Source organism: Phacochoerus africanus, chromosome 9 (genome assembly GCF_016906955.1).
Source record: "Phacochoerus africanus isolate WHEZ1 chromosome 9, ROS_Pafr_v1, whole genome shotgun sequence".
NCBI lineage: Eukaryota > Metazoa > Chordata > Mammalia > Artiodactyla > Suidae > Phacochoerus > Phacochoerus africanus.
Genome location: NC_062552.1, coordinates 80,545,803 through 80,617,891, shown reverse-complemented (window position 1 = coordinate 80,617,891; position 72,089 = coordinate 80,545,803). Strand labels below are relative to the sequence as shown.

Genomic DNA, 72,089 nt, shown 5'->3' with positions numbered 1-72,089 from the left:
TCCACAGAAAGCAATAATACAAAAAGATATATGCACTTCAATGTTCATTGCAGCAGTGTTTACAATAGCCAAGACATGGAAGCAACCTAAATATCAATTACAAAGGAATGGATAAAGCAAATGTAGTACATATATGCAAGAGAATAGTATTCATCAATAAAAAAGAATGAAATAATGCAGGAACACAGAGGGATCTAGAAATTGTCATGCAAAGTGAAGTAATTCAGACAAAGACAAATATCATATGATATCCCTTATTTGTAGAATCTTAAAAATGATACAGGTGAACTTAATTACAAAAAGGAAAGATTTACAGATTTAAAAAACAATCTTACAGTTGCCCAAGGGGAACAGTGGAGGGAGGGATAATTTAGGAGTTTAGGATTAACATATACACACTGCTATATGTAAACTAGGAAATCAACAATGACCTACTGTATATCACAGGGAACTCACTATTCTGTAATAACCTATATCAAAAAAGAATCTGAAAAGAATAGATATGTGTAATATATAATTAACTGAGTCACTTTGCTGTATACTCAAAGCTAACACCTCATTGCAAATCAACTATATTCCAATATAAAATAAAATTTAATGAAATAAAAATTTTTAAATAGTTTCATGAATACTGGACAACCATATGCAAAAGAATAAAACTAGATCACTATTTTGCACCATTCACAAACATTGAATGCAATAACTTTTAAATTGAACCCCAAAAAATCAAATATTTGGAAATACACCTGACAAAGGAGGTAAAGGACTTATATGCCAGGAACTATAAAACATTAATCAAGGAAATTAAAGAAGATGTAAAGAAATGGAAAGATATTCCCTGCTCCTGGGTTGGAAAAATTAATAGTGTAAACATGGCCATACTACCCAAAGCAATCTACAGATTCAATGCAATCCCTATCAAATTACCCATGGCATTTTTCACAGAACAAGAACAAACAGTCCAAAAACTTATATGGAACCACAAAAGATCCAAAATTGCCAAAGCAATTCTGAAGAACAAAAACCAAGCAGGAGGTATCTCTCTCCCAGACTTCAGCAATATTACAAAGCCACAGTCATCAAGACAGTATGGTACTGGTACCAAAACAGACAGACCAATGGAATAAAACAGAGAACTCAGAAATAAATCCAGACCCCTTTGGTAAATTAATCTTTGATAAAGAAGGCAAGAACATAAAATAGAAAAAAGGGAGTCTTTTCAGCAAGTATTGCTGGGAAACCTGGACAGCTACATGCAAATCAATGAAACTAGAACACACCCTCACACCACGCATGAAAAATAAACTCAAAATGGCTGAAAGACTTAAATGTAAGACAAGACACCATCAATCTCCTGGAAGAGAACATAGGCAAAACATTCTCTGACATCAACCTTACAAATGTTTTCTCAGGTCAGTCTCCCAAAGCAACAGAAATAAAGGCAAAAATAAACCACTGGGACCTAATCAACCTGACAAGCTTTGGCACGGCAAAGAAAACCAAAAGGAAACAAAAAGACAACTTACAGAATGGGAGAAAATACTTTCAATTATGCAACTGACAAGGGCATCATCTCTAAAATATACAAGCAACTTATACAACTCAACACCAAAAAAGCAAACAACCCAATTGAAAGATGGGCAAAGGACCTGAATAGACATTTCTCCAAGGAAGATGTACAGAGGGCCAATAATCACTTGAAAAAATGCTCAATATCACTGATTATTAGAGAAATACAAATCAAAACTATCATGAGATACCACCTCACACCAGTGAGGATGGCCATCATTAGTAAGTCCACAAAGAACAAATGCTGAAGATGGTATGGAGAAAAGGGAACCCTCCTGCACTGTTAGTGGGAATGTAAATGGGTTCAACCACTATGGAGAACAGTATGGAGGTATCTTAGAAAACTATACACAGAACTACCATATGACCCAGAAATCCTATTCTTGGACATATATCTGGACAAAACTTTCCTTAAAAAAGACACATGCACCTGCATGTTCATTGAAGCACTGTTCACAGTAGCCAAGACATGGAATCAACCCAAATGTCCATTGATAGATCATTGGATTAGGAACATGTGGTATATATACACTATGGAATACTTCTCAGCCATAAAAAACAACAACAAAATAATGCCATTTGCAGCAATATGGATGCAACTAGAGACTCTCATTCTGAGTGAAGGAAATCAGAAAGAGAAAGACAAATGCCATATGATATCACTTATATCTGGAATATAATATATGGCACAAAGGAATGTTTCCATGGAAGAGAAAATCATGGACTTGGAGAATAGACTTTTGGTTGCCAAAGAGGGAAGGGGAGGGACTGGGAGGGATTGGGAGCTTGGGGTAAATAGATCCAGAATGTAGCCTTTAGGATGGATTAGCAGTGGGATCCCGTGGTGTAGCACTGGGAATTCTGTCTCTTTACTTATGATGGAACACGTAATGTGCGGAAAAAGAATATATACATGTATATGTAACTGGGTCACCATGCTGTACAGTAGGGAAAAAATATATATATATGTAAATAAATGATACAAAAAATGGATTAGACTTGAATGTAAGACCTAAAACCATAAAATCCCTGGAGGAAAACCTGTTTCATAACCTTACTGATGTTGTTCTTAATGATGTTCTTATGCATCTGACTTCAAATGCAAGAACAACAAAAACAAAAATAAGCAAATGGCACTGCATTAAACTAAAATGCTTCTGCACAGCAACAAAATCACCAAAAAAAAAAAGAAAAGAAAATACAACCTACTAAATGGGAGAAGATATTTTCAAATTGTATATCTGATAAGAGGTTAATATTCAAAATATACGAAGAACTCATACAATCTCAAAAACTGAAAAATGAAAAACCTGATTTTTAAAATGGAGTTCATGCTGTGACTCAGTGGGTTGAGATTCTGACTGCAGTGGCTTAGGTTGCTGGGTAAGTGCAAAGGTCTATCCCTGGCCTGCAGAGTGGGTTAAAAGATCCAGTGTTGCCTCAGCTGCAGAGAAGGTTGTGACTGGGATTCCCTGGCTCAGGAACTTCCATATGCTGCGAGTGTGACCATAAAAAAAAATAATAATAATTTTTAAGAATTTAAAAATGGGTAGAGGATCTGAATAACATTTTTCCAAATATTACATACAGCTTGATAACAGGCACTTGAAAAGATGTTCAACATCATTAATTTCTAGAGAAATGCAAATTGAAACTACAATGAGATATAACCTCACACATGTTAGAATAGTTATTGAAAAGAAAAAAAAGTGTTGAAGAGGATGTGGAGAAAAGGAAAACCCTTGTACATTTTTGGTGGGACTGTAAAATTTGTGTTGGAGTTCCCGTCATGGTGCAGTAGAAATGAATCCAACTAGGAACCATGAGGTTGCGGGTTCGATCCCTGGCCTCACTCAGTGGCGTTGCCCTGAGCTGTGGTGTAGGTACCAGATGCAGCTCAGATCTGGCATTGCTGTGGCGTAGGCTGGTAGCAACAGCTCAGATTAGACCCCTAAGCTGGGAACCTCCATATGCCACAAGTGCGGCCCTATAAAGACAAATAAAGACAAAAAATAAATAAATAAATAAATAAAATTGGTGTTAACTACTATGGAAAGCAATATGGAGATTCCTCAAAAAATTAGTAATAGAACTACCCCATGTGATCCAGTATTTCCCCTTCTGAGTATATATCCAAAGAAAACAGAAACATTAACTCAGAAAGACAGATATATAAGCCTTGTGTTCATGCAGCCTTATTTACAATATCCAAGATATGATAACCACCTAAGTGTCCACTGATGGATGAATGGATGAAGGAGATGTGGTTTGCAAACATGGTGGAGGAGTTCCCATCATGGCTCCGTGGTTAACGAATCTAACTAGGAACCATGAGGTTGCGGATTTGATCCCTGACCTTGCTCAATGGGTTAAGGATCTGGTGTTGCCGAGAACTGTGGTGTAGGTCGCAGGCACGGCTCAGATCCCCTGTTGCTCTGGCTCTGGCGTAGGTGGGTGGCTACAGGTCCGATTAGACCCCTAGCCTTGGAACCTCCATATGCTGGGAGAGCGGCCCTATAAAAAAAAGCAAAAAGACAAAAAATAAATAAATAAATAAACAGTGGAATACTACTCAGATATAGAAAAGAAGGAAATCATAGCATTTGTGACAACACGAAAGGGCCTTGAATGTATCACCCTAAGGGAAACAAATCAGATGAAAAAGACAAATGCCTATATGATTTCACTCATGGGGAATATAAGAAAACAAAATAAGTAAACAAAGTAAAAATACAAACTCATAGGTACAGAAATCAGATTAGTAGTTACTAAGTGGCAAGCGGGTTACCCATTATATGGTAGTGGATGATAAATATACTTACTTGGTGGTGATCACTTTGTAATGTATCCAGATGTCAAATTATAATCCTTTACACATGAAGGTTATGCAGTAAGTAAATAAATAAATAGAGGTAATCTGAAAAATACTAATTCAACTTATCCTCTTAAAATAAGAAATATCATATACCTGAAATCAATATTTTAAGTTAATTATGTCAATAAGTATAGAAAATAGGAAATATTTGTTATTGAGTGTTTATCACTGATTTGAGTTCACCAGTAAAAGAATTGCTTTCATTGTGTAAAATTTTTTCTAATGTCATTGCTATTTTCAAGATCATGTATGGTTTCTCCTAAATTATCTTGTAGAATATTTATTGCTTGCATTTTACATTGTCTGTGATCCATTTTGAGTTAATTTTTGTGAAGGTGTAAGTCTGTGTCTAGATTTGAAATGTGGATGTCCAGTTGTTCCATCACCATTGTTGAAAAGACTTTTTTATTATAATTACAATACAACTTTTCTTAAATATTTTCTCTTTTGTCAAAAACAGTTGCCTATATTCATATAAGTCTATTTTAGGGATTTCTATACTGTTCCATGGATATTGTCCCATTCTTTTGCCAATATCACATTGTCTTGATTACTGTAACTTTACAGTTAATTTTGAAATTGAATGATCTCAGTCCTCTGACCTTGTTCTTCTTTTTCCTTTCATGTTTAATCTATCCATGTCTTTAAAGTGTGTTTCTGACTTGTAGGCATATAATCAGTCCATGTCTATGAGCTTTATGTTGTGCTCTCTTTGTCTGGCTTTGGTGTCAGGGTTAAGCTGCTCCCATACAATGAGTTGAGAAGCATTGCCTACTCCTCTGTTTTCTTGAAGAGTTTGTGGAAAATGTCTTTCTTACTTAAATATTTGATAGAATTCATCAGTGAATCCATCAGGGCCTGGGCTTTTCTTTTTATGAAGTTTTTAAGTTTTTAATTTGATCTCTTTAGTTCTTATATGTCTCTTCAGATTCTCTATTCCTGTGCTTTTATGGGGGAGTAATGTTGTTGGAAATATTTTCTCATCATAATTTTTATGTTTCAAATAATGGGCCCTGGATATGGATTTTCCATGATGTTTTCCAAATAAAGGCAGGTCCATGAAGCTTCCAAGCCCTCCTGTCTAACATGCTTTCCCTGGGTAGACTTCCATAGCATGGAGCCAGAGCCAAAAGGGGAGAAGGGAGCCACCAGTTATCAAGGACTGCCCTGGCCTCTCCTAGAATAAAACCTCTGTTCCTGGTCTGGAGCTTAAAGGAATAGTGTGAGCTTCCTGTTCCTTTGGGATGCCTCACCTGCAAAATAAAGAACTTTCACAACACTGGAGCTGGGAGAAATAGGAGAAGACTCTGGCTTATATGTCAGAGATTCCTCCTTTCTTACTAAAATCAAGTAGATTTTCTTGAAAAAAATATTTCTCAGCTTGTATGTCTTCCAGTCATTTCCAGATACTTTAAAAGATTTTTGTTTTTGCCTGAAAATTTTGTTGGGTTTTATTGCTGTTTTTGTTGGAGGTGATGTTCCAAACTTCTCACACAGCCATTCTGGATGTTCTGTCTCTGTTTATTCCTTTTATTGCTCAACATATGGATGTATCACAATTTTCTGACCCATTTGGGTTGTTTCAAGTGTTGGTAATTATGAATTGAGCTGCTATGAATATTTGCAAAGCCTTTTTGTGGAGTAAGAGATAATAATTTGTTCCTTTCAGAAAGTGCTAACACTGAATAGCAGTGCCTGCAGATGCTGGGACTCCAACAAGAACCCCAAATTTCCAGGGTGCAGTGTCATATAGTTAGACCTGCTTTCCAGTTACACAAGTTGAACTTTGTCTCCTATGTTTTTTTGTTTATTGTTTTTTTTTTTTTCAGTGCATCTCTACATTTTCTCCTATCTTTTCTCTTCACCCAGTGGACACTGCTTTCCTAGGTCTTTGTCAGTTTGTTGTCATAGAAAAAAGGAGTAAAATGACTCATGATGTGATATTGTGCATGACTGAAGACAAGTAAACATGTTGCCATTTGTAATTTTGTATATTTAAATACTATTTTGTTTTTTTTCAAAAGGAAATGTCACTAAAATAATGACAAAAAGTAGTGGAATTTCCAGTCATGTGGCAGACTATAACTGAGTGAAAATTTGGGGGAAGGGAGTCTTCCACTACTGAACATCACCAAATATGCACATATCTGTATGTGGTCTATGCATAAAGCTATCCCTGTGCTTCCTCTTCTGGAAATGGGTAAGAATATCTGCTGTGGACATGTCAAATAGAACTCTGACCTTTGTGGGACAAGATAAATTCTCTAAATGCCATGGCTTCTTTCCTACTCTCTGATAGTTGGGTTGACCCAGAAAAACTCCTATCACTGTTCTCTACCTATTTTTCTGTTTGTTTGTTTGCTGAATTTTGTGGCTGCACCCAATGCATATGGAAGTTCCTGGGCCAGGAAATGAATCTGAGACTCATTGGGAACTGTATAGCAGCTGCAGCAATGTTGGATCCTTTAACCCACTGAGTCAGGCCTGGAATTGAAATTGCACCTCCATGGCAACCTGAGCCACTGCAGGCAGATTCTTAGCCCATTGCAACATAGGAGGAACTCCTCCCTAGCTATTCTTAAACATATTTAAAAATATCAAAATATTTTTTGACTGTCAGGGTAGTAGTGGAGATATTGAGTGTGTGCACTTAGAGTAGAATCAACATGTTATTCTCTGTTATGATGCTCTTATTTCAGTTATCGTTCATTGTCCACAAACTTTTGATTTACTCTGTAGGGTGGGAATATTTCTTCATTTTTTTTTCATGGATCATAGGAAATGATCTCTAAAGAATTTGGAATTTGGAGTTCCTGCTATGGTGCAATGGGATTGGCGGTGTCTCTGCAGTGCCATGATGCAGGTTAGATTCTGCAGCCTAGCACAGTGGGTTAAAGGATCCATCATTGATGTCGCTGTAGCATAGGTCACAACTCCAGCTTGGGTTCAGTCCCTGGCCCTGGAACTCCATATGCTGTGGGGAGATTAAAAAAGAAAAATAAAAAAGAATTTGGAATTTATTAGCAATGCATTCTGAGATAGCTTGATCATAACATGAAGACTTATCCAATACAAAGTCATTTAGTTCTCAACTTTGCCATTTGTTAAAGTTAATCAAAACATTTGCCTGTTTTTGTGTTATTCAGATTGTTTTCATTGAGTGAATATGGAGGATTATTTTCCTACTTCCTTTTGTCTCTGTAATTTCTTCCTTAAAATTTCAAGGTTTTCTGTAATCATTAAATTCTAGTTTTATGATTGTGATCAAATGATATATAGCAATAACTTTCCAAAAATATGTATTTATCTTTTATTGCACTTTTCAAAAAATTAGATGTTAAAAACATAAAATACCACTTCCTATACCTGCTGATTTTCATTTCATATAGCAATGCCATATACTACAGGAAGTACAATATGACAAGTTGTAAATAAATCTATTTGAATTTACAGCTAAAGAACCTACATTGAATGGTATTTTATTAATGGGAATTAGTAGTGATGTGGTGGTATCCAAATGTCATTGCATTAATTCCCTGTAAAATAATAACATGCAGAATGTAATTTATTATTAAATAACATATTTTATTTTATTTTATTTTGATCTTTTTGTCTTTTCTAAGGCCACACCCGAGGCATATGGAGGTTCCCAGGCTACAGGTCGAGTGGAAGCTATAGCCGCTGGCCTACACAACAGCCACAGCAATGCAGGATCTGAGCCATGTCTGCGACCTACACTGCAGCTCACTGCAATGCTGGATCCTTAACCCACTGAGTGAGGCCAGGGATTGAACCTGCAACCTCGTGGTTCCTAGTTGGATCTGTTAACTACTGAGCCACGATGGGAAGTCCTAAATAATATATTTTTAATTCAAATTACTCTTAAGGAAAAAAAAAGCAGGTTTTTTTTTTTTTTCTAAATTTTGAGATCTTATTTTTGGAGTTAGGAACAGAGTTTCTGAAATTGAGAAATTTTGGAATAGGAAGATAGGAGTAAGATTTGATAATATTAGCAACCTTAAAAGCATCTATAAGAACTCTCATTTTGGGGGCAAAAAGAAAAATGAATTATTTTGGTAGCATAAGTAGATTCTGAAAATCAGAGTTACTGTTTTCTTAGGAGGTGCCATAGGTGAGTTTTGACTCAGAGTTTAATATTGTTAAGAAGAGAGAGAACCAGTTTGGGGCCCACAGTGTGTATCAAATCATTCTGATTGAATAGACTTTGTGTGGTAGACTTTCTGAGGAGTCACTTTATTTTTTCCTTTCAATCAGTACTATTGTAATACTTTGAAAAAGCATGTATTTACCAACTCCTCTTAAATACAAATGAGTTTTTAGTTGAAAACTGTTATTATTCAGTCAGCTTCATTTAAAAAATTCCAATGGCTTTTTAATTTTTTTGTTGGTACTGCATTCAAAATATCCTTGAATGTCTGACTTTCATAATTTTTCCATGTTTTACTTGACATACTCTGTATGGATCAATAACAACTTTTAAAAGAATACCTTTAAAAAAACTTTAAAAATACTCCTGTTTCTATGTAAATTGTATTTTTAATCTAAGTATCATGTCTAGAACTCACAAAAGCACCCCAGAATTTCTTCATGGCTGTCTTCATTTCTTTGTTTCGCAGAGTATAGATAATTGGGTTCAAGATAGGGGTGATAACAGTGTAAAATACTGCAAGAAACTTATCCACAGAGTGGTTGCTGAAGGGCCAGATATAGATGAAGATGCATGGGCCAAAGGAAAGAACCACCACTGTGATGTGAGCACTCAAAGTGGAATGGGCTTTGGACTGCCCAGCAGAAGAATGGCTCCTAATCGTTATGAGAATCAGACTGTAGGAAATAAGCAAAATGATGAAACAGCTCAGAGAGGTCATTCCACTGTTGGCCACAATGACTATCTGTACAATATAAGAATCTATGCAGGCAAGCTTAGCAACCAGGGGGAGATCACAGAAAATGCTGTCTACTACGTTGGAACCACAGAAAGGCAAGTTCACAACAAAAGGTATCTGAAGCCCCGAGTGAAGGAGACCTAAGAACCATAGGTCACTATCAGCAAAAGGCACACCTTCTTGTACATGATGGTCGTGTAATGTAGTGGCTTACAAATAGCCACGTATCTGTCATAAGCCATGGAAACTAAAAGCACCATTTCGACTCTACCCAATAAGTGGAGGAGAAAGATCTGTGTGAAGCATTCAGCAAAGGAAATGGTCTTGTGCTTTTTTACAAAGTTCACAATTATCTTAGGGCTGACCAATGAAGCAAGGATCATGTCCACAAAGGAGAGGTTCCCCAGGAGAAAGTGCATGGGAGTCTTCAGGTTTGGGATGTAAAACTCTGTAACGACAATGACAAGGTTACCCCAAACTGTGGCCATATAGATAACTGAGACAAGCACAACGAGAAGAAATTGTATATCCTGGGAACTGGTCAGTCCCAGCAAAATAAATTCTGAAACTTTCGACTGATTTAATTGCTCCGTGGTCTCCAATTGTATGGATTGTTCTGCACAGGATGACCTGTAGAAAGAAAGAAGAAAGCACTAATACCTCGGAGACTGCCAGACTTTTTATTCCTTTGGGTCAAATCTCATTTGACTTAGACATTTTTCATGTTATTCTGTTACCGCTGAGAAGTAGGACAACTTTTAACCCCAACTTATAACAACAACCTGTTCATATCTCTTGATTCCCCTAAGCAATTCATAACTCAGAGGCATATGCTTTGTCTTTATAGATAAGAGGAAATATTGTCATCTTTCAGAACTTTGTGATTTTATAGGAGATGAGATCCCTTCATCTAACTTCCTCGGAGGACAGAAGGGCTTGGCACTCTTGAGCAATCTCTTTAAAGTTCAAACTTTAAATACAGCTGGGAGTTACTGTCTTCCCAAAACTATATTAAGAAATTGTATTTTAGTCCAAGAGTTTTGAATGGTCTGTGATCCAGCAGCTATAAACCTGAGCTGAGTCAGTGAGATTTAGAGTGAATCAGACTGCTCTCTTTTCCACAGATCCCTAAGTGAGCTTAGGGATCTCACTTAGGGAGAAGTTTTTGGGAAGACTTTCAGGCACAGACTATTTCCTAATGTAACTATCACTACCCATGGTCTGCTGTGGTGGAAACTCACATTCCCAGAGAGGACTTAAATGTATTTAAGTTGCAAAGGCAGCTGTGGTTAAGCAGCAGAGGTGAATATTCTGAGTTCCTGTGTAACACTTTCATATCCTAAGAAAGGCCACACATTATAGAGGGAGTAAGAAAGATGCTGAGTTCTAAATGTTTATAGAAGGCAGCTTGTTTGAGCATTGCATAAGTGGAACTGGCTCCTTGGATTCCAAGCCTGTCTGATAAGTGAGTCAGGAGGTGAGCATGAAGAAAACACCTGTGTACCATTAGAGCCCAGGCATGAGACTTCACTTTGAAACCATTAGAGATTTTAACAAGCAAGACCTTAATTTGTCATTCTTTACTTGTATAAATTTTCACTATTAAGCCAGCGTGGCAATAGCAAAAGCAACTGGGCTGATGGCCATTGCAGTGCTTTATTTGTCTGTGCTTGGAAACAGTTTGATCATGTTTTATTAAGTCTCCTTAGTTCTTAGATCAATCAAGAGTAAGGGAGGTTTTAATAATGAAATATTAAACTGTTAGGCTAATATAAACATTGTTCATATTAGATCTCTAGGCTGATAGAACTGGTCATTCTCTTTACAAAGCAGAGATGTTATTGAATGGAAGAAGAGAAGCAAGTAATCCTTTAGGTGGTGGAGAAAGCAAGAGTAAAGGAACAGAGGCCAGTAATGCAGGCTTTGGGGGTGGGGACTATAACAAAGAGAGATTATATAGAGTACAAGAAGAGGAGGAGCGGAGCAAACCTCAATGAAAGCAAGTATTTCAGGTGAAGTAGTGGAATAAGTGGTAAATGAAGATATTGCAAAAGCTTCTTGGAGAGGTGGGAGGGAAGAGCAGCTGGTCTCAAGACTTTCTGTGCCATCAAAACCTACTTGTTACTACTTTTTATAGTAGACATTCTTGTGAGAAATTATATATCAAAATTAATAATTATGAAATATAAGATACAGAAAGGTTGAGTTTTTAATTGAAATAATGTTTGCAAAGCACTTGGCCCAGAATCTGGCATATAGTTCACATAGAAATGTTAGTTATCACCACTATTTCCGTTTTGAACTTCCTCAAGTTTATGTAGATACTTTAACAACTGGAATTCAAACTCAGAATTTCATGACACTGAAGCTATGTCCCTAACCAGAGAGTTAAGGCTTAACTTTAGCATACTCTTGCATGCCATTTCAGGTGTTGTTTTTTGAGTTTTGTTTGTTTGTTTGTTTAGGGCTGCACCCATGGCATATGGAGGTTCCCAGGCTAGGGGTCAAATTGGAGCTGTGGCTGCTGTTGTACGCCACAGCCACAGCAACAGCAGATCTGAGCTGTGGCTGTGATCTACACCACAGCTCATGGCAACGCCAGATCCTTAACCCACTGAGCGAGGCCAGGAATCAAAACCTGTGTCCTTGTGGATGCTGGTCAGATTCATTTCCACTGAGCCACAATGGGAACTCACCATTTCAACTTTTTAAATACTATAATTTTTGATAATACACTTACTAGAATTAATAGGTACATGCACATTTTAAAAAGAAAATGTTGAGTAATTGGAAAAACTGCACTATAATCACACTAGTACATTCAGTCTTTTTTTGTATTGTAGTTGTTATTTGAGTAGAACAGTCTGGTTCCCTGGAGCAAAATTCTTACATGACCTGGTTTATATGTAATCTCCCCTTGGCATGGGACTGATAGTTATTCCATGCTTATTTGCTCCTTATTCACAAGTTATATTCTACTCTAAAGCCTTCACTAATGTTAATGTTAAAAGTCATTTTTATACATTTCATTAGTTGTATAAAAATGACTTTTAACATTAATCTGAATTTGATAGTTGACATTAGGACCATAGGACAAGAACGGAAAACCCCTGCATGCCTTGAGCAGTTTTGTATAACAGAAGCTTCAGAATATTTTCATTATTATATTATAGAATTCATATTTTCAGCCAAAAATTTGGACATTTTCACACCTTTGCAGTGTATCTGAAATGCTTTGAAATTCAGGGGAAAAGCTAATAAAGTTAAGCTGTTGCCTCTCACTTTCCCCATACTTCTCACACACCAGAACACCAATCTCACCTACTCTGGCCTGCTGTGTCTTGCTGCAGCAGAAATATTTTGTAAACCTTCTCTAGGAATGACGATTACTTCTCACTCAAGGACTTGAGCTGGTGCTCTGGTCAGCTCTGACTTTAGATAACTGATCTCCACATTTAATTTTGTTAATACCCTGGTCTGGGTATTAGGGCTTCACTTAACTAGTTTGTCTTCATGTAGAATATTAGTTAATACCCTGGTCTGGGTATTAGGGCTTCACTTAACTAGTTTGTCTTCATGTAGAATACCAGTACTTTTCTGGATTCTGACTCTATAACCCTTTTCATAACTCTGAATATACTGCTCTGTACTATCAGTTACATCTGTGGAGCTCTGAATCCAGTTGCCTCTTCTGCCTTTTGTTTGTGTTTCAATCCTCCACAAATTCTGGGACAGAAACTAAAGATTTCTGAGCAGAGGGGCTAAAGATTTGTGCTTTGTTAAAAAGGAGTCTGCTTTCCTGATCAAATGTCCTTTCTAGATTGCTCTGAGGTGAGGACACTGACTGCCCTGATTCTGGTCAGTTAGGTGAACCTGTTCAGCCCCTCAAGAATAAGTATTTTATAATGTATTTTTTTAAAGCAATGGTTAAAATTTTATTTTCACAATTCACTCTCAGTTTCTAGGAATCTTCAATCCCTTTCCTCTCTAGGACTCCACTCCCACCCCCACCCTGCCTAACACAACACTACAAACATTCTGACTCTTACTGAATCCTTACCTCCCATGGTCTTCCTCACTTGCTGAATAAATGATAACATCTGAATTGGTTCCTTACTTGAGTTTAGCCAGCCTTTCCAGGGCTCCATTTCTTTCTTTTGTTTACCAGTCTGACTTACACTGAAGAGAAATTGGGTATTGAGTTTTTGCCCTTCTCACTGCAGAGAGGAATTACACAGGCCTGCTGAGTAGATCACACAGGGAGCTCAGGAAGAAGCAGGAAGGGGTAATTACAGGCAGGAGTCACTGGAGTCTCTGAACCCAAGTGATTCCTTTGTTTTTGGAGTTTATGCAGCTAATGGGATGTGTAGAGGACAAGGCTGTACTTTTTATTTAAAACATATTTATATTTTCTAATCTCTTTTTACTCTTCCCAGACTCTCAGCAAGAGCCCAGAGATCAGCAACTCTAGCACTAGCAGTTTCATTCCTAGAACTGTTTGGAGCCTAAGCAACAACACCAAGACAAAAGCTTAAATATAGCTACCTGTTTGAGCATAAAAATGCTTAGATTCTCTAAAATTATCATGGTTTATTGTGAGCTGACTCTTTGTTTTAATGGTTTTAACTTGGCAGCAGCCTGGCTCTCTCCACAAAAGCTTCTAGGAAGGATGGTTTCAGGAAATTTAATTCTCTATTAAGAAATGCATACATCGGCCTAAATGAATCTTCTTGACTTTCTATTCTCTTTCCCCTGGCACTGCCCTTTTAACTTGAAATGTAATGTATATATATACATATATATGTGTGTGTGTGTATATATACATATTTCTGTATTTAATTCATTTATTAATTCTAAATATAGAATTAACAAATATTCTAAATACAGAATTAAATAAATATATGTATTTATGTCTAATTCTTTTATTAATTCTTTTTTTTATTACTGTCATCTTAGCCCCTAGCAAAGTGCCTGGCATACAATGGAGCCTTAAAATTCTTCCCTCAATATCAATAAATAAGAATCAGGTTTTGAGGTTCTGCTATTTTCCAGACTCTGTATTAGGAACTTCAAATAAATCATTTCACTTAAATTTCTTAACTATGAGTTTAATTATTTCTGGCCCATTTTCTAGAATCTCTGACTCATTTTCCCAAGCCTGAGATAGTGTCTTTTCATGGCAGATTAATAAGATTCAGTTAACAGTAGCTTTTTTGTGTGAGCTGTAACAGGCCAATATATTGACTTAATTATGAATTTTGCAATGTGCTTTTTGCTTACCACTTCAGAAGGAGTTACAGGCAATGAGTTCAAACAGAAAAATAGATGGCCTGGATGAGTAGGCTTCTGAATCCATTGTCCCGTAAGAAGGAAGAAGTTACTAAGGTGTATAAACTCCAACCTGGGGATTTCCTAATACAGTTTTCATTAGTATTCTAGAAAGTTTTGGGAATCCTCAGTGGGAGATTCTTATGAGAATTCTGTCTGTTGGGGGTATAGTGCTTCAGAAAAAAAATGATTTATCATCATTTATCATCACAAACAGTGATAGTTTGGCATGATAGATGAAGTTAGATCCATGAGGGAGTTTGGAATGTTTATTGTTATTTATTTTTTTCTCTTTATGGCCATACCTATGGCATATGGAAGTTCTTGTACCAGGGGTCAAGTCAGAGCTACAGCTGTTGGCCTGTGCCACAGCCACAGCAACAGTGGATCCAAGCTACAGCTATCACCTATGCTTCAACTTGCTGCAACATTGGATCCTTAACCCACTGAGCAAGGCCAGGGATCAAACCAGAAACTCCTGTCTTGTTTTTAGATCCCAAATATAAGTGATCATAAAGTACTTGTCTTTTTCTGTATAACTTATTTCACTTTGCATAGTACTCTCTAGGTCTATCCATGTTGTTTCAAACGTCAAGATTTTATCTTCTATAGCTGAGTAATATTCTATTGTATGTATTTACCAGAGCTTTATTCATTCATTTACTGATGGACACAGAGGTTGCTTCCATATCTCAGTTATAGTAAATAATGCTGCGATGACCATAAGGTGGCATTTAACTTTTGATTAGTGTTTTTGTTTTCTTTAGGTAAATGCAAAACTGGGATTGCTGGATCATGCGGTAGTTCTGTTTCAGTTTAGGAAGCTCCATATTTCTTTCCATAGTGGTTGCACCAGTTTACATTCCCATCAACAGGGCAGGAGTATTCCCTTTTCTCTGCATCATTGCTGACACGTTATTTGTTGATTTTTTTAATAATTGGAATTCTGATAGGTATGAAGTGATATCTCATTGTGGTTTTAATTTGCATTTCTCTGATGATTAGTGATGTTGAGCATATTTTAATGTCTGTTGGCCATCTTTATGACTTCCTGGGAAAAATATTTATTCGGGTCCCTTGCCCATTTTTTTAAATTGGATTTTTTTATATTGCATTGCATGATTTCTTTATATAATTTTTATATTAATCCCTTATCAGATATGTCATCTTCAGATATCTTCTCCTATTTAGTAGGTTGCTTTGTAGTTTTGCTGGTAATTTCTTCATTGCACAAAAGCTTTTTAGTTTGGTATAGTCCCATATGGTTATTTCTGCTTTTGTTACCCTTGCTGAGGAGACATAGCCAAAAAATATCACTCACTATACTTTCTGTGTTTTTTCCCATGGGTTTTAGGGTTTTAGGCCTTATGTCTTTATTCCATTTTGAGTTTATTTTTGTATATGTTGTAAGAAAGTGGTCCAGTTTTCCCAATTTTATTTATTGAAGAGCTTGTCTTTCCCATTTTATACTCTTGACTACTTTTGTTGTAAATTAACTGACCATTTTATTTCTGGAATCTCTTTTCTGTTCCATTGATCTATGTGCCTGTTTTTGTACTAGTACCATATAGTTTTGATTACTGTAACTTAGTAGTATACTTTATTATTAGGGAGTGTTATGTCTCCAGTCTTGTTCTTTTTTCTTAAGATCACTGTGGCTATTTGGGATCTTTTGTATTTATATACAAATTCCAGGATTATATGTTCTACTTTTGTAAAAAAATGCTGTTTGTATTCTAATAGGGTTTACATTGAATCTGTAGATCGCTTTGGGTATTATGGACATTTTGACAGTACTAATTCTTTCAATCCATGAGGACAGTACATATTTCTATTTATTTGTATCATTTTCAATTCCTTTCCTCAGTGTCTTATAGTTTTCAGAATACAGGTCCTTTGCCTCCTGGGTTAGATTTATTTTTCTGTTCTTTCTTGATGCAGTTGTAAATTGTATTCTTTATTTTTTTATTTTTTAAAGTTCTGTTGAAGTATAGCTGATTTACAGTATTGTGATATTTTCTGCTTCATTTTGTTTTTGAAATATTTGTAGTGGTGTCTTTAGGATTTTCTACATACAATGTTGTGTTATCTGCAAATGGTGACAATTTTATATCTTCCTTTCCAATTCGTACACTTTTTAACTTTTTTTTTTTTTGGTCTTATTTCTGTGGCTAGGCCTTCCAATATCATGCTGAATAAAGTAGTAATGGTGGGCATCCTTTTCTTCTTCCTGACTTTAGAGGAAAAGGTTTAGGCATTTCAAAGTTGCATATGTTAGCTATTGGTTCTTCCTGTGTGGCCTTTATTATGTTAAGGTGTGCTGCCTCTATACTCACTTTGTTTAGAGACATCAAAATGGATGTGGAATTTTGTCAAATTTTGTTTTGCATTTATAGAGATAATCATGATTTTTATCTTTGTTCTGTTAATGTAGTGTAATACATTGATTGACTTGCTAGATTTTGTACCTTCCTTGCATTCCTGGCATAAATTTGACTTCATCATGATCCTTTTAATTCATTGTTGAATTTGGTTTGCTACTAGTTGTCCCTTGGTATCTACTGGGGATTAATTCCAGGAGATCCATGAATATCAAAACCCGTGGATGTTCAAGACCCTTCTAGAAAATGATTATACTTTCTGTGAAATGGTTTAGTACAATGGACATAGTCAGCTCTTTGTATTCACAGGTTTCACATCCATATATCCATTATTGTTTGAATCTGTCTATGCAAAATTGATACAGAGGCCAGCAGATATCATTGGCCCACCAAATTTTACTGAGGATTCTTGTATCAGGAGCATTGGCCTATAATTGTGTGTGTGTATGTGTGTGTGTGTGTGTGTGTGTGTGTGAGGGAGAGAGATGTCTTTTCCTGGTTTTATATTAGGGATGTGCTGATGTGGTACAATGGATTTGAAAAGTTCTGTACTCTAATTTTTGGTAATAATTTGAGAAGGATAGATGATAACTCTTTAAATATTTGGTAGAATTCACCTGTGTGGCTGTCTGGTACAGGACTTGCCTTTTTTGACGTTTGGTTACTGTTTCAATTTCATTACTAATAATCGGTCTATTTAAATTTTCTATTGCTTTCTGATTCAATCTTAGAAGATTATGTTTCTAGACATTTATCCATTTCTTCCATATTGTCCAATTTGTTGATGCATAATTGTTTACAAAACAAACGGATATTATAATCATTTTTATTTCTGTGGTGTTTGTGTTTACTTCTTTCTCATTTCTGATTTTATTGATTTGGGCCCTCTCTTTTATCAGTGAGACTGGCTAAAGATTCATTAATTTTATTTGTCTTGTCAGAGAACTAACCATTAATTTCATTGAGCTTTTCTATTATTTTTAGTATTTTTTATTTATTTCCATTCTGATCTTTATTATTGCCTCCTTCTATTAACACTTGACTTTATTTTTTCTTTGTGTTCTAGTTCCTTTAGTGTAAGGTTAGATTGATTATTTGATATTTTTGTTTGTTTCCTAAGGTAAGCCTGTATCACTATAAACTTTACTCCTAGAACTGCTACTGCTGCATCCCATAGTTTATAATATGTTGTATTTCTATATTTGTTTCAAGATATATTTTGATTTTCTATTTGATGTCATCAAAGATTCATTGGTTTTTAGTAGCATGCTGTTTCACCTCCACATGTTCGTATTTTTCCTAGTTATTTCTTATAATTGATTTCTAGTTTCATACTATGGTAATCAGAAAATATGCTTGATATGATTCCAATGTTAAATTTATTGAGACTTGTTTTTTGGCCTATCACGTGATCTGTCCTGAAGAATGTTCCATAAGCACTTGAAAAGATGGTGTCTTCTGCTGTATTAGGGTTGCATGTTCTGTATATATCAGTTAAGTTCATCTGGTATAAGATATACAATAAGAATTCATAACTACTATATCCAGACTGGAGTAGGGTGGGAGGTTTGATAAAATAGGGGAAGGGGATTGAGAGAGACAAACTTTCAGTTTTAAAATACATAAGTCATGAAGATTTAATGTACAACTTGGGAACTATAGTCAATAACTTTATAACAACATTGCATGGTGACAGATATTTAACAGATTTATTGAGTATAGTGATAAAGTCTTAATGTATATAAATGTCAAATCACTATATGGTACATCTGAAACTAATATAATATTGAATACCAATTATATTTCAAATTTTAAAAAGTACAATTCATCAATTTGGACAAAAATAAATGTTGGCAATATTAATTCAATCCACTAGTGTACAAGATTAAATGAGTAAAGATAATTATCTCAAATTTTGCATATAAATTTTATGAAATCAACAATCACTTATGATTTCTTAAAGAATAGAAGTCTATTAATATAAGAACCATGTCTTAATTTTTAAAAGTTATCATTGATGATGGTATTTTAGAAACAAATATACATGTAGAAAAAAGGTGATATCTTCTCCTCAGCATTGTACTGATGATTCTATCCAATGTAATATGGAAAAATTAAAAGAAACAACAAGTACTTGGTTTGGAAAATATCGGGAATTAAATAACTATTTTTTTCTAAATAAACTGGTTGGGATATTGAGAGGAATCTATAGACAAAATTAAAATGAATGATGGGAAATTTCATCAAATTTACTGAATATATATGATGGATTTACAGAAATCTACTATTTTTCTATATCAGTAATGATCTACTAAAATAAAGCAAGAGTGATTCCATTATAATAGCAAGAAAACATGATGTCTGATAACTCAGTTAAAATATCACTAAATATTATAGAATAACATGTTAATTAAGTAAATATATATATATATACTAGTACTAGGTTCATAGATTAGAATAATCAAATAATCTATTATTTGTGAATTAATATATAAATTGTATCCAATTTCAATTGATATCCAAAGATTGTTTTTGTGGAATTTGACCACTTATCCTTAAATCATCTAGAGGAGTTAATTGACAAGAAGAACTTATATTTATTTAAAGTAGAACATTTTCTAAGTGTAAATTCACTGTGCTAAATAGTGACCATGTTTAAGATTTTGTAGTGTTGTATCTGAGGGGCAAAATGACCAATGGATGAAATGACCAATGGATGAAGGAAGCCAGAAAGAGACCCAAGCATACATGGATACTTGATATATAGTAAAGGTGACATTACAATCGGTAGGAAAATCTCTTCAGTAAATGACATTTGCATGATAGTTTGTATCCATACAAACATAATTTAGATTCCTATAGGATGACAATACAAAATTTAATTTCTAATTGGACTAAATGACTAATGTAAATGTTTAAATTATAAAAAAGTTAAAGACAGTAAAGTATTTTGGGCTATCAATTGTAAAAGGTATACTAAATAAGACACAAAAATCACAAATCTAAAAGAAAAATTAATAAAAATAAAAATAATTTAATTGTATTTTATCTATAAACACCACAGATTTTAATATAATCAACATAAGTGAAGGTATTTTGTTTATATAATCTTTTTTAATATAAAAAAAGATAACATCCCCAAAGAAGCATTGGCAAAAGTATAAACTGGAAAGATAAAAGAGAATGTCCAATAAACATTTCGATTAATGCCCAGTTCACTATTAACCAAAGAAGTGAAATAAGTATTTTAAGTTATTATTTAATTTTTTAACTTAAAATATTTTCTATCCATTTAAATGGGAAAACACAACAATTTACATAGTCCTCTATTGACAAAGTCATGGAGAAATTAGGGTCCTTCATAGAGTAGAAACATCTACAATTTTGGAAGAAATGTTTTAATTTCTAGTAAAGTTAGAATGCTTATACCTTACAACTCAGCACTTCCAGTTCTAAATAAATATCCTAGAAAAAGTATCTTATGCACAAAGAAGCATATATGTATATTCAGTTGAGACATGACATAACAAAAAATAATTAGATAATTATGAACTCTTTTAAACTCTTCTCAAGAGAAGAGGTAAATCAATTTTAGAAGATCCATAACATATAAGGCTCTGTAGCCATTAAAATGAAAGAACTAGGAGTTCCCGTCGTGGCGCAGTGGTTAACGAATCCGACTAGAAACCATGAGGTTGCGGGTTCGGTCCCTGCCCTTGCTCAGTGGGTTAACGATCCGGCGTTGCCATGAGTAGGTTGCAGACGTGGCTTGGATCCCGCGTTGCTATGGCTCTGGCGTAGGCCGGTGGCTACAGTTCCGATTCAACCCCTAGCCTGGGAACCTCCAGAGCGGCCCAAAGAAATAGCAAAAATACAAAAAAATAAAAAATAAAAAAAAAGAAAGAACTAAATTCAACAAATGGTGTGAGAAGTTAGATACGTAAAAGTTATTCAAAAATTAACTCCAGTGAATTAAATACCTAAATGTAAGACCTAACAGTATAAAACTTGTTGAAGAAAATATAGGAGACAATTTTCAAGATGTTGAATTTGGGAATTATTTATTGGATATGACACCAAAAGCACAGGCAGCAAAAGCAAAAATAAGACAAAGGGAGCTACAAAAAAGTTGAAAACCTTTGTGTAGCAAAAGAAACAGAGTGAAAAGGCAAACTACAGAATGGAAGATGTTTGCAAATCATATATCTGATAAGGAGTTAATATATAGCATATGTAAAGAATCCTTACAACTTAACAATACAAAATCAAATAACCCAATGAAAAATGGGGAAGGGACTTGAATAGATATTTATTCAAAGAAAATTCACAATAGCCAGCAAGCATGTGAAAAACATATTTAACATCACTAATCAGGGAACTGCGAATCAAAACCACAATGAGATATTACTTTATACTTATTAAGGTGACCTTTTTCAAAAGAAACAAAACACAGAAAATAACAAGTACTGGTGAGGATATAGAGATGCAGAGAAAGGGGTCCCTTTGCATTGTTAGGGATATAAAATATTTCAGCTGTTTTGGAAAACAAATGTAGTTTCCTCAAAAATTAAAAATAGAATTACCATCTGATTCAACAATTTGATTTCTGGGTATACATACAAAATAACTGAAATTCAGATACTGAAGAGATGCTTGCACATCCATGTTCATTGCAGCTTTATTCACAGTAGCCAAGAGGTGGAAGCACCTAAATGTCCATTGATAAAGGAATGTCCACTGGATAAAGGAAATGAGTCATATACATACAATGGAATACTATCCAGCCTTAAAAAAGAAGGAAATCCTATCATATGTTACAACATAGTTGAACTTTGAGGACATTATGCTAAGTGAAACCAGCCAGTCCCAAAAAGACAGATACTGCATGATTCACTTATATGTGGTATCTAAAGCTGTCAAACCCTTAGAAGCAGAAAGGAGACTGGTGGTTGCCAGAGACTAGGAGAAGGTGAAAAGGGAATTTGTACAGTGAATATAGAGTTTCAACTTTGCAAGATGAAAAAGTCCAAAGATCTGTTCCATAACAAGGTACATATAGTTAACACTCTTGTACACTTAAAAATTAAGATTTTTTTTTTACCACGTTAAAAAAAGGATGGACTAGAGCAGCATATATTTAAACAGATGAATCTTTAAAACATTAAATTGAATAAAAAAATAAATGTAGTAATGGCATTTATATAGATACCATTTATATCAAGGTAAACTATGCAAAATATTTTTATGCACAATTTACAAAATGTGAGAAAAAATTTTAAAATATGCAAAGGAATGATACAGAGTTGATAATGATTATATTTGATATGATCAAATAATTTTATATGGAGGTTGCTTAGAGGTCTTTATTATTTCTAATAATCCATTTTAATTTTAGTAAAAGATAATAAGAAATAAATGACACAAGATGTTAAAAATTTGATGAAACTACATGTTATATTATTGTCTACCCTAAACTTTGTGATTGAAATAGTTTGTAAGAAAGATACAAGTAGGAGTTCCCATAGTGGCTTAAAGTGTTAAGTATCCCTGAGGATGAGAGTTCATTCCCTGGCCTCACTCAGTGCGGTATAGGCAGCCAATGCAGTTCAGATCTAGCATTGCTATGGCTGTGGCACAGGCCAGCAGCTGCAGCTCCAATTGGACTCCTAGCTTGGGGACTTCCATATGACATAGGTGCAGCCCTAACAAACAAACAAACAAACAAAAAAAAAAAAAAGAAAAAAGAAAAAAAAACAAGGTAAAAAAAGGAAAGATGCAAGTATGCCCATTGATCATCCTCAGGGATCCAGTTCCTACCCTCCTCAAAGCATATTTTAAAATAAGAATTAGGTTAAATGTCATGCAGATATGGCTAGAGATACATTGTCAAAGCACCCTTTAACCTATAGCTGGTATATTACACATATTGTTTAGAGATAGTGAAGAAAAGTATTGAATAGAAGCCTATAAAATTATCACTGAATGTTTTTGGGAAAACAGTGTATAAGTTTGATACCAAAGAGTGCATAGAATTCTGTCTATTCTAATGTCCATGAACCATATATCATACTTTGTAATTTAACACAGTTTATGCAATGTAAGCAGATTGTATACTTTCTGTTTTGTCGCGAAGTGAATGACTGAATGTATAAAGGGTAGTTTATTCCCTGTCCCTGTGGATTGACCTAACAGTAATGCTTTTACTTGCTTCTTGATAGGTATATGAGAACAACTATGAATACAAACATAAATGATGGCATAAATGAGCTTATGTGTGTGAAATTTATATGTCAGGTGGAGTTTCTATTTAATTAAGAAATAAACATGTGCATTCTTGCCAGCAGATAATAGTAGTGGATCTGTCTGAACATAGAAACTTGCCTGTTTGCCTAGTTTAAAAAGTAATAATTTTTATACATCTTACGATCCACAGAAGTATAAACTTATGTGTGCGTGTGCTTTTCACTTTAATACTTTTTATGTGAATTTAGTCAACTGGAAAATTTAGCTGAAAGATCTCTAATTCTGAATTTAAAGTAGAAAAACTCATATTTGATTTCTCTTTGTTTATGAGCCAGTTTTTTTTTCGTATTTATTATTATTGTTATTATTTTGTCTTTTTAGAGCCATGACCATGCCACATGGAGGTTCCCAGGCTAGGGATCTAATCGGAGCTGTAGCCGCCAGTTTACACCACAGCCACAGCAATGCCAGATCTGAGACATGTCTGCAATCTACACCACAGCTCATGGCAACGCTGGATCCTTAACCCACTGAGTGAGGCCAGGGATCAAACCCACAACCTCATGGTTTCTAGTCAGATTCGTTTCCACTGCACCACGATGGGAACTCCCCTATTTAACTATATATTACATTTAAAAAAGCTAACTCCAACTAAATTGAATTTCAATTAAAAACTATTCTTTCGGAGTTCCCGTCGTGGCGCAGTGGTTAACGAATCCGACTAGGAACCATGAGGTTGCGGGTTCGGTCCCTGCCCTTGCTCAGTGGGTTAACGATCCGGCGTTGCCGTGAGCTGTGGTGTAGGTTGCAGACGCGGCTCGGATCCCGCGTTGCTGTTGCTCTGGCATAGGCTGGTGGCTACAGCTCCGATTCAACCCCTAGCCTGGGAACCTCCATATGCCACAGGAGCGGCCCAAGAAATAGCAACAACAATAACAACAACAACAACAAAAAAGACAAAAAAAAAAAACTATTCTTTCAATAAGCCAAATATGTCATAGAGATATAATGATGGAACATTTGGTAATTTTAATATACATTATGAATATTTTAAAGATATACAAACAAAAATTAATACCAGCTTATTTTGAGGTGTAATGTATATATGATTTTGCTCTAAAAATCTTCACCATGGTCTTGCCTAGAAGTTCTGTCTGGAGCTTACTCATGGCGGCTCTCATTTCCTGATTCTTCAGAGTGTAAATAATGGGGTTCAATAATGGTGTGATAACTGAATAAAGCACAGAAAGAAATTTATCCACTGAAAAGCTACTAAATGGCTAAACGTACATACATGGCCCAAAGACCAGAGTGACAACAGTAATATGAGCAGACAGTGTGGACAGAGCCTTGGAGAGGCCACCAGAGAATCGATGTCGGACGGTCACCAGAATGACAGTGTAGGAAATGAGTAAGAGTATGAAGCAAATGAAAGACAGTAGTCCACTGTCAGCAATCACCAGCAACTCCAGAACATAGGTGTCAGTGCAGGCAAACTTTAGAACTAGAGGAAGGTCACAAAAAATATTGTCCACTACATTGGGGCCACAGAAGGGCAAGGTGATGGTAAAAACCATCTGGCTCATCGTATGCACAAAACCAACAGCCCTTGACAGCAGCACAGAGCCCATGAGCATCCGGTGGTTCATGATGGTTGTGTAATGAAGAGGTCTGCATATTGCAATGTACCGATCAACAGCCGTAACTATGAGGAGAGTCATCTCACTGCCCCCTAAAAAGTGAAGGAAGAACATCTGAGCCATACAGCCCCACAGAGAAATTGTTTTATTCTCCTTGAGAAAATTGGCAACCATCTTAGGGGTTGTGATTGTAGAGAGAGACATATCAAGAAAGGAGAGATTTCCAAGGAGGAAGTACATTGGTATCGAGTGCAGATGAGAGTCAAAAGTGACAGTGACCACAATGAGAAGATTCCCTGCCATAATCGCTGCATATGCCAACAAAAATATGAAAAAAAAAAGAAAATTTCAAGTTCCCAAGTGTTGGTGAGTCCTAACAAAACAAACTCAGATATTACTGAGCTATTCTTCACTTTGATCGAGTCTGTATAGGAGTTTTCAGAAAATCTTTAAAATGAAGATAAACTTGAAAAAGTGATAATTTTATCTGTGATAATGATGATATGGACATATAGAAAATAGTATTTGATTCCTATAGAAAGAGAAGAGATGGATATTTCTGAATAATACATTTTAATTGATTTAATGCAAGCACATTACTTGTATACACATTCACATTACTGCATTTGTTTTCAGGCAGAAAGGCAAAAATATAGGAAGTTTACTGTAAAGTTTTATAAATGTGGTTTCCAGTCATAGATTTTGTCTTCACTTTTATTTGTTGTTTCTCTCATAAGTTCACAAATTCATGAACCACAAGTTCAATGCGTGAGAAATAAAAGAGTCAAATAACTATTAGTCATGAGTCAGTTCAAGTGGATTGGAATATAATCAAATAAAGTTCTGGTTTCTAGTATTCAATCCTTTACCCTTTGCACCACCCTAATTTGAAATATTTAGATATGTGCATGTGAGTTGAACTGTATACCCATTTAGGAAATTACTTTAGGGTATTTTATTAGCTATTCTATATTCTCAGCCTTCCTTTCAACCCAAAGGGATATGCTGATGATTTCGCTTATCCCTGAAGCTTTAATTGAGGTATAGTCTGTTATATGTTCTTCCCCACCCCAAAATTATAATTAAATAAGCTTCCTGTGAAGTTTCTGGACAAGTATATAAGTATTTCTCAATGTCCAGGTTTTTTCCTTCCTTTTTCTCTTTTTTTTGTCCCTTCCTTCATCTCTCCCTTCTTTCCTGCTTCTCCCCTTCCCACTTCCTTTCTTCCCTCTTCTCTCCCTCCCTCCTTCCCTCTCTTTCTTTACTTTTTTCCCTGTTCTTTCAATAGTGTTCTGTATTTCCTACAGGTTCCTAAATAAAACTGACCTCTACTTTTTGCCTGTTTCTCAGAATCTATTTTTGCTGGGTTCCTAGCTGAAGTAGTCTTCATTCAGTATATAGTCAATATCTGAACAACAACCAGATCTTTCACAAGTAGTGTTTGTGTTTCCTTGGAGCCTAATTGCTTACCTTTTTGTAATGATTGCTTTCCTCTGAATTATTATATTTGTGTGCAGACTGACTTTTGGCAATTTTACCCTGGCTCATATGTCCTTGATATTTGTATTTTATATGTTTTCTCACATTGAACTAACACTGTTGGCTCACTTTTATCTCCTTTTTTATTTTGATTTAGATCTTTTGGTCCCAGCTTTTTTTTTCTTTTTTTTCTTTTAAAGCTATTAATGGTATACATCAACCATACCGACGCAGATATAGAATCACACATATACACTCACTTATACCACATTCCGGTTCTGAGTAACAGGATGGAAAGTGGAAAATCTATACATTATCAATATTTTTTAAAAATCTACAAGCATTTCCTTTTTTCTTTGATTTATAATTCACAAAATATTCAGAAATTTTTATTTGGCCCAACTTTCAGAATTAAAAAACAAATAAACAAATGAAGCAAGAGTCAAGAATCAAACATTTACTAGGGAAATATACTCTCAACTCTTCAACCTTCCAGATTGATATGAGACTCCTAAGTGTAACATATATGGAATGTGTTTGTATATTTCATTCTCTGCATAGTTGCTATGTTAAGTATGTGCATTCACACAATTTTGTCTTTATCATTATCTCATTTTCTGGTGGATATATGGACCACAGGAAAATTTTACTATGAAAGATTTGGTAAAGAAGATGTACTTAAATGAAAATATTTTTTCTTTATTAAGTATAAATGATAAAACTACCTAGTTGTCTTCCTTATAAAGAATTATTGTCATCATAATTGGTATCATATTTCATGCACTAATTGAGTCTACATACTGGTTGTGAAATTGTTTTCAAAATTATGCAGTCCTCAGTCTCAAAATACTAACAGAAGAAAACTTTGAAGAGAACAAGTAATTTTTATAGTTTAATATTTAAAATTGGAAAATTAAAAGCAAAAACAACATTTATAAATTTAGTTTTTTTAACTTCACAAGCATATTTATAAAATATATCCAAATAAATTTAAATGAAGATGGACTCAAATCTGTTATGGTAAGTGAAATCATTCATTATGACGATTTGTACATATGATCAAATACGAAATATCTTTAAAATACCTACTTTTTTACTCAGACACAGATAAAAATAAGTTGGAGTTAGAAAAAGAAAACAGTTCTTCTTAACTTGAGGCATGGCTAAAACTCACATGAGGAGTTCCCTTGTGGCACAGTGGGTTAAGGATCCCTTGTCACTGTAGTAGCTCAGGTCGCTGCTGAGGTATGGGTTTGATTCCCGACCCCCAGAACTTCCACATGCCATGGGTGCAGCCAAAAAAAATAATATACGTGAAAGATATAAATTTTTGAGTGCTGTATGTCTTACAAATAATATTGAATTGAAAAATAATTGAATAAAACTTATTCAGGCAAGGTTTAGGTTTTCACTAGTGGGAACTTCTTCTACCAATACTATGAATGGCTTGTGACTGGGGAACCTAGCTGTTTCTGTGCCATTCAGGTGTCTAAATGAAGAAATATTACTGTACTATTTTCAACTGTAGCCCTTGCTTGAAGAAAGAAACTATAGGATGTTTAATACTTTGTGTATGTATTCAGTAATAGTCTTTCGTGTATATTTTCGCAAAATCACTTAAATAGTGTAAATGGACATATGTAGCTGATGGTTCTATTGATAAGAAAAAAGACTGTGAAATTTCTATTGATCTTGAAGAGTTTTTTTAATGATTTTTGTGACAGGAGTTACTTAAGCCATGTATGGATTAGATAAACTACGAGTAATATTCACTTAACATGGAAAATGTTTGGCATGTGAAAAAATCAGATTTGCTGCCAAAATAACCATTATAAATATTTTCCTAATTAAAAAATAAACTTACAAATTTGATAGGAAAATGTCCAACATTGTAAGTGCCCAAAGGACTTGAATCTCATATATTTATCATTTTTAAATATTAAGGTATATGTATTTTTTCTTTTTATTTTTTCTTATGGTTGATTTACAATGTCATGCCAATTTCTGATATACAGTAAAGTGACTCAAACAAATATATATACACATTTTTAAAAATATGTATATATACATTTTTTGAAAAAACATTATTTATCATCATGATATACCCCAGGGAAAATATTTGTTTTGAAATGTAGGTAGGAAAAGGTGATGGATTTAGAAAATAGGAAATAGTTCTTGGTTTGAAAAATTACCAAAACGTATATGTCAGCAGTATAATTAAGCAATTGTAGAGGTTATATAACTTCATTCAAGAAAATTAATGTAGACTTGAGGGGGAAATGTTTTTAAATATTCATTTAAATTAATCACTTATTTTACTTAACATTCCATAAGTATTTTCTAAGTTGAAATAAATATTCAATGTAGGAAAGTAAAAATATAGATTAGTAAATTAACTTGAAATAAAATAAGTCAATGTTTTCCATTTGCTTGATATGAGATTTTTATTAGAACACATTTCAGAATTGCCACAGCTACTAAATATAGCCAAGGATGAAATTAATTAACCAAGTTCCACATTTTTTGTCTTTTTATCCCATAGGGATTAAAAAAACTCAAGTTTATATTCCAAAAACACAAACTCAAATGATAAAACTGACCCTTCAGATTAGGGATGTCACTGTTATCTATTTAGCAGTCACAGACTGTGCTGCTTACTAAAACTAGATACATCTGTCCAGATGATAGCTGACACAAGTTATCTTTTTCTGTTGCCCTTATTATCAGAATAATATAGGGTTTTCATTCATTTCTCAGTCTCTTGTACAAAGTCTTCTCTTTTATTAAAGCATACAATTTCTGCTTATTATTAGCACTGCTATTTAAACCTACCAGATCTGAAAAAAAAATAAAAATAAATAAATAAATAAATAAACCTACCAGATCTGGCTGAGGAGTGACCTCTTCAAAGATATGTAGACACAGTAAGATTCTGAATATATATTGTTTTTCTTTTTTTGATATCCATGGATTTGCATAACAGTCATTTGCAGTTCAGAAAAAAAAGGACAAACATATACATAAAATTTAGACTGTTGATTAACCCCCAGAGGGAGTTATTAAAATAAACATGCTAGATAGTTATCCCTAGAGTTCAAGGAAGGGACTTATTCTCTCATTATTTAAGTAGATTGTGAGTTCACCTAGTGTATCAGCCATGTGGACTTTCTGTAAGTGCTTTCCAGAAAAAGCACTGACTCCTGTGTTTTAGTTGATAGAGAGTGAGCACATTTAGAGAAAATGGGTCTATCATAAAATGATGGACTGAGAAAAGCATAACTCTATTAATTTGACTTCATCAATCTGGATTTAATTTGGTAACTAAATGCATTATTCAATTCAGTTTAACAGTGTTCACACAGAGCAAGGTATATAGAGAAAAATCTTTTACTACAAGGGAAAAAGAAAGAGAGAAAAATCACACACACTCATGAGCTAGAACAAGAAGCAGGGGAGACTTTCACTATGGTAATAAATACATGATTAATGGTAATCAACAAGTGATTAGTAAATTTTAGGAGTCAACCATTCTAAAAATTTAGAATTTCACATAGTCCTTTGTAATTATGTTTAATGATGGCTCAACAGTATTAAAGGAAGATCATGGAGGCAATTAGAGTAAACTTTCATGGTAAAATAATGTAATTAAGCAAGTAAATTCTAAAAGCTAACTGGATAGTAATACATGACTGCGGATGATTTCACCTGACTGAGGACTTTCTGTGTTTATTCTTATATGTAACTCATCCATATTTTCTCAATTATAGTACTCCTGAAAAGATTGCAAGGACATGAAGATTGTAAGTATGTGATAAATGTGGTTCCACATTCATTTCCAAAGCCCATAACAGACATTGCTAATAAATTTCTTACTCTTTCTTTCTAACTAAGCCTCAGAATTAAGAAAAAAAAAAAAAAAGTTCCCCAGACAGCCACTAGCAATTAGAATGCCATTAACAAAATAAATAGAAAACATTTAAAAAATATTTCGGCTAAGGAGATATACACTAAAATTTAGTGTAGCATTTGAGGAACTGTTTGAAAGAGAGGAAAGGATTCTTTAAAAATTGAAATTAGGAGCTCCTCTTGTGGCTCAGGTGGTTAAGATCCTGACTAGTATCCATGAGGATGTAGGTTGCAGATGAAGTTCTGATCTGGCATTGCTGTGGGATGTGGTACAGGCCTGCAGCTGAATCTCCAATTTGACCCTTAGCCTGGGAACCTCCATAGGCCACAGATGTGCCCCTAAAAAAAATGAAATTAGATAATATGAGCACCTGCTACCCATCCAGTTGGCAAGGATGGTGGACTTAGAATTTTTCAGAATAAAGCTGAAATTTTAGGAACACATTTTCTAAGGCCAAACTAAACTAGGGAAAAACAAAAACCAGGGGGTAAGAACAAAAAATATGTAAGTGTGATATACTAGGTACATTGTTTTGTAAAGTGAAAGACATTGAAAGAGATGGTTCCCAAGATATTTGCATACCTATAGATTTTTTTCTGTCATTGAAAGGTCTCTTTGAGGTGTTTCCACAAACTCCCAGCTGGGATCATTTCATCAATTTGGGCTTACCAAATTAGCCTACCAGTTATTCTCACTGCTTTTACTTTTGTTATAATTTATTCTGCACTTAGGAGACCTACATCAGACTTTAAAAGTATGTTGAATCTATTCCCACTCATTGTCAAAATCCTTTAAGGGCTCTTTATCCAGGATTCATTAGGCCTGAACACATGGGCCTCTTCCTTTATACACAGTATCAGCACAGGTCTTTCTTCTTTTTATTCATCAACCTTCCTCATAAAGGTCTCTCTTGAGTATGTACAAGTTTTTTCTTACTTAACAATGTCTGTATACACTGGCCTTTCTGCCTGGAAGGCTTTTTCCACTCAAAGCTCTACTTTTTTTTTTTTTTTTTACTTTCTTAATGTTTTGATGTAAATATTTCCTTCTTAAGTGGTTTTCTGACAGCACCAGACTTAACCTGGATGCCTCCTCATAGTTCTCTCCAGGGCAGAGAACAGGTCTGTGTGATAAACCACTTATCTCTGTTGCTTTGGGAAGTATTTTCTAACTAGTAAATATTTTTTAAATGTCTCATAAATGACAGAATTCAGTTAAAAAAACATACTGCCTACTGCAGCAAGATACAATAAGCACTTTATGGACTGACTCTTCACTACTACAGTTTTGTTGATTCTTAAAAAAGCTATTTGGATAATCAAATGTATGTTTGAAATATTTATTTCTAGGAGTATTTTAACATTATCCTAAGGATAATTGAGGCCATAGAGTGCAGAAATATTCTTCAAATACTGATTTAAATCCAAACTCTTCTCTGAAGACTCCGTATAGTTGAAATATTTTAAATACCTATTAAGTTACTACATATAATCAAAAATGAAAATTTATGTTAAAAAATATACTGTGCCATCTTACTAGTTATTTTTACAAATTCATTCACTGGAATATTATACAATATTTGTAAGAGGATATTATGCTTATGTATATTCTTTATTTTATTTTATTTTATTTTATTTTTAGTGGCCATGCATTTTAAACTTTCATCAAGGTTTCCCTGAATTTTAAGACAAGGAAGAAATGGAAATAATTAATGAAAACATACTGATGTATTACACCTATGCTAAGAACATTTTCCATTAGGTATTTTAAATAAAAAATATCGGAGTTCCCGTCGTGGCGCAGTGGTTAACGAATCCGACTAGGAACCATGAGGTTGCGGGTTCGGTCCCTGCCCTTGCTCAGTGGGTTAACGATCCGGCGTTGCCGTGAGCTGTGGTGTAGGTTGCAGACGCGGTTCGGATCCCGCGTTGCTGTGGCTCTGGCGTAGGCCGGTGGCTACAGCTCCAATTCAACCCCTAGCCTGGGAACCTCCATATGCCGCGGGAGCGGCCCAAGAAATAGCAACAACAACAACAACAAAAGATAAAAGACAAAAAAAAAAAAAAACTTAATAATTCCACACATTTCAAGAAAGAAAATTGATATTATTAAACACTTGATTTCAATCATTTGAATAAAACTAAGACTCAACCCTCCTCGATAGCAGAAAACACAAAACAATCATTTGCTCCAGATAATGTTTAGTGGATGAGATAGGAACCAATATGCTGCCTGCTCACTCTCTTGATGGCTGCTTTCATTTCCTGATTTCTCAGAGTATAAATAATGGGATTAAGGAGAGGGGTGATCATAGAGTAAAACACTGAAAGAAACTTATCTACAGAATAACTATTAAACGGGAAGGCATAGACGAAGATAGCGGGACCAAAGAAGAGCGTGACCACAGTGATGTGGGCAGAGAGTGTGGACAGAGCCTTGGAAGATGCACTGGAGGAGTGCTGCCAGATGGTGACCAGCATGACAGTGTAGGAAATGAGCAAGAGAACAAAGCATACCAGGGACAGGAGCCCACTGTTCACAATCACCAGGAGCTCTAGGATGTAGGTATCAGTGCAGGCAAGCCTGATGACCAGGGGAAGGTCACAGAAAATGCTGTCCACAGTATTGGGACCACAGAAAGGTAAACCCACCGTGAAAACCATCTGGCTAGTGGTATGTATGAACCCAACTGTCCAAGAGAGCAGTAGAAGCACAATGAGCACCTTATGACTCATGATAGTCTTGTAGTGTAAGGGTTTGCATATGGCGACATACCTGTCAATGGCCATAGCTATCAGAAGAGACATCTCTCCACCCCCAAAGAAATGCATAAAGAACATCTGGGTCATACAGCCCCACCAGGAGATGGTCTTATGTTCTCTAAAGAAGTCCAAAATCACTTTGGGAGTTGCAGTGGAGGAAAGACATAGATCAAAGAATGATAAATTTGCCAGAAAGAAATACATGGGGGAGTGAAGATGGTTATCAGATATCACAGAGATCACAATGAGGAGGTTTCCCACTATGATGGCTACATAGACAAGAGTGAAGATTGCAAAAAGGAACATTTGAATGTCTTGAGCACTGGAAAGTCCCAGCAAGATGAACTCTGAAACACTCGATGTGTTATTCAGGAGATCCATTCATCCCTCTGCATGAGTTTGTCAGAAGTTGTCTCAAAGGGAAAAACACACAGGAAGTCACAGGGGCTAACAGGTCAGGGAACCTAATCTTTCTTAAGCCGCCTTTTTTTTTTTTTTTTTTAATTCAAGGAAGCAGCCCTTGTAGTCATGCAACTTGCGTGTAAGTATTTTGAAGTTGTAGATATTTCTCAGGATCACAAGACTGTAAAAATGTGGTGGTTTTGGAGCCAACTAAATCAAATTAGTGTCTTGATTAATACAAGGTGAAGTCAGTTAAACATTTGAGAAAACTTGTCTTCCTTCGTGTTTAGCTCCAGATAACAATATATGAGGGAACATTTAGTTTATTACAGTTGCAGAAAAAAGTTTTAGAAAGCATCGGGGAAATAGGTTTTTATCTTTCATGGGACTCAGGAAGTACATTACTAACACAATTTTGTGACATCCTCAGGATGCAGTAAAAAAAACATTTGCCATACCAAAAAAAAAATATTGCTGAAATCACATGATGTGCATTATGCCTCCTGAAGTGAACAAATTAAAGACCCATATTGTTCAAAGTTGAATGTTGAGAGACCTAAGTAGTTTACTGAGATCAAATCAAATTACTGAGGTTTTCGACTTGAATGACCCAGATAGACTCTGATAACTAGAGATGTTCACTTTACCATTGGCCTTACTCTTCTGTTTTGGGATTGGACAAGTGAGTGTATCGCATCTATGCATTCTTATCCTAGTTTTTCAAAATATGATGAAATGATAATATCTATTTGATATTTTGTTTTAATTGACACATTTTCATTTATGTAATGAGTGTATAGAAATACCAAAAGCACTATAATTAAGACTGTGAACTAGTAAGATTACCAAAGTAGTCTTGTTCAACTTTTCTCTCTTAAAGAGATATAAGCAATAAAATGAATGAATCATTTACCATCATGAACCCAAAGAAAGAAAAGGAATGATGTATTATTTATGTAGCATCTCTGGATAGTTACTTCTCTGCATTTTTCCTTAATGTACTTTTGACCTTTAACTTTTTCAAGAATGGAAATAATTCACAGATATTGTCTTACATACTGAAGTAGACTCACCTATCTAAACCAAACTTTAAAAAATATACATAAAGGGAATTAAGTCAGTCCTTGATAGGCATAAGTCCACTTCTTCCAGTACTTCTCTTGTTTATCTGATTTTTGTTCTGTTGGTCAAGCTTTATTCCAGGCTCCATGATCATCTCCAGTCTTTTTTTTTTTTTACTTTCTTCAAAGCCTAGAGTCAGACTTAATGCCAAAATGAGAAAAGAAAATAGCATGTTTTTGATTATCTATGTGCCTTTAATATTTTAATCACACAATATATATTTTAAAGGTACAATATGTCTAGTTAACCATAAAGAATATTTAATTATATGAACTCAGATATGTAAGGTTGCTATCAGTAAGACACACATTTTATTGTAAGTGGCCCATACTCTAACCATGATATTTGACACTATCACTCAGAGTAGCATAAAACTTCTTTCTTTCACATACTAATAGAATGGAAAATGGAAGTCTTTGCATGTGAATCTTCATTCCTTCTTAGTGCTTTGTACTCTCAATGCAAGACAATTATTTTTATCTAAGCTACAACCCTTAGACCTTATGTGTTTTTCTAAAGTGTGCAAGTAAGTAGATTTGTAGGTGCTCATGGACTTAGCAAAGGTAAAGTCGTAGACAAGATGATTTCTCTCAAAACTATGTTTTAGCAGATTATTGTTTGTTTAAATATATGGCTATATTCAGACTATTGTCATAAGATAGTTCACCGTATATTCCTTTTCATAATTCCTATCAAGTGTAATGATAGCATCAATATTTTGTAAGAGAATTCTGATTCTCCAAGCCATGAATCTAATATTTTATCCTTATATCTGTTATCTCTCTTTAAAAATAACTGCATCACTAGAAACAAATATGAAACTTCCTCTACATTTTGCAATAATTTAAAGCATAAAGTCATTCAACCTGATCAATATAAGCAAACAATTAAAACACCTTGAAAACATATCCTTTTCCCTAAGTGTAATTTATTTGCCCTGGATTACTGTATCATTATCTTAATTCCCAGTGATCACAATTACAGTGATTTTTGTATCTGTTTTCCATTTGTATAAAAATCAGTTTTCTCCAGGATAATTTCCTCTTTGCAGCCCTCCTCTCAGTTATTATTTTGGCATTTGAATTTTTTTTTTTTTCTTTTTGCCATTTCTTGGGCCGATCCCGCAGCATATGGAGGTTCCCAGGCTAGGGGTCTAATCGGAGCTGTAGCTGCCAGCCTACGCCAGAGCCACAGCAACGCAGGATCCGAGCTGAGTCTGCAACCTACACCACAGCTCAGGGCAACGCCGGATCGTTAACCCACTGAGCAAGGGCAGGGACTGAACCCGCAACCTCATGGTTCCTAGTCGGATTCGTTAACCACTGCACCACGACGGGAACTCCGCATTTGAATTTTATCAGTATGGACACACTTACATTGTAGATGAAACCAGTATGATAGATGTGGTATATGGGTAGGGTAACATGTCAGGATTATGTAACCTACCAGTTGCACTTGGACTTCAGAAATAACATCAATATGAAATCCTAGATGTTTGGTCTTCATCATCCAATGATTTCATTTTCTGCTTTGAACTTAAAAAGACAAGAGTATATAAAGGTATCCCTTGACAGGAGGAATAAAGGAGAAAATTCATTTGATAGTTTTAGCGTCCTCAGAGACTGGCAGTACAAAGTAATTGGGATTGTTAAAAGAGTTTTTGCCATTGCAGAAAATGAGACTCCATTTTTCACTTCTCAAATTGACAATACCTTAAATGCAACAGTCAATAATGAAGAAGGTGTTGGAAGATGTCGCTAGTGGTGCATTATGGGACTTTTGTATAATGTTTTTTGTTTTGTTGTAGTTTAATTTTTAAAGCAAGCATTGAGAAATATTATATTTAGACAAATATTAACATTCAAGATTATTTTAACTGAACTTTGTTAAAGTCAAAATTTTCACATTTAAATTCAAATCTGTTGAAATGTATCGAGAAATGAAGTAAGATAATTTTTCATCATTTCAATTAAATAATAATTTCTTCCACTAACAATTTGTTATTCTTCTTTTATAACTTAGTAAATTTGTGACTAGATCAGGCTTTTCTTCAGATATACCCATTTTCTTCTTTTTTTGCCAGTTACAACTTGAGTAGGTACTACATACTTTATTTTTACTCATTATGATTGATGGTATGTTTTATTTTATTTTTTCAATAATGATTTTTATTTTTTCCATTATAGCTGGTTTACAGTGTTCTATAAATTTTCTACTGTACAGAAAGGTGACCAAGTTACACATACATGTATACATGGTTTTTTCTCACATTATCATGCTCCGTCATAAATAACTAGATATATTTCCGAGTGCTATTCAGCAGGATCTCATTGCTTAGCCATTCCAAAGGCAATAGTTTGCATCAATTTAACCCCAAATTTCCAGTCCATCCCACTCCCTCCCCTTCCTCCTTGGCAACCACAAGTCTGTTCTCCATGTCCATGATTTTATTTTCCATGGAAAGATTCCTTTGTGCTGTATATTAGATTCCAGATAGAAGCGATATCATATGGTATTTGTCTTTCTCTTTCTGACTTACCTCACTTAGTAGGAGAGTCTCTAGTTCCATCCATGTTGCTGCAAATGGCATTATTTTGTTCTTTTTTATGGCTGAGTAGTATTCCATTGTGTATGTATACCACCTCTTCTTAATCCATTCATCTGTCGAAGGACATTTAGGTTGTCTCCATGTCTTGGCTATTTTGAAAAGTGCTACAGTGAACATGCGGGTGCATGTGTCTTTTTTTAAAGTTTTATCCAGATATATGACCAAGAGTGGGATTGCTGGGTCATATGGTAGTTTTATGTATAGTTCTCTAAGGTACTTCCATAATGTTCTCCATAGTGGTTGTACCAGCTTACATTCCCACCAACAGTGCAGGAGGCTTCCCTTTTCTACACACCCCCTCCAGCATTTGTTCTTTGTGGACTTATTAATGATGGCCATTCTGACTGGTGTGAGGTGGTATCTCATGGTAGTTTTGATTTGCATTTCTCTACTAATCAGGGAGGTTGAGCGTTTTTTCATGTGCTTGCTGCCCATCTGTATATCTTCTTTGGAGAAATGTCTATTCAAGTCTTTTGACCATTTTTCCATTGGATTTTGGCTTTTTTTGCTGTTGAGCTGTATAAGTTGTTTGTACATTAAAGAGATTAAACTCTTATCAGTTGCATCATTTGAAACTATTTTCTCCTATTCTGTAACTTGTCCTTTTGGTTTTCTATTTTCTTTCCTTCTTTTTTTTTTTTTAGAATTCGTAAGGATTTTTTTTCATTATAGCTGGTATACAGTGTTCTGCCAGTTTTCTACTGTACAGCATGTTTTAATGTATGGAAGGGCAACTCCTCTTTCATTGCTTTATTCATTCAAAGCATCCTCTTTTACTTTCATCTTTTTATTCTAAATTAAATTGATTTACTTTCTGAAGTTAAACCAAATTCCACTGTTGTTTTCAATATCACAATATTTAAGTTATAAAGAGCAGAATTTTGAAATTAAATATTGCAGAAAGAGTCTAGGTCCTTTTAAATGTTTGACTACTTTTAGTTAGGACACAACAAAATTTTGTCATCTTTATTATTTCAACTTTTTTGGTAAAATATTTGTGTTAAATGTAATTTTTCATATTTTTTAATTTGGCTCTATACTTAATATAAACTTTTTCCTTAATATGATTGATCTTACTACTATTGGTTTCAATTTACATATTAAGACGTTAGTGGTACCATTGCTGAAATCTAACATCTCATTTTTTTCTAGTACATTCTCTTGTGTGATTTAAGTTTCTGATCCCCAAACATTAATAACATTTTTCCTGCTACTTTTATTGTTTGTTATGATAACTAAAGGTTTAGAGCAATATTGAAAAATGATGATAACTGCTGTGGCAAAACTTATTTTCACAAACATGACTCTCTTCTTTCTTGATGATGAAATTGCATTTTCTTGGGATCGGTTGCCTGTGTACTTCCATGGGGTTTCAAACTCAGTCCAAAAAGCCACATCTCACTAGCCTAGACCAATCCCATCCTCACCATTTTCCTCTCCAGGGTCTATTTAGCCATGAGCGTAAAGCATGTAGCTGAGACTGCTATTGTCTGCCACAGAGCCAGCTCCCATCCCTCATTACTAATAGATACCTGAAGCTCATTTAGAGTCATTGTACAACCTCCCTTGCAATTAGAAGTGGCAAAAACCATGAAAGAAAACAATATTATCAGGTAGCCACTTAGTGAAAATTCTCTATAGGAGCTGACTCATTGCTGAGTTATGCTCTTTGCCTATCCCTAACCCCATATTTTCTCAGGTCTAATTTGGAAAAGTGTTTGTTTTTATGCTAAATTTATAACACTGTAAATATTTACAGTTAAATAATGCTAATTAAATCCTGTAAGTATTTAAAACCGAAGGGAAATAATTAATTACTCAAGTAACACAATGGCTGAGTCACTAACAGGAAATGTTCAGGGAAACCAAATAGCATCAACTGCAAGCTCCCACCACATCTAAGCAGGAAGGAAGAGAAGAGGGCGTCTTACCAAAGCCCAAGAGTGTGGCCATGCATTCATTTTCTTCTTCTTCCTTTACAAATTACCATAAATACCGGGATATCATCCAGCACAAACTTATGATCTCACGGCCCTGTGGGTTCAAAACCCAACCTTGGTCTCTCTGGAACAAAATCAAGGTGTAGACAGGATGATATTCTTTACTGAATGCTTTAAGGGAGAATTTGCTCCAAGAGTCATGCTGTTTGTGGACCAAATTCAGTTCCATGGGACTGTAAAATGACCTCTCCATTTTCTTACTGATTTTCTTTCAGCCAGGGGTTATTCCTAGTTTCTAGACGTTCTGCATTCTTTGGTCATGGCCTCATTCTCTTCAAAGCCGGGAACAGTGGATTGAGGCCCTCCCAAGTCTTTTCATTCCTGGATTCTTTTCTGCCTCATCTATCTTGTTCTCTGCAAGCATGAAAGGTTCAGTGTTTCTAAATGCACATGCAGTTACACTGGGCCAATCCATATTATCCAGGATAATACCCCCCATCTCAAAATTGATCAGCTAAATCACATTTGCAAAGTTATTCTTTGTGAGATCATTATTCTACCCATAAAAGCTTGTATACAGAAATTGAAAATGTGGTGGTCTTTTCCACCAGAAAACCTGGAACCGTGGAAGTGATGCAGAAATTTCAGAGTGACCCATAGAACTACTGCAGAGCTATGGGCTAAGGCAGTATGTGTGTGTGTGTGTGTGTGTGTGTGTGTGTGTGTGTGTGTGTGTGTGTGTGTGTGTTCTTTCTTCTACCCTCCGTTAGTCTACCACTGACACCCATTTATCACTATTTAGTCAGGTGACATAGGGTTTTGGAAATTCCATCTTCATAGATTAGGTTCCTATATAACAGATCAAATTTTGATAAATGAAAATAATGGATTGGAAGGAAAATGGACCTGCGATTGTATTGTAAAGAGAAATTTACCTTGATCATCAGGAGAAGAGGCTAGTACTGCTACTTTGAGTGCTTAAGTAGAGTCATGGAAGATGCAAAAAAAAAAATACAAATTGAAACGTGGAATTGAACTCTTCATAAGAAGCTATTATTAAAAATAAAAAGAGTTACAGAGATTAAAAGTAAAAGGATAGGAAAAGAAAAATTATGCTAATATGTTATTGTTTCACTGATCTGTGATGTATTATTTTACTGTTGCTGCTGTAACAAATTTCTACAAACTTAGTCACTTAAAATAGTAAAAATTTAGTATCTTACAGTTTTAAGTGAGAAGTCTGATACAAGTCTCACTGGGCTAAAGTCATAATGTTGGCAGAGTTGCACTCCTTTCTGGAGGCTTTGGAGAGAATCCATTTCCTTGCCATTTTCAATTAAACCAAAAAAAAGGAGAAAAAGTGGAAATATATAAATAAAAGACATCTGGCAAGAAAGCAAATCTTAATCTAACCGTAATGATAACCTCATTAAATGTAAATTGTCTTTCAAATCTCACAAGATATCTATTTTTTGTACAGTCATATTCAGTGTGTACTCATTTACATGTATAAGCATAGTTGACAAATTATTTATTCTTTCCTTCAAATTAGTATTCCCCTCCAGGACTATTTTCTTTTACCTGAAGAACTGACATTAATATTTATTTAGTGCAAGCTCTTAGACAACAGATTTGCTCATTTTTTTCTGAAAATATTTTTATTTCACTTTCACCAAAAGACTATGAATTAATCTCATTTAGACTTTTAGCTTGGTATTATTTTCTTTCAGCACATTAAAGACATCACACCACTGTGTTCTGGATGCCATGTTTCTGTTATGGGAAAATCTGTCAGTCTTGTTCTTTTCAAATCAACATGCATTTCCTCACCTAGAGACATTTAAGAGTCTTTTATTTTAATCTGTCATATATTTACAAATTGATGTATTTCATCAATCTGTAAACAATCTTGGTAGGTAGCTCTTCAAATATTGCATCTTTCCCATTCTTTCCTTTCCTTCTCCCATTTGGACTTCTTTTTCATCTATGCAAGATATTTTCATTGTATCTCACAAATCTCTAAGGCCTCTTTCTATATTTTTCAGACTTCCTATTTGCATTTGCATTTAAATTTGTGTGTTTTGTATAGACTTAACTTCCAGTTCACCTTTTTTTATTCTTCTCTGTTTGATCTGATTTTAAACACACAACAATTTTTTTTAAATTTCAGATTTTTTTAATTCTAGAATTTCCTTTTAATTCCTTTTATGGATTCCAATTGAAATTCTCTTTCTCTCTCTTACTCTCACACTTTTGTTTAACATATTTACTACATTTTCTTCTATAATCTTGAACATACTAATGGGTATAATCGTAATGTTGTTTTATTTACATTCATATTCTGCAAAATCTCTGCTTATTTTTAATTATCTATTTTTTATATTTTGATAATCTATTTTATGCTTTCAGATATGTAGTGAGTTTTTATTAAAAATTACTTTATACAGGCCCCAGATCATGATACTTTTCTCAAAGAAGATTCATCCTGGAGTACCCGTCATGGTGCAATGGTTAATGAATCCGACTAGGAACCATGAGGTTGCGGGTTTGGTCCCTGCCCTTGCTCAATGGGTTAACGATCCGCTGTTGCCCTGAGCTGTGGTGTAGGTTGCAGACGTGGCTAGGATCCCGCATTGCTGTGGCTCTGGCATAGGCCGGCACCTACATCTCTGATTAGACCCCTAGCCTGGGAACCTCCATATGCCATGGGAGCGGCCCCAGAAATGGCAAAGAAACAGAAAAAAAAAAAAAAGAAGATTCATCCATCTCACTATTAGGTCAATACAGTGGAGGTTAATTCTCTTAATCCACTGTGTCTCCAGTAGGGGCACATTCACCCTACAGAGGACATTAGGCAAAAATGGAGATATATTTGATTGTTTACATCTGAGGAGATGCTACTAGCCCATAGTAAGAGGTCAAGGTACTGCTGAACAATCTGTAGTGCATAGGAAACCTTCAACAGCAAAAAACTGTATCTCCCCAAATGTCAATAACATCAAGGTTGAGAAACCCTGTTTAATCCAAACGGATTTTTTGGGTTTAAGCTGATTTTCAGTCGTCATAACACTAAGACTATCTATGGTTCTTTCATAGACCTCCAGTATTAAAATTGAACCCTGACATATTCTCTAGACTTCTCATTCATTTATGTAAGATTTAACTTTAGAAATAATGGAAGTGGACATAGAGACAACAGAGTGTGAGGCTTCCATTTTGCATGGAGATATCTGGTTATACTAGAGCAGCTCTGGACTGTTATTACCATCATAGGCCATGTTTCAAGTGATGGGATCCTGGAACCAGCAGTCAAAAAAGTGACTTCTGTATCCTCCAACTTCATAATTGCAAGGAGGACAGTAATTCCTTTTATATACCAGTTTGTTGGTAATGTTTTTGAATTTGCTACTGGGCACCACATCAAATTTGACCCTTACAGTACTTTCCATGATTTTGTAAACACCCAATGCCTTGTAGTACCCTCATTAAAAAAAAATAATCAGGACAGTTTAGTTACTAGTCCAGTAATTACTGGCACACCAAACACAAACATTATTGCATTCAGAGTGAAAAGATTTTTGAGTGAACTGAAACTCCTCTCTAAGATTTAAAAAATAACAACTAGAAATCACAACAAAACTCTCCAAAACTTTGAAATATCAAGTTAAATAGTTTCATGAAATTTTCAATGGAATATGACACCTTTCTTTTCTTCCCTCCAGCAAATTAAGAACAAGATCTAGGTCTTTCAATGTCATAAAAATGTTTAACAGAATGAATCTTTCTACTTAATGATATTTTACTATACACAGCCCTTTATTCAGAATCTTGAGGATCTTGCTGAGGGTCAGATAGGAAACATTACTTAATCTTTTGCTTAATACCTTTGAATAGTCTCTCTCTGAAATTTGGATAAATTGAAATTATTGGCATCATCTAAAATACATCAATTTTTTTCATCTACCAATATCTCCAGCTTCAATTCCTCCCACTTTTGCACTCACTAACTACACTACAGCTACACAATTTGTTAGGGCCTTCAAATATACCAAATTCATAAGATCTTTGCAACTGTGTACATTATCCTCTTTACCTAGAATTTTATGTCCTCAGATAATTGCATGGTTCTTTCAAGTCATCTGAGTATCAATTAAAACCACTTGATAAGATTTTGCCCAACAAGCAAACATAAAGTAACTACCAACTACCAATCCAGCTCTATTTTAACATTATGTTTATTTGCTTCAGAGTACTCTCTTCATATATTACGTTTTTTTTTCAATTAATACTTTAACCTATTTTAATCCACTTGAATGAAATGCCACGAGACCTGGAATTCTACCTGTTTCATTCATATACCTAGAATAGTGCCTGGGGATGGTTGGTAAGTACATTATTTGCTAAATGATTGACTGATTCAGTAATAAATAAATAAATAATTCCAAATGAACTTTCTCCTTTCTTGCTTTTCTCATCCTCTATTGCATCCAGCAAACCATATGCTGACTCAATAACCTCCTCATGGAAGCTTTTACTTCCTGGTTGCGAAGAGTATAAATTACAGGATTCATCAGAGGAAAGATTACAGTGTGAAAGACAGAAATGACTTTGTCAGCTGAAAAGGCTCTGAAAGGGTGAGTGTAGATGAAGATGGCAGGTCCAAACATGAGAAACACAGTGATAATGTGTGTGGTGCATGTGGAAAGAGCCTTGTTCTTCCCTTCGGAGGAGAGGATGACTGCATAGGAGGCCAGAAGACCCAGAAAGCAAAGGAGGCTGAGCAGGCCACTGTTGGAAACCATCAGGAACTCCACCACAAAGGTGTCGGTGCAGGCCAGCTTGATGACCTGTGGCACATCACAGAAGAAGTTGTCCAGCTGGTTTGGGCCACAGAAGAGCAGATAAAGAATAAGAGCCACTTGTACAATGGAATGAGTAAAGCCTCCAAGCCACAGAGCCATGAGTAAGGCATAGCAGGCTCTAGGGTTCATGACAGTTGAGTAATGTAAAGGATGACAGATTGCAATGTAGTGGTCAAAGGCCATCAAACAAGAAAGAACATCTCCCCCGCTCCAAGGAAATGCAAGAAAAAGAGCTGAGTGATGCAGCCTCTGTAGGAGATCACCTTCTTCTCAGAGAGGAAGTCCACCAGCATCCTGGGAGCCACGATGAAGGAGTAGGATGCATCCAGGAAGGCCAAGTTGCCCAGAAAGAAGTAGAGTGGAACCGTGAGGCCAGGGTCTGACCTGATGGTGAGGATGATGAGGAAGTTTCCGGGGAGGATAATGAGGTAGAAAATTAAGACTAGAGTGAAGACCAGTAGTTGAGTACCTTGAGACTGAGTCAGACCAAGGAGGATGAATCCGGTTACTACTGTGCTGTTCTCCCTCTCCATCTCTGATCAGTCTGTAAAAGAACAAAGAGCAAAAATATATTTAATAATAAAAAACATTATAACCACCTTTTTGTCTATTCCATAGCTCCTCTCCAAATAAAAACAATGTTTTCCACAGCCAACAGTTTGCTAGCTGAAAACAACTTATGCCCCATAACTCTCCTATGTTTTTAGTTAACTTTCTACTCTTGTATTTCCTGATTCCCTAAGAAACTGTTTTTATAGCCACACTTGCATTCTTGTTTAACCATGTGCTTGTATGTAATTGTGCTCCTATAGGAATCTTAGCTATTTTTGCTAAGTATGTTAAAGATCTCCTGATTAAAACAAAACAAATCATTATTAACTGTGTCAAGTTCCTGTTGTTCTTCTTGTTAGTGGGGCACTGTCTCTATTGCTTAGTTTAGTTGCCGGGATTTAGTCCCCTTCTTCATATCCATAAAGCAAAGAAATTTTGCATATGCTTCTTTCTTTCTATTCCCATAGAATCCTGAGTTCTTTGTTTGCAGATATGCATCTTGTTTTCCATGCCACTTTTTGTTTGTTCATTTGTTTGTATGTTTGTTTTGGCTGTGGCACATAGCAGCTTGATGTGGGATCTCAGTTCCCAGACAAGGAATTGAACCTGGGCTTTACCACTGGACTATCAGGGAACTCCCTGAAATCCATGCCACTTAACATTTTATGTTTATTTCTTTTCTCCCATTCTCATGTGCATACCTTCTATTCTAATGATTCTCAAATGGTGCTCATCACAGAGATAGAGGATAGGTGTGCCTCAGAAGAATATTTCTCTTTATATAATGAATTCCTAAAAATAGCCCCAAACAATGGATCTTACGGGACAGCCTTTTGTTCTAGTCCTATAAGGCAAAGGAGGATTGTCAGTTGTAGGCAAGGATAGAGAACTGAATGTTTTCATCATCTCTAACCTTCCTTCTTGTTTCAACTGATGCAAGAACACATCTGGCACTGAAGACGCATGAGTAGAGAGGGTACCTGTATCCCTCCTCTCTTTCTCAGAGTGCAGACGCACAGCATCCATCCTCAGGCAACATGGAGCAAGCCTAGATTCTGACTGCTCTCAGTCTAGTTCCTGTTTGGGGACCTGATCACCATCCTAGCATCTCACTCCTTAATCTTTCCTAGTTCATTTCCTCTTGTTTGTTTTTTTTATTTTTTATTTTTTTATAATTTCCTATTCTCTTCCTTCTAATTCTACCTTAATACATTCATTTTCTCAATGATTCTTTTTTATATCATCTTTAGGTTCTTTGATGGGATAACATAAAGCATGCCAATCTACATATAATAGGGATTCCAGAAAGGGAAGAAAAAGAAAAGGAGATTGAAAATATATTTGAAGAAATTATGGGTGAAAATTTTTCAAATCTATAAAAGGAAATAGATATCCAGATACAGGAAGCATAGAGAACCCCAAACAAGTTAAACCCAAATACTTATACCAAGATATATTTTTATTATTAAATTTTATTCTTTTATTTTGTTCTTGCAATTTCTCTTCCTTTTCATATCCCTTGCTCTTCCTTCCTTGTTGCTTGCTTCCTTTTCATTCTCTTACTTCTTCTTTTTGTCACATTCTTTCAATCTTAACATTTTTTTTTCTGTTTTGTTCTCTCTACTTACATTCTTCTTCATTATATCCAACACCTGTCTTGCCATTAATTCTGAGATAACATATTTTCTTCTCATTCCATAGTAGAGCTAGCATGGTAGGTGCTTTCTAAGTATTCCCTTAGAATGGATTTTCCTACAGACTGAAAATGCTTAACCAGGCCTTCAGTTCTAAGCCTCTTCTCCTGAATATTATCCCCTTTGAAATTACTTGGTCTCACTCATTAGTTACTTCACTTTCTCTCACATATTTTGTCTGCTTTTAACTCATTCTGATAAAAATGAAATGATTTATCTTTGTGCTCTAAAATAAATCTCAACACCACACTTGGTAATGAAAATGTATTTAATGAAAATTCAAAAATGACAATGTGGTTTATGATACTGTATTGATTCTGTATTTTAAGTTATTATACTAAACTATTACCTATTTTATAAGTTTTGAAAAATATGGATCAGCCTGAAGGATCAAAAATATTTAATTGATACTAAAGTTGTATGTTCAACTTTATTCCGTTGCACAAATCTTCAGTCAGATAATAACTTACACATTAAATGGAATAGTTAAAATAGGTAATACACATTGCTACTGTCCTTTAATATTCCAAGATTTAGACAGTATCATCAATATTATATGAAAAGCCCTGGCCATGAATTATTCTGTCTAATTTAAGTTACTATTTCTGCAATATGGTAACTGTATACGTTTGGGGAACTCATTTAGTTTTTAAATTTTTTTAACCTATAAAGTAGAAATGATAGAGCCACGTTTCTGCTCCACATGGTTGATAGGAAGATCAAATGAGATTATTAGTAGCCAGTTTACATCTACTTAAGCTGAATAGAAACATTCAGTGATTAGACACAGGCTAGTAAAAAATTATAAAGTAGACACCATGTCAGTAGATCTTTAGAAACTACCCTGAAGGTAATTCCACAAGAGATGGTGGCTGCTTAAATCTGAATCATTTCACAATGTGAAATTGTGGCATTTCAAAGAAGTGTCCATATAAAGTTTTCTTATCTAATTCAGCTATGGCTTGTAAATCAAGTTTTTCTTTTTTAATATCCCTAACTCTGAGCCTTATATTGGTTCATGTTAGGACTATATACAAAAGAAAACATTTATGCACACTGATTGTGGAAACCAAAAGATTTGTGAACTTGTGAAGTCAGGGGAAAAATCATTTGTATGATACCCCAATTTAAATCCAGATGGTGAATCACCTAAATCTATTCACATTTTTACTTTTTTTGTAATAGTTGAATTAAATCATACAGCTCCTTTAAGATAATGTTATGGCAAGTGATATATTTGAGTGACAGGATAGAAAGTGCTATATATATTTGAATTTTAGAGCTCACCTTTTCTCTGTCCCTGCCACATTATTCTATTCTCATGCATTTTAAGGCAGCAAAAGTTCTAAACAAATACAGTATTTTTTCTATTTCTTCTTCCTCTCAATTTCTTTCAAATATAAAGAAAGAGAAAATTTTCACCTCACTGGGGAACAGTGCTACTCACAAACAAGCAGCTATTATCTTCTTTCTGATGAAAAGGAGATTAATTATTCTGGAATTTTTTCTTAAATATGTGTTCTTTTGGTGAAACAACATAAATTCTGAAATCTGCTCTACAAGTTGTGATGCAATAGGGGATATGCTTTGGGGTTTTATAGCTACCTTAAGCCTGTAGAGTGCTTCCAGTGGGAATTATTAGAATGTCAGCTAGAACTAGACAAAGGAAAAGACTCAAATAGTTTAAGCATTAAATGTTCAAAGCCAGCTAAGGCCACACAGGTCTTATTAGGTTTTAGAATTTGACATTTCATCAGTGACAGTGACAATGGAATGGAACATATGTTTATTAAGTACAATGAAAGTAGAGAACCTGGGGAGGTTATTTTAGAATCTTACAAAATTCATAAAAGTGATGAGAAGGCATTGATATTTAGTAGGAAGTTAAGTAGCAACACTAAGTCAGTGGTGACTATGTTACTAACTGCGTATTTTTGTGCAGAAGAGTTAGAGACTATTTTATACTCAAAAATTTTCAGGAATGATTCTCCTTAAATAAGAGATCTTCCTGATGACTTATAGAATAGTCTGTCTAGGGACATGCCCTCTTAAATAAAAGAATTTCTCTATTGTGATCTTGGTATTTATGGTTATTCATTTTTTGAATGTGTAGTTCCTGTGTTCTGCTATAGGAAAATGTAGATCTTTTTTGTTTTTCTTTCTTTTTCTTTTTTTTTTTTTATCTTTTTGCCATTTCTTGGGCCGCTCCTGCAGTATATGGAGGTTCCCAGGCTAGGGGTCTAATCGGAACTGTAGCCGCCAGTCTACTCCAGAGCCACAGCAATGCAGGATCCGAGCCATGTCTGTGACCTACACCACAGCTCACGGCAACACCGGGTCCTCAACCCACTGAGCAAGGGCAGGGATCGAACCCGCAACCTCATGGTTCCTAGTTGGATTCGTTAACCACTGCACCACGATGGGAACTCCCTTTTTTGTTTTGCAATTAAATAATGTTACATGGATTAAAAAATATTTAATTGTACAAAAAATCAACTTAGTTTTTTTGCTATACATTAAAAAGAAAGCAAAATAAATGTCACATTAGATTAAAATAAAAAAAAACTTTTACAAAAGAAATGCAGTATATTATATATGATCAAGTATGCTTTTATTCAAATTTGTGTCCAGTTCAGCCACAGAAGTAGTAGGAAGTGTTGAAAAGTGGAAGAAAGAGGTAAAGAGATGAAAATAATATTATTTACAGTTTTTTTTCCTGTTATAATCTGTGCTGAAAATAAATGACTTTGAACATACAGTATTTTGCTTGTGTGAAAGCTTATCTGTGGTATAAATTCCCAGGAAGACAGACAGCTAGAAATATGATAATTGGAAAAGAGAGAAGAGAGGGAGAAAAATGGAAGGACATAATGGAAAAAAAAATAGGAGAAAGTAGTTGACACAGAGAAACGACGCCCACATAGATCCAGGTACCACAAAGGGATGTACGTGGATGTAGAGAAGGGTGGAGCAGGGAAGGGAAAGCGATGAGAAAACTGGAAATGCAAAGTCTTTTGTTTTTGCTTTCTGTTTTTATTGTGTTTTATATAATTACAGACTTCACAGGGATCTTGCTTCTCAGAAGTGATGTGTGAGATAAATTTTAGTTCTTTGAGAGGCCTCAGGGAAGGTGTAGTGCTGGAAGCATGGGTCAGTTCTTTCCCTCCCCAAGGAGAAACTGAGAGTTGGAATTTTTAATTGCTGGGTGATGTTCTATTGTATGGATATAAAACATTTTAGTTTTATCCATTCATGAACATTTGGGAATTTTTTGAAATTAAAGTATAGTTGATTTATAATGCATGCCAATTTCACATTCTTTTTTAAAATATTCTTTTCCATCCTGGTCATTTCTAGGATATTAGATCTGGTTCCCTGTGCTGTACAGTGGGACCTTGTTGTTTATCCATTCTAAATGTAATAGTTTACATCTACTAACCCCAAACACCCAGTCCATCCACTTCCTCCCCACAAGTCTGTTCTCTATGTCTGTGAGTCTCTTTCTGTTTTGTAGATAGGTTCATTTTTGCCATATTTCAGATTCCACATATAAGTGATATGTACAATATTTGTCTTCCTCTTTCCGACTTACTTCACTTAATATGATCATCTCTAGTTGTACACATGTTGCTGTGAATGAGTTAGGGATGTTTTAAGTTTTTATTATTATGGTTAAAGCTACCGTAATCATTCATGTACAGTTTTTTTTTTGTGGATATGTTTTCATTTTTTTGCATAAATATTTGGAGTGAAATTACTAGGTCATGTGTTAACTCTATGTTTAACATTTTGATAAACTGCCAAAATTTTCTTCAAAGTGGTTGCATCGTTCTATATTCCAGCAGCAATACATAAGGGTTCCTTGTTGGCCTTGTTATTATCTGTCTTTTTGACTATAGTCATATTCATGGGTGTGACATGGTTTCTTATTGTGAATTTGAATTGTGTTTCCCTCTTGACTAATGATTTTCAGCATCTCTCCAGATGCATACTGGACCTTTGTGTATCTTTTATGGAGACTTATTTATTTAGATCCTTTGCCAATTTTTAAATGAATTGTCTTTTTATTCTAGAATTATGAGAGTTTTTGTATTCTGGATACGGTCCCTAATCATATGTCTAATATATAAACATCTTCTACTATTCTGTGCATTGTCTTTTCCCTTTCTCCTGACTCTCATTTATGCTGGGGATTTTTTTGTTTGTTTGTCTTTTTTTTTTTTGAGTTATCACTTTTAAAATGTTTCTGTGAGAGTGTGTAGTCTGAAAATTAATGAAAGAAAACCTCAACTAAAATTGGAGTTGGGAAGTCCTGTAAAGGGAGTTCTCCTGCCTACCACACATCCTCAACTACCCAAAGAGGAAGTCATCAGGTACTCACCTGGGTGGAAGGAGATGTACCTTGTTCTCACAAACAGGAAGGGTTGTGGCTCAGTGGGTTAAGGATCCAGACTTGTCTCTGTGGAGGTATGGCTCTATCACCAGTAGTTTAAGGATATGGTGTTGCCACATGTGTCTCAGATTCCATCCCTGGCCCTGGAACTTCCATATGCTGCGAGTTGCAGCAAAAAAAAAAAAAAAAAAAAATCCAAACAAATAAACAGGGAAGGGGAATCACTTTGTTGTCCTAACAAGAGGAAGGAATATTTTCTTCTTGTCCAGCAAGAAGAAAAGAAGAGAAGCTCAGCCAGTGGAAAATGCCTAAGCTCAGACTTCACCTCAGCTTTTACTGTCCTGTAGTTAGCTTTCATTTTTACTTGCATATTACTTTCCTTGTCCTATTCTCCTTACTATAAAAGCTTCCATGTTATGGAACTCCTTAGAGTTTCTCTCTGTCAGCTAAGATTCTGCCTGACATGAATTGTTTGATAAAGCCAAATAGTTCTTCAAATTTACTCAGTTGAATTTTGTTTTTTAACATCTGTTCTCAAGTTACAATTTTTTTTCAGTGAAAATTCTGTTTACTTCTGCCAACTACCTAAACATAACACCTTGAAATTGCGAGTTAAAAGAAAATTCTCACTTGAGATTTGGGACATATAAGAATTTGATTACAAACCAAACAACAGTTAGGGAAGCATTTATTTTCATTTCCACGAAAAATCAAATTTGAGACGCATTTTTTTTCTTTTTGTCTGCTTCTGTTGATCAGGCTTTCTTCTACTTATCTATTTTTTTTCAAAATCTGAGGTCTCAGCCTGGTGGCCAATCAGTCCCCATCCTTATTCAGGCACAAAGCCTTGTCCACAATACTCTCCCAGATTCAAAGTTCTATTAGCAGCTCTCAAGGCAATGGTATTCTGTAGATGTTCTCACAGTAGTCAGTGGTTCAGTGCTGGTTTATTTTCCTGGAATGGAGTTCAAGGTTCAAACTAGGACTCAAGTGTGATCTTTTTACTTGGTTTCAACATGATAATTGATTTAAAAATTATTTTAAATGATTTTAGAGATTGTGTATATTTTGTAACCCAAGGGGTAGGGGAGCTCGAGTCCACTTACTGACACAAAAATCTTACATAATATTTTACCAATGATGTGTAATTCTATCCACCACTGAATGTATACTTTACCTTAATACTGGCTAGGATTCCTTTAATACAGGGTGTGCTATATTGTGAGACTGAGATTTTTTAATTATGTAGAAATAAAACTGAATAGAATTATCAGTCCACAATCCAATCCAGGCCCAACCATACAGCAAATTGTAAGACTACATTCTTTTTTATGGCCGAGAGTGTATGTGTGTGTGTATATATATAATGTCACCTTCTTTATTCATTCATTCATTGATGGACACTTAGGTTCTTTCCTTATCATGGTTATTGGAAATAATGGTACAATGTACATAAGGACATATGTATTTTTTAATTATTGTTTTTGTTTTCTTCAGAAGATTAACCAGAGTGGAATTTCTAGATAATATGGTAGTTCTATTTTTAATGTTATTTTTTTCCATAATGTTTTCCATAGTGGCTGTAGCAATTTACATTTCCAGCAAGAGTACCCTTTTTCCCACCTCCTCACCAAAACTGGTTATTTTGTGTCATTTAGATTATACCCATTCTGATAATGTGAGGTCATTTCTCATTGTGGTTTCAATTTGCACTTCCCTGATAATTAGTGATGTTGAGCATCTTATCTTATCTTGGCCATCTGTTTGTTTTCATTGGAAAAAGTCTTTGGGTTCACTATCCTTTTCTTAAGTTAGATTATAAATGTTCTTTTTTTCTATTGTATCCGTTTTTAAATATAGTTTTGATTTTAACATTTTGTCAGATAAATGATTTGAAATTATTTTCTCCTAGTCAGTAAATTGTCTTTTCATTTTGTTACTGAGTTTCTTTTGCTATACAAAAGCTTTTTTCATTTGATGTTGTCCCACATGTTTATTTTTACTTTTGTTTTGCTTTTGGAGTCAAATCCAAAAAAACTTTGACAAGAGTGATAAGGAGATTACCATCTATGTTTTTTCTAGGAGTTTTATGATTTCATGTCTTATATTCAAATCTTTAACTCATTTTGAGTTAGTTTTTGAGTATGATTGAAAAGTTGTGGTTTAGTTTTTTTCATGTGGCTGTCCAGTTTTACCAACACAGTTTACTCAAGTGTCCTTTCACCATTATATATTCCAGCCTCCTTTGTCCTAAATTAATTGATCATATATGCATGTGTTTATTTCTGAACTGTTTTGTTCCAGTAATCTACATGTCTGTTTCTATGACGATACCATACTTTTTGATTACTACAGCTTTGCAGTAGTGTGGAGTAAGGGATCATGATGCTTCTAGCTTTATTTTTCATTTGAAGATTCCTTTTACTATGTGGTGTCTTTTGTGGTTCCTTACAAATGTTAGAATTGTTAGTTATATATCTGTGAAGAATGCTATTGGAATTTTCATAGGGAGTACAATGAATCTGTAGATTGCTTTGTTTTATATAGACATTTTAACAATATTAATTCTTCCAACCCATGAGCATACAGTATATTTCTTTTTATTTGTGTTCATATTTAAACAGTGTCCTAATGTTTTCTGTGTACAAGACTTTTACCTCCTTGGTTAAATTTCTTTCTGGGTAATTTATTCTTTTTGATGCAATTGTAATATTTTTAAAAATTTTTGTTTCTGATAGTTTGTTGGTGGTTTATAGACATGCAATAGACTCTTTAATATTGATTTTGTACCTTGCAACTTTACTGAATTTTTTTATTCTAACAGTTTTTTTTTTTGCCTTTTTGCCATTTCTTGGGCCGCTTCTGTGACATATGGAGATTCCCAGGCTAGGGGTCTAATTGGAGCTGTAACCGCCAGCCTACACCAGAGCCACAGCAATGCGGCATCCGAGCCGCATCTGCGACCTACACCACAGCTCAGGGCAACGCCGGATCCTTAATCCTTAACCCACCGAGTGAGGGCAGGGATCGAACCCACAACCTCATGGTTCCTAGTCAGATTTGTTAACCACTGTGCCATGATGGGAACTCCTCTAACAGTTTTTTGATGAAGTCTTTAGGGTTTTCTATATACAAAATAATGTCATTTTCAAATAGTGATAGTTTTACTTCTTTCTTTCCAATTTGGATAACTTTTTATCTCTTTTCTTGCCTATTTACTACTATGGCTAATACTTCCTATACAATGTTGTATAAAAGTGGTGAAAGTTGGCAACCTTGTCTTTTTACTTATCTTAGAAGCAAAGTTTTCAGTTTTTCACCATTGAGTATGCTATGTGTGGTCTTGTCATATATAGCTTTCCTTATTTTGAGGTACGTCCCTCTATATTCACTTTGCTGTCAGTTTTTTTTTTTCATAAATGAATGTTGAATTTTTCCAAATGCTTTCTATGCATCTATTGAGATGATCAGATGATATTTATCTTTCATTTTTTAAATATGGTATATCATACTGATTGATTTGCATATGAGTGATTGGTTCATAACCATCCTTGCATCCCTAAAACAAATCCCACTTTATCATGCTGTAGCTTCCTTTCAATGTATTGTTAACTTTTGTTAGCTAATATTTTGTTGAGGAATGTACATTTATGTTCATCGGGGATATTAACCTGTCAATTACATATTTTTTTTAAACCTGCGTCTGTGGCATATGGAAATTCCTGGGTTAGGGGTTGAATTGGAGATGCAGCTACACCACAGCCACAGCAACACAGGACCCAAGTAGCAGCTGTGACCCACACTGCAATGTCCACCAATGCTAGATCCTTAAGTGAGCAAGGTCAGGAAATGAACCTGTGTCCTCATGGACACTATGTTGGGTTCTTAACCCACAGAGCCATCAACAGGAACTCCTAGTCTTTGTTTTAAACTCTGTTTTGCCCGATAGAAGTATTGCTACCACAGCTTTTTCATCTCCTTTCCGTTTGAATAGAATGTCTTTTTCATTTTGTTTAATTTCAGTGGCTTGTTTTAATCTGAAATAAGTCTCTTGTAGGCAACATATGTATGGGCCTTTTTGTTTGTTTGTTTGTTTTTAAATCTGACCTCATGTCTTTTGATTGAAGCATTAGTTCATTTGCATTTAAAGTAATTGTTGATAGGTCTCTATTTATGGCCATTTCATTGTTTCTTGTTTTTGTAGTTCTTCTTTGAGTCCTATCATTGTTTTTCTTTCATTTGTGATTCGATCATTTTCTTCATTTTTGTTTATATTCCTTTCTCTTTATTTTTTTACTTCTCTTTTACAAGTTTTTTGCTTGTGGTTACCATGAGGTTTATACATCATATCAGAGAGAGAGAATTCTGTTATAGTTATGTTTGAACATATTTTAAAAGCACTATATTTTTACTGACCCTAGCCCATATTTTATGTTTTTGTTTTCATACATTACATATTGTTGTGTGTATTGCTTATTTAATTACTTTAGAAATAGATGATTTTAGCACTTTTGTATTTTCACCTTCATACCAGCTTTATAGATGGTTGATCTAGTACCTGTACTATATATTTGAATTTCAGTGAGACTTTTTTTTTCATAATTTTCTTATTTCAAGTTATGACCTTTTCTTCTCCTTTTAAAGAATTTAACATTTTAAAAGGTAGTTTAGTGATAATAAACACCTTTTACTGTTGCTTATTAGTAAACTGTATCTGTCCTTCAATTCTGGGTGATAAACTTGCCAGGTAGAATAACCTTGGTTGTAAGTTTTGTTTTGTTTCATTTTTTCAGTGCTTTGAATACATCTTGCCAATCAATTTTGGTCTGCAAAATTTCTGCTAAAAAGTCAGCTGACATACTGATGGGAATTCATTTGTGTATAATTAGTTGTTTTCCACTTGCTACTTTTATCTATTTATCTTTAATTTTGGATATTTCAATTAAAATATCTGATGAGGTAGGTTCATCTTCTTTGAGACTCTGTGATTCCTGAATTTGGATATGTTTCCTTCACTGGGTTAAAGAAGTTTTAGGCCATTATTTCTTCAAATGGTTTTTTGGTACATTTCTCTTTCTCTTCTCCTTCTTGGGCTCCTATAATGTGAATGTTAGTAAGCTTGAGTTATCCCAGAAGTTCCTTAAACTATCTTCATTTTTAAAAATTATTTTTTATTTTTGTTGCTCTGACGGGTGATTTCCAGTACCTAGTCTTTGATATTGCTGATCCATTCGTCTGCATCTTTTCATCTTCAGCTGATTCCCTCTAGTGTATTTTTTATTTCTCTTGTACTTTTTTGTCCTCATTGGTCCTTTTTTTATATTTTTTATCTTTTTGTTGAAGTCCTGTCTGAGATTATCCATTCTTCTTTTGAGCTTGGTGAGCATCTTAATGACTACTACTTTAAATTCCTTATCGGGTAAAATCCTTATCTTTGTTTTGTTTATTCACTTCTCTGAGGTTTATCTTGTTCTTTCATTTGGAAGATAATGCTTTGTCTCTTCATTTTGCCTAACTCTCTGGGTTTATTTCTCTTTATTAGGTACACCAACCACACCTTTCAGTCTTCAAAGAGTGACTTTATAAAGAAGGTATCCTATGGGGCCCAGTGGCACATTCCCTGTGGACACCCGGTCCAGGTGCTCCTAGGGTAACTTCTGTGTGGGCTGTGTGAACCCTCCTATTGTATTTGGGTCACAGTTTCTGCAGGTGCACCACTGGAAGGAGTTTGTCCCCAAGCTTAGTGTGTGCATTGCTTAGATATGACTTCTTTGGACATCCTGGTGGGCAGTCTGGTTTTCAGTCCAGCTATATATAAGGCCTGGCCATAACTGCTACAGGTACCCTTGTGGTCAGGGTTAGCCATTGCCCTGGCTAGCTGAGAGGTCTGCTTATGGCTACTGTGGACACACTTGTGTGCAGAGTTAACTACTTGGAGTGGAAACCATTTTGCAAGGATGCTGTTTCAGCTATGGCCATCCATTGTGTCGGGCAGGAGTAACTTTGGAGGGAAGCTGGTGCTGACTGAGACAGCCTGCCAAGTCGGACAAGGCTGGTCCTCAAGAGAACACAGGGATAGGCAAAGTGTTAGCTAGGTTGATGAAGACTAATATAAATAGTACCTGTCAGTACAGGTCCAGTCCATCTAGACAAGGGAAAATAAAAAAAAAAAATTGTGCCTTCCAGTATTCTTATCCCCACAGGAAATTCTACTAGACCTCTGCCCCTACTAAAATTAGTCAAAGAATCTCCTTCTTGTGTGACCCAGATATTTTTAAAGCTTCTGCCTCTGAGCAAGAACTTATAGTGGGTAAGTTTGTGCATGAGCCCTTTGAAAGCAATTTCAGTTTCCTACAGCCCTCTGGTCTCCTGGATTTAAGTGCCACTGATATTCAAAGCCAGACTTATGGGGTCTCATCTTCAAAGCATAGGTCTCCCCCTCCAGGGAGCCCAACATGGGGCACAGAACACTTGCTCCTCAAGGGGATCCTCCGCAGTTGTGATATTCCTCTTACATGTGTGTCATCACACTGGGAGTGTGAGTTCTGCCTAGACTGCCTCTCTGCCCTTCTTACCCTCCGCAATGTGGCCTCTGCTTTATATCTTTAGTTGTAGAAAATCTGTTCTGCTAGTCTTCTGGTCATTCCTGGAGATACTTAAAAGATACTTTTATGTATTGATAATATGTAATTGTAGTCCTGGTGTGTCTGTGGGAGGAGGTAATCTCAGGATTTTCCTACACCAACTTCTTGATCGGAACCTAGCATTTTTTTCTTCTTTTCAACATACATTTGAAATATATCATATACAATATCTTGTATTTCATTTTTAACTTACAATACATATTGGGGAATTTTCTATGTAAAGAGTTCCTCACTCTTTATATGAAGTTCATATGGGGAGTTACCATTGTGGCTCAGTGGAAACAAATCTGACTAATATCCATAAGAGTACAGGTTAGATCCCGGGCCTCACTCAGTGGGTTAAGGATCTGGTGTTGCCATAAGATGTGGTGTAGGTCATAGATGAGGCTCGGATTTGGCATTGCTGTGGCAGTGGCGTAGGCCAGTGGCTATAGCTCTGATTTGACCTCTAGCCTGGGAAACTCCATATGCCATGGGTGCAACCCTAAAAAGACAAAAACATTTTTTTAAAAAAAATTTTAAAAATTTATGAGAAACATAAAGAGAATTTAAAATTTTGGGGAGATATCCATTCTGCAATAATTAAACCTAAATGTATCATTTTTGAATGCATAGATATGAAGGACAGATTCCCAGAACAGCAAGTTTTAACTGCATAAAGATTATGCCATAAGTTAGTGTTTTAAAACAATGATAATTTGTTATTGTTGACGTTCATGATTCTGGAATGTGGCAGGTTTTCAGCATGGACATTCGAGTGTTTTTCAGGTGGTGTTGACTATTGGTCAACTGAGCACAACTTAAAGATGGCTACCCTCAGCGTTCTGGAGTTCCCATTGTGGCTCATCAGTAACAAACCCAACTAGTATCCAGGAGGATGTGGGTTCAATCCCTGGACTCACTCAGTGGGTTAAGGATCCAGCACTGCTGTGAGCTGTGGTGTAGGTCACTGACACATCTCAGATCAGATCTGGCATTTCTGTGACTATGGCATAGGCTGGTGGCTGCAGCTCTGATTCAGCCCTTAGCCTGGAAGCTCCCATATGCTATGGATGCAGCCCTAAAAAGATTTTTAAAAAATGGCTACCCTCATGTCCTGCACATCAACTGGGCCTCTTACTCTATGTGTTCTTTCTTCATTCAGAAACTCTATCTACCTGTGGACTCTCATTTTAATAAAAACTGATAGGAGATTCATTATAGCCTTGGTGTTCTCAGATTTTTAAGGATGTGAAGAAGTAGTTTCAATTATCCTTAATGCCTAATCTTGGAAATTCCAGAATACTACTTCCACTAAATTCTATTAATCAAAGGAGTCCTTAAGGCAGTCCAAATTCAAGGACATAGAGAAATACAATCCACCTGTAAAAGAAAAAAATTATGGCCACACCTGTGGAATATGGAAGTTCCTGGGTCAGGGATTAAATCTGAGCTTCAGGTGAGAACTGCATTGCAGCTGTGGCAATGCTAGATCCTTTAACCCACTGTGCCAGGCTGGAAATTGAACCCGCACCTCCACAGCAACCTGAGCTTCCACAGTTGGATTCTTAACCCACTGTGCCATGGCAGGAACTTCAGAATCCACCTTTTTACTACAGGAATGGCAAAGCCACATTGCAAAGAAAAATTCATGCAGAGAGGAGAGAAATTTGTTGTAAAAACTCTTCTGTTGAATTCCATTGCTCTAATTAATGGTTTTGTGCTTTAAATTGCAAAAACAGACCAGATGAGGGAAGGCAGAATAAATAAAGAATTTTATACATATTGCTATGTATAAAATAAATAACCAACAAGGGTCTCATGTATAACATAGGGAATTATACTCAATATTTTGTAATAACCTGTAAGGGAAAACAGTCTGAAAAAATAGATATGTGTGTATGTATGTACAAACAAATCACTTTGCTGTATACTTGAAACTAACACAACATTATAATAAATTATACTTCAATTGAAAGAAAGAAAGAAACAGACAAGAGGCAAAACAGGGAACATGGACTCTATGGACATAGCTTCAAAGAAATGTAGTCATCCTTTTTCAACCTACCACCATTAGATACAGTTTCTTCTTAATTTCTTGTTTTTTTAATTTTTATTTTTATATGTTTTTTTTCCATTTTAGCAGTGTTCTGTCAGTTTTCTACTGTATAGCAAGGTGACCCAGTTACATATACATGTATACATTCTTTTTTCTCACATGATCATGCTCACAAATGACTAGCCATAGTTCCCAGTGCTATACAGCAGGATCTCACTGCTTATCCATTCCAAAGGCAATAGTCTGCATATATTAACCCCAAATTCCCAGTCCCTCCCACTCCTGCCCCTTGGCAACCACAAGTCTGTTCTCCATGTCCATGATTTTCTTTTCTGTGGAAATGTTCATTTGTGCTCTATACTAGATTCCAGATAGAAGTGATATCATATGGCATTTGTCTTTCTCTTTCTGTCTTACTTCACTTAGTATGAGTCTCTAGTTTCATCCATGTTGCTGCAAATGGCATTATTTTGTTCTTTTTTATGGCTGAGTAGTATTCCATTGTGTATATATACCACCTCTTCTTAATCCAATCATCTGTCAATGGACATTTGGGTTATTTCTATGTCTTGATGATGGTGAATAGTGCTGTAATGATGGCCAACAACACATGAAAAAATGCCCAACATCCCTGATTAGTAGAGAAATGCAAATCAAAACCACCATGAGATACCACCTCACACCAGTCAGAATGGCCATCATTAATAAGTCCACAAATAGCAAGTGCTGGAGGGGGTGTGGAGAAAAGGAACCCTCCTGCACTACTGGTGGGAATGTAAGCTGGTACAGCCACTATGGACAACAGTATGGAGCTACCTTAGAAATCTATACATAGAACTACCATATGACCCAGCAGTCCCACTCATGGGCATATACCCAGGCAAAATTTTCCTTAAAAAAGACACATGCACCCACATGTTCATTGCAGCACTATTCCCAACAGCCAAGACATGGAAACAACCCAAATGTCCATCGACAGACAATTGGATTAGGAAGAGGTGGTATATATACCCAATGGAATACTAATCAGCCATAAAAAAGAACAACTTAATGCCATTTACAGCAACATGGACGGAAATAGAGACTCACATAGCAAAATAAGTCAGAAAGAGAAAGACAAATGCTATATGATATCACTTATATCTGGAATCTATTATATAGCACAAATGAACATTTCCCCAGAAAAGAAAATCGTGGATTTGGAAAATAGACTTGTGGCTGCCCAGGGTGGGGGAGAGGGAGGAAGTGAGAGGGATTGGGAGCCTGGGGTTAACAGATGCAAACTATTGCTCTTGGAATGGATTTACAATGAGATCCTGCTGTGTAGCAGCAGAGAACTGTGAGAACTATGTCTAGATACTTACATTGCAACATGACAATGGGAGGAAAAAGTATGTATACATGTATGTGTAACTTGGTCCCCATGCTGTACAGTGGAAAATAAATAAATAAATGAACAGTGCTGTAATGAATGTGCAGGTGCACGTGTCTTTTTCAAGTAAAGTTTTGTCTGGATATATGCCCAAGAGTAGGATTGCTGGGTCATATGGTAGATCTATGTATAATTTTCTAAGGTACCTTCATACTGTTCTCCATGGTGGTTGTACCATTTTACATTTCCACCAGCAGTGCAGGAGGTTTCCTTTTATCCACATCCTCTCCAGTATTTGTTATCTGTTGACTTGTTAATGATAGCCATTCTGACTGGTGTGAGGTGCTGTCTCATGGTAGTTTTGATTTGCATTTCTCTACTAATCAAGGATGTTGATCATCTCTTCATGTGCTTGTTGGCCATCAGTATATCTTCTTTGGAGGAATGTCTATTCAGGTCTTTTGTCCATTTTTCCATTGGGTTGTTGGCTTTTTTGCTGTTGAGTTGTATAAGTTGTTCGTATATTTTAGAGGTTAAGCCCTTGTCAGTTGCATCGTTTGAAACTATTTTCTCCCATTCTGTAAGTTGTCTTTTTGGTTTTTTTTTAATGGTTTCCTTTGCTGTGCAAAACCTTGTCAGTTTGATTAGGTCCCATGGGTTTATTTTTGCTTTTATTTCTGTTCTTTGGGAGACTGACCTGAGAAAACATTCATAAGGTTGATATCGGAATGTTTTGCCTATGTTCTCTTCTAGGAGGTTGATGGTGTCTTGCCTTACATTTAAGTCTTTAAGCCATTTCGAGTTTATTTTTGTGCATGGTGTGAGAGTGTGTTCCAGTTTCATTGATTTACATGGAGCTGTCTAGTTTTCCCAGCAACACCTGTAACTGATTTCTGAATGCTAATCTGATATCCTGATAATTTGCTGAATTTGTTGATCAATTCAAATAGTTTTTTGGTTGAGTCCTTCGGGTTTTCTATATATAGTATCATGTCATCTGCATAGAGTGACAATTTTATATTCTTCAAATATATTTTCAATCCCCCCCTTTTTTTTTTCTCTCTTTCTGAAATTCCTATTATGTGTAGATTGGCCCACTTTATATTATCCCGTAGATCCTTTATATTGCTCTTATGTTTATTCATTTGGTTTTCTGTCTGCTGTCCTGATTGGGTGATTTCCATTATTCTGTCTTTTGAAGTCACTAATTCCTCTGCATTATTCATTCTGCTATTTAGTGCCTTTAGCTCAATTTGCATTTCTGCAAATGAATTTTATATTTTTTCTATGTTCCTCCTTATATTTACTAGTTCCTTTCTAAAGGAATCTGCATTACTGGTCATATCTGCTATTAATTCCTTGATATTCAGCCTTAATTCCTTCAGTATTTTCACTGCCTCCTTTTTGAACTCATTGTCTGTCAGACTGCAGAGGTCTGTTTCATCGTTTGCTGCTTCATGTGAATTCTGTTCTTTTCACTGGGACTGGTTCCTGAGCTTCTTCATTTTGTTTATGGTTTTCTTTTTCTGTGAGTTTAGGGAAGCCAAACTATAGTCTTGGAGGGCTACTTCTATGAAAGAGCTCCCCTTTGTGTTTTGTGGGGGGTCACTATTTATTTTTGATGTGGGAATTTGAATATTTGCTGTCTCTTTCTTTGGTGTGAGCAGGCTGTTATCCCCAGGGTGCTGAATGTGTTTCCAGGGAGGAGGCAGTGGGTAGGGCTAGTAGTCAGTGCCTGGTTTTTGGGCTCTTAACAGCAGCAAGGACCTGCAGGAAGGTGGTGCAGGCTCCTCCTAGTTGCAGGGCCCTGGGAAGTGGTAATGAGCCTAGGCAGATTTACAAGGTGCCTAGAGCATGTGGCAGTGGCAGCAGCAGGCTGTGTGAGTTCCCAGGGGAATGAGAGCAACAACATGTAGTGTTCGATTGCAATGCCCTCCTCTGAGGTGACTGGAGCCACAAGTGGTGCCTGTTCAGGGACCCCTAGTGGTAGCGGTCCACGCCCACCTCTGGAGTCAGTGATGACTGCAGTGGTTTGCCCCAGCCACCTGTAGACCTTGCAAGAAGCATACCGTCTCACCTAGCCCACACAGGAGGTGTAGCACAGGCTGTTCCTATTTGCGGGACCCTGAGAAGTGACAGAGATCAAGGGTGTGGGCCCTGCCCGGAGCATTCAGCAGTGGCAGCAACAGGGCGGGTGTGCTCCCAGGGATTGGAGAGCAACAACAGGTGGTGTTTGGTCACAATGCCCTCCTCTGTTGTACCCTTGAGATGACTGGGGCCACAAGTGGTTCCTGTTCACAGACCCTTAGTGGTGGCAGGCCATGCCCATGTCTGGAGCCAGAGATAACTGCTGTGTTTTGCCCCTGCCCACCTGAAGACCATGCATTAAGCACCCCATCTCACTTAGCCCACACAGGGGGTACTGCATCAGCTTCCCCTAGTTGTAGGGTCTTGGGAAAGGGCTCTGCCCAGAGCGTTCAGCAGTGGCAGCTGCAGGGCAGGTGTGTTCCCAGGAGGGTGAGAGCAATAAAGTGTGGTGCCTGGTTGCAGTGCCCTGTCTTTTTTTTTTTTTTTTTTTCCCACTCCTGAGGTGACTGGGGCCGTAGGCAGAGCCCACTCACAGGCCCCCAGTGGTGGCAGGCCATGCCTCCCTCTGGCCTCCAAGACCACTACCATGGTCCGTTCCTGCTGCCCGTGGATCACGCAAGAGGCACCACATTGCACTTAGCCCCATGCTGCTCTTAGCCCACACAAGAGGTTCCCAGCCACCTGTAGCCTCCACCAGAAGCACCTGGTCTCCGATAGCCAGAACACGTGGCTTCTGGCCACTCATAGCCTGAGCCAGAGGCGCTCCGCCCTCTGAGAGCCCTAGCGCGCATGCGGCCCACTCCTCTCCTTTTCGCCCTCCCCAACAATGGCGCTTCACTTCTCCTGTAGCCCCAGACCTTCTCCCAGGTTTCCTCTGCCATGGCATTCCACTCCCCAGCCAGGTAGCACACTGCTCCCGCCATGGCGCACTGCTCCTTAGCCCCTAAGGCTGTTCTCACACAGCCAGCCCTGGTCCTGTCCCTGGGACTGACCTCTGGAGCCTAAGTCTCAGCGCCCAGCCCCTGCCCAAGCGTCTCAGGCTGTGGTGTCCCAACGGTGGTGCAGATGATCTGTGCGGCTCTCACTCTGCTTTCACCTCAGTCCAGCTGCTGCACTTTTCTCCACAACTTTGAGGTCCCTCCGTCCGGGCTGATCTCCTGGTAGGTTGGGTGGCTTCCCACAATGTGGGTTCCTTTTCATCTTCAGAGCTCCCTCAGGAATGCTAGTCCCATCCTGATTCCCTTTCTCTCTCTTTTTCTTTTGTTCTACCCAGTTATGTCAAGGGTTTCTTGCCCTTTCTGAAGGTTTAAGTTCTTCTGCCAGCATTGAGTAGATGTTCTGTATGAGTCGTTTTACATGTAGATGTGTTTTTTGGATGTGTTTGTGGGAGAAGCTGAGCTCGAAGTCTCACTCCTCCACCATCTTGATCCACCTCTCCTTAATTTCTTCTAAGAGCTTCCTAAGAAAGAATTCTTAATGAGTTATTTCATTAGGAAAAAATATGTGTATTTTTCAATTCTAAGTGGCTATTTTCCCAGATGTGAAATCTTTGGGTTATATTTTCTTGCCTTAGGAATTTTTTTAGTTTTTCTCCACTTCCATTTATTCAACAATGGTTAATTAGTTACTGGAACAACACATGAGTATTGTTAATCAGTGCGAACTGTGTAGATTACACCTCTCCAAATCTGGGGGGGAGAAAATCCCTTTCTCTGGAATGGTATTTATTTTCTTCTTTATCGTTTTTGTGTTTTCGGTTTTACTAAGATGAGCTATTTTATCTGGTGTTTTAAGATAAGCATTTCTATTTTTAAAAATAATTTTTATCTTCATTTTTATAAGATATAATTGCAAACACTTGTTTATATTCAGGTTAAAAAAGTGCAAAGATAATTTAATACTTTAGGCAAGTCATAGAATTTTTGATGGTGTACAACAATCTGTGACTTAAAAATCTTATTTAATCATAAGTTGCTGATATGAGATCAGAAGATAATCAGCAGTTTAGAACATGAAAGATAGAAGAAACCTAAAAAGATTTCAGGAGGAGACAGAGGTGGTAATTTATAAGTTTGGTGTTTCACTGGCAAGTTTTTACTGGCTGACTTGGAGGCAACAAGCAATGTAATGGGTAACTGTGAGGCTGTTCTCTGAAACTTGTTTCTCCTGCACTACCCAGCCTTTTAAAAGCTTCTGCAACAGCCGGGTTCTTCATAATGCAGCCTAGCTCATTGCTTTCTAGCATTCCAGAAGTTTCTTTCTCTTTTTTCTTAGTTCCTATATATTCATACGTTATTTAGAATTTAATAATACTTCATTACCCTATAATTTTCTATTTGTTCTTGTTTAGTTCAAGGTGAAATTTTTTTTTTTTTTGGTCTTTTTGCTATTTCTTGGGCCGCCCCCACAGCATATGGAGGTTCCCAGGCTAGGGGTCGAATCGGAGCTGTAGCCACCAGCCTATGCCAGAGCCACAGCAACACGGGATCTGAGCCGCCTCTGCAACCTACACCACAGCTCACGGCAACGCCGAATCGTTAACCCACTAAGCAAGGGCAGGGACCGAACCCGCAACCTCATGGTTCCTAGTGGGATTCGTTAACCACTGCGCCACGACGGGAACTCCTCAAGCTGAAAATTTTGAAGAAAATATCCCTCTGCGGTAGCATTACACTGATGTCGGAGATCATATCAGGCAGTGATCTCTTTCTAGTGACTGTAATTCTATATACATGAAGTAACTATATGTATATATATATAAAGGGCAACAATATAAGTAGTCTTGTTTAGATAGAGGCTATCATATTGAATATGACTACAAACATGATGTAATTTCATTATTTGTGTATATATGTATACAGTCTTTCATTATTTATTTCTCTATATTAGATAAATGTTTAATCCTATGGATAAGTCAATTTTTTAAATCATTTCCAGGTAAAGAGAAGTCAGCTCATTATTCTGAAATTATAATTCAAAACCGACATTCAAATTCCTAAAAGTCACCTTAGTATTAAGGAAAAAAATCAGCTCATCATAGGAGATAACTTAGTATGAAAGAAAGAACTCTAACTGCCACCATTCCACATTGTACCTTGATTGCCAACTACTGTTATCAATTAATAATTTGAATATTTTAAGATAAATCAAACCTCTGGGATTCTTCTTATTATCCATTCATATTTATTTCTAATAAAATTGTGATCTAAGAATCTGTTTTCCTCAAAAGCTTGACAAATTACCTTGTCAAATAAGACAACTGAAGCCCTATCATATCCTACAAAATTATCTATACCTTTGATGACTAATGTTTCTCAGTTTGAACTGAGAATTTTACACATATATATGTATCTATATGTAATATATATATATATTATGAAAATATAGACTAAGTCAAATGTTCTAAACTACATTTTAATTTATAAAATATAGTCATTTATAGAGTTCTTAGTGCCAGGAAAAAAGAAAGAATTAGGTGATAAATAATTTACTACTGAATCACACCTATTTTGCTGAAAGGAAAATAGAAAATTTGAAAATTCTATTAATTAAAATTCATTGCTAGTTAAATTTACTGCATGAGAAAAAATTAGAGACAAATATAGCACACAAACATGCCAAAAAGCTAGAATATAAAAAACAAAGAAATAATAAGGTATCTGTTAAGGCCAGCCAACTTAGAATTCCTCTCCCTAAGGCCTACTTTTACCTTGAAGAACGTAATTAGACATTGGCTATAAGAACTTATAGCTGTCTCCCTAAGGGAAGAGGAAAAAGGAGGTTTCCTGTAAGAAAACAAAGCAAGATATAGCTCTATTATTATTAACATTATTAACACAATGCACCCAAAAGTTTTATTTTATTACCAGTACTGCTGAAATGATACCATCCCAAATAACGTCAAACAACTCTGATGTTTTTGCCATTCATTTTTAATTCATCTTTTTAATTCTATTAACGATGAGACATAATTTACAGATGTTAGGATGGACAAGTCTTAAAACATACAGACTGAAAATTTTGTTTTCCTTGTACGTGCATCTGTGAAACCATCACCCTTGTCAAATTGCAAAATATTTCTCTTACACCAAAATTTTCCCTTGGGCTCCTTTGCAGTAAACATTCACCAGCAGAAATAAGGACTATTCTCATTTCTTTCACAAAATATCAGTTTTATCTATTGCTGAATTTCATTTAAATAAAATCTTATAATATGTACTCTTTTGATTATCTTCCCCCTAGAACCACTGTCCTTGAGAGATATATGCCATTCGTTTCATGTACAAATTTATTTTTAAAAATTTGATTGCTGGGTAGAATTCCACTGAGTAAATGTCCTCTAACCCCATCTTAATGCCTACTTCTCAGTTGACCTAAACTAACATAATTGGTACTGGGAGTGGTCTGAGAATCAGATGGTTAATGGGAATTTGTAGCTGGCTCACTCACCACCTTTATGGGTAAATAGGACTCTGTTGCATGTGGTAGATAGGACACAGATGAGCTCTGGCATAGTGTATGTGTCTGATTTGCTGAAGATTTCACAGGTGGTGATGTAGGAATACATCCTGCTGGAAAGGAATTCTACTGCAGGTGAATGATTCAGTCATTTGAAAGATAAGGGGAGACAAATTCCTACAATGAGTAGAGTTGTTTGTTTATCATAAGTTGTAGTGGTGCCTTGAAGTAACAGTGGAAAGTGACTAACAAACAGTTAAAAGTTAAGTTTAAGGATTTATGAACTCTTTGGTAGTTGATGAAGAGTCTCTTGTCTCCTGTGGTAAGTAGACAAGTAGGAGACTGAAGATCGAGCAGAGTTACACAGCTCCAGAGAGATGCAAACACTCAGTCAAAGCTTATGTGTATTAAGCTAAGGTCAGGGCACTGACAGGGAAAATCTAAAACCCTGAAATATGATATAGGTATATCTGGATAATTATCTCTGCAGACTTTGGTTCTTCAGACTTCTTCACCTTAGTAAGAGCTCGAACTTTCTCCTACTCTAGGAGCTTCAGAGACTTCTCTTCTGCAAGGCAGGACATAACATTTTAGGCCTGGCTAACTTCCCCTCCAGAAGATAATTAGAGTAGAGCCCCAGAATAACCCCTAGGCCACTTGGGGTCTGATCAGGAAGGAAAGAGATTTTATACTAACATAATTGTCAGATTTCACTTGCATGTTCTGGCAGGAACCATGGGACTGTTGTTGAAGGGAGTGTTGAGGTTTCCTTCATCATGCTTGCTCTCTTGACCTTGGTGGACATCTTTATGGTAGCTATTTTTAATTCTCTGTCAAAGAAGTCATATGACTGTTTCATTAGGGTCAGTTTCTAGAAATTTCTCTGGTTCCTCTGTTTAAAACATCTTTGGCTAGTTCTCTGTTTCCTTGATACTCTGTGTTCATTTCTACCCATTAGACAAGTGCAGCCTTCCAGTCTTCACAGATTGGGCTTGTCCTGGAAAAGGTCCTCAGTAATAAGTCTGGCCTGAGTTTCAAGGTCCTTTGTCAATGTTTTTCCTCCACAGGGGGAAGCAGACAGCCTCTGGGCAATGGTTTTCACTATTACATGCTCTGCTGAGCTCATGATGGGGTGTGGAGGTGGAGCTATGGTATCTGGGGGTCCAAGCTGCCATCTCCATTTCCCTCCAGCATCTAGACTGTGCCAAGGCTGTCAGAACTCCAGGACTGGTGAGATGAGTGCTAGTTCTTTGGGAAGCCTCTTGGAAATTGGGGTACTAGATGCATAAATTGACTCTTTTCTTTACAGGGTGAAGCTGAGAGTTGGAATTTTTTTATCCACTCACTCTGCACTGAGTTATGGAGGATCAGTGGCATATGTTGGCTCAAGCTACTGCCTGTTTTCCTCCGAGCAGCTAGACAATGACAGATCTGCCAGAACTCCAAGACCAGCAAGACCTCAGTCTCCTTACCTGCCTTGGTGAGTCTGATTTTTCATTCTCCTGGGATGCAGGAGAAGTTCCATTATTTTCTTTTCTTTTTCTTTTTTTTTTTTTGTCTTTTTGTTGTTGTTGTTGTTGTTGTTGTTGCTATTTCTTGGGCCGCTCCCGCGGCATATGGAGGTTCCCAGGCTAGGGGTCGAATCGGAGCTGTAGCCACCGGCCTACGCCAGAGCCACAGCAACGCGGGATCCGAGCCGTGTCTGCAACCTACACCACAGCTCACAGCAACGCCGGATCGTTAACCCACTGAGCAAGGGCAGGGACCGAACCTGCAACCTCATGGTTCCTAGTCGGATTCGTTAACCACTGCCCCACGACGGGAACTCCTCCATTATTTTCTGATTTCTCACGAAGAAAATTTGTCCATGAATTGTTGTGTTTGTGGAGGAAGGAAAGTCCAGGGAATCCTCCTCTCCCATGTTGCTGATGTCACGTCACTCCTAGCATCAAGTATTGATACAATTTGCAATGTGGATGAATCTTGAACACATTAAACAAAGAGAAGCCAGCCTCAAAAAATGACATCCTCATTCCCCTCCCACCCCATGGACCTAGGAAACCATTAATCTACTTTCTACCTGTAAAGATTTGCCTATTCAAGACATTTCATACAAATGGACTCGTACAATGTGCAGTATTTAGTGACCCATTTCTTTAACTGAGCTAAAAGTTTTCAAGATTCATGTGTGTTGTAGCCTTGTAAGTACCTGATTCCTCTTTATTTGCCAAATAATATTCCATTGTATGGATATAGTGTATTTGTTTATAATTCATCAGTTGATGAACATTTGGGTTGTTTTAACCTTTTGAGTATTATGAGGAAAGATACTATAGTCATTCGTGTACAGTTTTTTTATGAGGACATGTGTTTTATATTGCATTGTGTTTGAGATGAAATGGCTAAGTCACATGGTAACTGTGTTTACTATTTTGAGGAACCGTCAAAAATCCCTCCAAAATATTTGTACCATTTTATATGAGGGTTCCAGTTGTTCTAGATCCCCATCAACTCTTGTTAATGTCTTCTTTCAGATAATAGCTATCTTAGTAGATGTGAAGTGGTTACCTATGGAGAATTGGATTTATATTTCTTAGTGACTAATGCTGTTGAGCATCTCTTACTGTACTTATTATCCATTTGTATATATTCTTTAGAGTCTGCCTATTTTTAATTATTTGTCCTTTTCTTAGAATTGTGAAGGTTCTTTATGTGTTGTGGATACAAGTCAGTAATAAGATTTGTGATTTATGAATATTATTTCTCATTCTGTTCATTGCCTTTTCACTTCCTTCTGACTCTCATTTATGCTGGAGTTTTTGTTTGTCTTGTGAGTTTATATTTTTAAAACCTTTCTGTGAGACTTCAGTGAATGCTATTTTCAAATAACATTTTTATAGTGAATATCTGTATTACTTTTGCCAAATATATGAGCCTACATGTTTAAGTAGCAAGTTAAAAGAAAACTCTTGCTTTGATTTGTTGGAACATACAAAGATCATTTATGACAAGACAAAAATATTTTTTAGGAAGCATTTACTTTCATCTCCACCAAGAATCAGGTTTGAGAGACATTTTTTGTTTGCTTGCTTGCTTGCTTCTTACTTCTGCTCGGTGGGCTTTCTTCTAATTTTCTATTGTTTTTCAGAAATCGAGGCTTTAGCATAGCCTCTAGTCAATCTCCATCCTTGTTCACGCTCGAAGTCTAGAATCTCCCAAATTCCAAGTTCTACTTGTAGGCTCCCTAGATAATGATATTCTGTAGATGTTCTCAGAATGGGCAATGTTTTAATACTGGTTTATTTTCCTGGAGTTTAAGGTTCAATCTTAGCCGCAGTTATGATTTTTCACTGTAACATCTATAATTGATCTAAATGTTATTTTAAATGATTTTTGCAATTTTATATATTGAGTAACTCAATCTTGAGTGTGCTATACTGACAGACACAAAAATCTCACATAATATTGTATCAACTGGCATATAATCCCATCCACCACTGGATATATTTTTGCCACATAAATGGTTAGGATTCCTTTAATATGGGTATGCTGTAATATAAGGCTGAATTTTTTTTGTTTGTTTACTAAATAGAAATAGAGTTAAATATATGATGTCTTATTATAAATACTCTGAACATGCTTTGTTTCTTCTCTTACATTTGCCTTAATATTTTTATGCATTAATTTTCTTTTTACTTAATTCGAGAGCCCTAGTACTTCTAATTTGTTTTCTAAAGTGTATGAGCACCATATACCCTTGTGAATTCTAATCTTATTAAAAGATAATGCCTTGCAGTAGAGGTGCATTATTCTTTAGCTGTAGGTCAAATTGAATAATATTCTGCTAAAACATAGTTATTTCATCCTTTCTTTATTCATTCAGTAAGTATGTATGAGATTATGTGTTCCAGTATATACACTAGATACTAGTGAACTTATGGCCTAAAAACAAGGATGACATTAGCCTATAATTACACAAGTAGTTATTACCATAATTTATATGAAGAACTGAAATTGCAGCATGCTATAAATGAGTAAAATAAAGACATTTTAACTGGCCAAGTAAATTTAGGAAAGTATTCTAAAATGTAATGTTTTATCTGGATCCTTTTTACTGAAAGAAGAGTTACTGGGGTAAAAAGGTGATAGAAGAGTATTCCTTGTGAAGGGAAAAGCCTGGAAATAGTTCTAAGTTAAGAAGATGCCTGATGCTTTGGAGAACTTGAAAGAAAGTGAATGTGATGCTAAGCATTATGAAAAGGAGTAGGTTGGAACAAAATTCTTGAGGCAGGGCATATTATGTAGAGTTTTGAAGTCCAGTTGATATGAACCTACGTCTTTTTAAATTTTTTTTTTTTTTTTTTGGCCACATCCATGGCATGTGTAAGTTCCTGGGCCAAGGATCAAGCATGTACCACAAGAGCAACCCAAGCCACTACAGTGACAACACTAGATCCTTAACCCACTGCACAACAAAGGAACTCCATGAACCTAAGTCTTAATGGCACAAAATAGTCTTAGTGAAGGAAGAAAATGAGAATTAAAGTATAATGACAGTCACTCTGGATGATTATGGAGAATGTCTTCAATGGAGGAAAAAGAATTCGTGGTGGTCTAGGATCAATTTCAACACTGTTGCCTAGAACAAGCAAGAAATGTTTGTCTCTTGAATTGGGAAATTTTATTCAGTGATAATGAGATTCCCAATTTAGCATGAACTACCCCTTTTTCAACACTCACAAGCCAATTAGACTTTGCTTAGAATAGCAACGAAAGATCACAAGCCTACCAAAGATAAAATGATCTGTAGTTTTATGTAAAGCAC

The 72,089-nt window shown here is 35.9% G+C and overlaps 2 protein-coding genes and 2 pseudogenes across 2 annotated transcripts; all 4 read right to left on the bottom strand.

Moving 5' to 3' along the window:
- Positions 1–9,006: 9,006 nt before the first annotated feature.
- Positions 9,007–11,495, bottom strand: LOC125136700 (olfactory receptor 4K17-like). Its single transcript, XM_047797506.1, is given in 4 exon segments — positions 9,007–9,503; positions 9,506–9,974; positions 9,977–10,037; positions 11,470–11,495. Coding segments are annotated over 4 exon segments (1,053 nt in total).
- Positions 11,496–24,385: 12,890 nt separating this feature from the next.
- Positions 24,386–26,693, bottom strand: LOC125136699 (olfactory receptor 4K13-like; annotated as a pseudogene).
- A 5,837-nt stretch (positions 26,694–32,530) lies between these two features.
- Positions 32,531–33,472, bottom strand: LOC125135903 (olfactory receptor 4K13-like). Its single transcript, XM_047796399.1, has one exon. The coding sequence runs from the start codon at positions 33,470–33,472 to the stop codon at positions 32,531–32,533; it is 942 nt and encodes a 313-aa protein (XP_047652355.1).
- A 10,169-nt stretch (positions 33,473–43,641) lies between these two features.
- On the bottom strand, positions 43,642–46,217 carry LOC125136352 (olfactory receptor 4N5-like; annotated as a pseudogene).
- Between the last annotated feature and the right edge of the window lie 25,872 nt (positions 46,218–72,089).

Bases quoted from the DNA above. Each gene is read 5' to 3' on its own strand.
- LOC125135903 (XM_047796399.1), bottom strand. From the start codon at position 33,472: ATGGATCTCCTGAATAACACATCGAGTGTTTCAGAGTTCATCTTGCTG.